Here is a 70,908-nt window from a genome sequence, read left to right on the forward strand (position 1 = left end):
ATCGTGTCATCCGGACCAAAGGGGAAGCGAACCATCCAGACTGTTATCAACGCAAAGTTGAAAAGCCAGCATCTGTGATGGTATGGGGGTGTATTAGTGCCCAAGGCATGGGTAACTTACACATCTGTGAAGGCACCATTAATGCTGAAAGGTACATACAGGTTTTGGAACAACATATGCTGCCATCTAAGCGCCGTCTTTTTCATGGACGCCCCTGCTTATTTCAGCAAGACAATGCCAAGCCACATGCAGCACGTGTTACAACAGCGTGGCTTCGTAAAAAAAGAGTGCGGGTACTTTCCTGGTCTACCTGCAGTCCAGACCTGTCTCCCATCAAAAATGTGTGGTGCATTATGAAGCGTAAAATACGACAGCGGAGACCTCGGACTGTTGAACGATTGAAGCTCTACATAAAACAAGAAAGGGAAAGAATTCCACTTTCAAAGCTTCAACAATTAGTTTCCTCAGTTCCCAATCGTTTATTGAGTGTTGTTAAAAGAAAAGGTGATGTAACACAGTGGTGAACATGCCCTTTCCCAACTACTTTGGCACATGTTGCAGCCATGAAATTCTAAGTTAATTATTATTTGCAAAAAAAAAAAATAAAGTTTATGAGTTTGAACATCAAATATGTTGTCTTTGTAGCATATTCAACTGAATATGGGTTGAAAAGGATTTGCAAATCATTGTATTCCGTTTATATTTACATCCAACACAATTTCCCAACTCATATGGAAACGGGGTTTGTACATACATGTTACACACATCACTGTATAAATACACTTACACATTCCTACGACACACACTGTATAGAAACACACATACATGCTACACAACTTGCATACAAGAATATACATAAATGCTACATACACACATGTATGCAAGTTCATACCTGCATGCTATACAAAGTATATACAAACACACACATGCTACACACACACTGTATACACATTCATACAATATATACAGAACATACTGTATATACCAGTTTTTCAACCTTTTTTGAGCCAACGCACATTTTTTGCGTTGAAAAAATCTGGAGGCACACCACCAGCAGATATCATTAAAAAACGAAACTCAGTTGACAGTAAAAAGTAATCGTCACAATTGTTCGATATGACTTTAACCATAACCAACCATGCATCAATATATGTAGCTCTTGTCTCAAAGTAAGTGTACTGTCACAACCGGTCACATCACACCGTGTAGTGTTTTAGTTCTTGTGTTGCGCTCCTATTTTGGTGGCTTTTTCTCTTTTTTTGGAATTTTCCTGTAGCAGTTCCCTTTGAGCGATATTTCCCGCATCTGCTTTGTTTTTTAGCAATCAAAAATATTTCAGTTGTTTTTAGCCTTCTTTGTGGGGACATTGTTGATTGTCATATCATGTTCGGATGTACAATATATTTCAGTTGTTTTTATCCTTCTTTGTGGGGACATTGTTCATTGTCATATCATGTTCGGATGTACAATGTGGACGCCGTCTTTGCGCCACAGTAAGTCTTTGCTGTCGTCCAACATTCTATTCCTGTTTACTTTGTAAATTGTAGCCAGTTCAGTTTTAGTTTAGTTCTGCATCGCCTTCCCTACACATCAATGCCTTTTCTTAGGGGCACTCACCTTTTGTTTATTTTTGGTTTAAGCATTAGACACCTTTTTACCTGCACACTGCCTCCTGCTGTTTCCGGCATCTACAAAGCAGTTAGCTACCGTCTGCCACCTACTGATGTGGAAGAGTATTACACGGTTACTCTGCCGATCTCTAGACAGCACCGACACTCAACAACACATCATTTGCAGACTATAATTACTGGTTTGCAAAAAATATATTTAACCCAAATAGGTGAAATTTGATCATCTCCCATGGCACACCAGACTGTATCTCATGGCACACTAGTGTGCCGGGGTACAGCGGTTGAAAAACACTGGTATATACACATGCTACACATGTATGTGCTACACACACTGTATACAAATACATACATAGTGTACATATGTTACACACAGTATATACATTCATAAGTTACACACACTGTGTGCATACATGCTACACACACTGTATACATGTATATATAGTATTTGCACACGCCACACAAATCTAAAGAAAATCACTTATCTTATATAAAAATGGTGAAAGCATTGCTCGTAAAGTTATTTATTTCCATAGATACCACATTGTGTGCCAATCAACTTTTTGATCATCTTTTCCTATAAATGTCTTTTGTTGCATGTATCAAACACAACCAAGACAAAGGGTCAGGTTCTGACCCACCATGAGCGCGGAGGTGAGACAAGACACACACTTAAAAGAAAACAAAGATGACTTTTCTGTACAGTACCAACAATCGCTAGCAACACACACACACACACACACACACACAATTAGTACACTTCCCTGCACAGCGCCCTCTACTGTTGATGTGCTTTAAACGCATGCAGGCTTCAACACAAGCAGACTTTGCGCCACAAGAGACTTTTGTCAGTTCACATTCTGGTCAGCGGGGGGCGCGCAGTCACTGCTAACGACAAAATACAGTAAATATTCTGTGTTAACATGACAATATAATAAAAATGTCAAATAAAAAAAACAAGATAAGAGGCGAGAGGCGTTTTTTTTAAGTCCCGTGCATTGGCTTGTTCTGTCAGAATGAGTCCGCTCCGTCGTACGGCTTTTGGACGCACTCTTCATTAAAACGCTATCGCCTTGGCAACAGAACAGGGACTCAAAATAAAAACAAAAGGAAGAACGAATCAGCATGAAGACACGACACCTCAGAGGGGGGAGGAGCTCAAGTTGAAAAAAGTCCAAGGTCACGCTGGTCAGGGTTTGCCCGGGTTAAAGGTCACCAAAAAGAGTTGCAGAGAAGAAATGCCAAACATTATCTTTAGGTCATGTTTGCTTCCTACACAAATACTGTATCCATTAATGACTAAGTACATTTCATTAAAATGTGGCTTGTTATACATTCTAATATGTTGTGTGTTTTATTAAACATTTCCCTAGGAAACACTGGCTCCTAATTGGCTCAACAACCAGCATTAATCGTCCAATGAGGGAAGCCTGAGCCGCTGAGCTCACCCAATCACAAAAACAAGAGTTGAGTGGCTTGTGTGTGTGTTTGTATGTGTGTATGTATGTATGAGTACGTATACAGGAGCAGGTAAGAGTGGTGGGGGGGTCACAGTTAATTTCCACATGGTCGGTTTCCATGGTGACAAGAGTGACGTGTCGCTGAGCAGAGAGAAAGAGGGAGGAGTCTAAACCTCTGCTTCTTTCAGGCTGATTCGTTCTTCATCCTGTCAGTCACTGCTGGGCTTCTTTAGAGAGAAGGCCAAGATGCCGAAGTGGCCGCTTAGCTGTTGAACCTGCAGATTGATAAGAAACAGGTGAGTCCTTGGTCATAGCCACAATGTAACCCGCCAGACAGCCTCTCTTTTTTTTTGCGACTACTTATTACCGCCAAAAATGGAACCGAGTATTCTTACCACTGATACGCCATAGTGTATGTGCGCTAGTACAACTGTAGCCGTCCACAGGTGCAATAGCAGTGTCTCGTTGGATACCAAGCCGGACACGGCGAGTGCCACCACGGCAGCCATGGGCAGCAGCAGCCAGCTGAGCGCTTGGCAACGCGTATTACTCATCTGACACACAATCAGCTTACACTGCAACACAAACACATTTTACATACAGGTTTTTTTCTCTAATGTTTTGTCAAATCCTTAATTGTCGACATGTAAGAGGACACCCACCGTGACGTTGGCGAAGGCTGTTCCCACCATGAGGTAGAAGACCCTGGGCTGCAAGTCCAGGATGTTTGATGGAGAAAAAAGCACCCATGTGGTTGACAGGATGAAGAGGAGTACGGGGGAGAGGAAGGGCAGCAGGGCTTCGTACAAGCTGCTGTGCTTCAGCGAGTTACTGCGGTGAGCCCTGAACAAACAACACAACATCACACAGGTGCTAAGCTACATGCTAAGATAAGCAAAGTCTCACTAGTGCTACAGCTACATGCGAACATAAGCAAAGTCTAACTAGTCGCAGAGCTATATGCTAACATAAACAAAGTCTCATTAAAGCTGCATGTTAGCATGAATAAAGTCAAACTAGTGCTACAGCTACATGCTAACTTAAAAAAGGCCCACTAGTACTTTACCTACATGCTAACATTAACATGTTCACACTAGTGCAACAACTACATTGTTAAAGAGGACCTATGATGAATTTCGTCTTTTCTGACTTATAAATGTTGTTACAATGTTGGATACATGCTTCATGCATTTTGGCGCGAGCTTGCACACGGTTTTGGATGCCTCTGGTCGCTGGGTTTTGCAGTCTGGCTGCGTTGTGATGTCACCACAAGGTGGATGTACTTATTTAGACTAGAGATTAACTATGCTTTAAAATGTAATATCGGAAATTATCGGTATCGGTTTCAACCTCTCGATATTCCCGAATTTCAGTGCCCCTCCCGAAAATCTCCCGGGGCAACCATTCTCCCGAATTTCTCCCGATTTCCACACGGACAACATTATTGGGGGCATGCCTTAAAGGCACTGCCATTAGCGTCCTCTACAATCATACTTGATCAATAGCCATACAGGTCACACTGAGGGTGGCCGTATAAACAACTTTAACACTGTTACAAATATGCGCCACACTGTGAACCCACACCAAACAAGAATGACCAACACATTTCGGCATGTTAAAAAAAATAATGCACTTTGTGACTTCAATAATAAATATGTTGGCACTTTTTTCCATAACTGGAGTTGAAGTTGTTCTCTTATTTTGGAAAACCTTGTTTTTGATTGATTGATTGAAACTTGTATTAGTAGATTGCACAGTACAGTACATATTCCGTACAATTGACCTCTAAATGGTAACACCCGAATACGTTTTTCAACTTGTTTAAGTCGGGGTCTACGTTAATCAATTCATGGTAAAGTTACATTGTTTAATGCATCCAGCGGGGCATCACAACAAAATTAGGCATAATAATGTGTTAATTCCACGACTGCATACAGTATATCGGTATCGGTTGATATCGGAATCGGTAATTAAGAGTTGGACAATATCGGAATATCGGTAAAAAAGCCATTATCGGCATATTTGCCAACCCTCCCGAATTTTCCGGGAGACTTCCGAAATTCAGCGCCTCTCCCGAAAACCTCCCAATTTACAGCCGCAGCTGGAGGCCACGCCCCCTCCAGCTCCATGCGACCTGAGTGACGTGTCGACAGCCTGTTCTCACGTCTGCTTTCCCACGATATAAACCGCGTGCCTGCCCAATCACGTTATAACATCTACGGCTTTTAGAGAGTGCAGAGCACAACTAAGCACACAACAAGGAGACGAAGCAGAAGAACGAGGAAGATACAGCCATGGCGACGCCGACGACGAGTAAGATGAAGAAATACGCTTGTAAGTTCCAAAACGAATGGAAACAAGAATTTCAGTTTATCCAGGACAGTTCGACGGGGAAGGGGTATGCTGCCTGTAAATTTTGTAGATCAGACTTCTCCATTGAACACGATGTCCGAACGGATATACTCAGTCATGAACGGTCAGCGAAGCACAAAGCGGCGGCAACGCAGCACCTGTCCCAGCCCAGTATTATGGGCCACTTCGCTAAATGGAGTCCCGAGGGTGTAATTTATGCCGAGAGAAAGATGGCTATGCTGATAGCTGGAAGCAACATCCCGTTCTCATTTGCGGATGTCTACAACAAATCCGTGAAGGATATGTTCCTGGATTCAGAGATCGCTCGCCAGTATGCAAATGGAAGAACAAAGGCTACTCAAATAGTGAAAGGTAAGTGTTGTTGTTTTTTTTTAGTAAGCAGCAAGCACAGTACAGTTAGTAGTGTTTTCATTACTGTGTATTTGATCAAGTCTTTCAAGTACAACAATGAGTAGATGAGTGTTATGTGTAAATAAATGAACACTGAAAATCAAATATTTATTTTATTTATATATATATATATATATATATATATATATATATATATATATATATATATATATATATATATATATAAAATAAAATAAATATATATATATAGCTAGAATTCACTGAAAGTCAAGTATTTCTTATATATATATATATATATATATATATATATATATATATATATATATATATATATATATATATATATTAGGGCTGCAACAACTAATCGATTAAATCCGATTATCAAAATAGTTGGCGATTAATTTAGTCATCGATTCGTTGGAACTATGCTATGCGCAGAGGCTTTTCTATTTATTTATTTATCTATTGTATTTATTTAATAAACCTTTATTTATAAACTGCAACATTTACAAACAGCTGAGAAACAATAATCAAAATAAGTACAAAAACAGTACAAAACAGCGCCAGGGCGGCGCTGAGGCTACGTCTCATGAGGTGGAGGTAAGCTAGCCAATGATGTGGTCATGTACAGCTCACATGACGACGCCGTCTGCTTTGCTGGAAACATTCGAAATATGGCGCAGGAAAACAGTATGGATAGTTCAGCAGAAAAACATATTGAGGTTATTGCTTCAATGGAGAAAAGTGTACGACATAAGTCGTCATAAGTGTGGGAACACTTTACTTTAAAGACTTCAAAGAAGACGGCTTCCTGCAAAATGGCACGGAAGTACAACATTGCTTTAGGAGCACCTGAAAAGGAAACATGTTGGAGCCATGGATGAAGGGAAGAACTTACGGTACGTAACTTTTTAAGTCCATAGTGGCAACAGGCATTCATGAGTTCAGCTTTTTTGTGAGTAACGTTAACATTATGCCTTTGTTGCAACACGGGGCTGATAATGTGTCTCCGGCACATTTGACTCCGTTTTGAGAGAGAAAACGCGCGGTTACCAATTTCGAAATAAGCGTAACGGACAGAAATATCTCAGGTTGGTTTCATAATGGATCAATGTAGCCGGGCCGATAAAGCTATATAAATCTATTTAGATTTGAGTGACGCTTTAGTATAACTAAACGTTATGAAGGTGCTGGAATATTTCATGCTATTATTCAGAGGCAGCCTACAATGAATCCTTTATTATTCACAACAGAAACGTGTAAAATATCTGATTCAGTTCTGATCTGATGAGTTACATTTTTGTGTTATTATTGGTGTATGCTGCATCCCCAATGTCCAGGACATGGTGCCAGTATGCTGTTTTTTTTCAATAAAATACTGGAAAGGATAGAAATGTAGTTTGTCTCTTTTATCCGATTATTAATCGATTAATCGAAGTAACAATCGACAGATTAATCGATTATCAAATTAATCGTTAGTCGCAGCCCTAATATATATATATATATATATGAAACACTTTGCTTGGTTAATTCTAGCTGTAAATATACTCCTCCCCTCTCATCCACGCCCTCAACCCCTAACCACGCCCCGCCCCACCCCTGACCACGCCCCCACACCCACCTCCCGAAATCGGAGGTCTCAAGGTTGGCAAGTATGATTATCGAACATCTCTAATTTAGATGTTAAGTCAATCTCTCAGCCAGGCTTCAGGCTGAGGAAACGGGGGAAAAAAGGTAAGATGAAGTATTACTTTCATCTAATCTTGGCATCCACCTCATACAGTGACATACATGTTGGTAAAGTCAGCTGTAGTTACACGGCTCTGTATCAATCAGTTTACAGGTGTACTTAATGTTGTGACCAAGTGAATCTATATCATGTTTATGAAGTTGAAAAGTGAAATAACTGAAAACATGTTTTATATTCTAGTTTCTTCAAAATAGCCACCCTTTGCTCTGATTACTTTTTCGCACACTTTTGGCATTCTCTCGATGAGCTTCAAGAGGTAGTCAACTGAAATGGTTTTCACTTCACAGGTGTCATAGTTTTGTTTTGTTAGTTGTGCTTGAAGCTCATCGAGAGAATGCCAAGAGTGTGCAAAGCAGTAATCAGAGCAAAGGGTGGCTATTTTGAAGAAACTAGAATATAAAACATGTTTTCAGTTATTTCACCGTTTTTTGTTAAGTACATAACTCCACATGTGTTCATTCATAGTTTTGATGCCTTCAGTGACAATCTACAATGTAAATAGTCATGAAAATAAAGAAAACGCATTGAATGAAGGTGAAGTGAAGTCAATTATAATTATATAGCGCTTTTTCTCTAGTGACTTAAAGCGCTTAACATAGTGAAACACAATATCTAAGTTACATTTAAACCAGTGTGGGTGGCACTGGGAGCAGGTGGGTAAAGTGTCTTGCCCAAAGACACAACGGCAGTGACTAGGATGGCGGAAGCGGGGATCGAACCTGGAACCCTCAAGTTGCTGGCACGGCCACTCTACCAACCGAGGTATACCGCCCCAAAGGTGAGTCCAAACTTTTGGCATGTACTGCAGGGTTTCCCGCAGTGCTTTGTTGTTAAGGCGGCCGCCTTAACAACAAAGAGCCACCGCCTAAACTTAAGTCTTAACAAGCTGCTCTCCTTAGTTCTGCCTCTGCCAGTACGTCTCTACAGCACCCAGCATTGTCCCACCCACAGAACCATCTGATTGGTTACACGCAGAGCGGTAACAGCCAATCAGCAGTGCGTATTCAGAGCGCATGTAACAGCCAATCAGCAGTGCGTATTCAGAGCGCATGTAACAACCAATCAGCAGTGCGTATTCAGAGCACAAGTAACAGCCAATCAGCAGTGCGTATTCAGAGCGCATGGAGTCAGTGCTCAGGCAGACAGAGAGGAGAGACGGTGGGGTGAGCAGAAATGTGTTTAGCAGGTGAGCATAATGCACCGGACTCTCCCCAAATTATAATAAACACTTCCAAGTCAACTACTAGTAACATCACTATGAGCCCGTTGACGTCCCAGAAACATAAGCGGCAGCTCAGCTCGCTCGCAGTCCTTGAGGTGAAGGCTAATTAGCTTTTAGCGTAACGTTAGCTCACTGTGCAGTGCGGTGTGTGTGTGCGTGCGTGTTACGGACAGCAAACCCCTGTCTGTCTGTCTGAGAGAAAGACAAGCATTATTGACCTACAGTTAACAACTAAGTTATATCACTTTACCTTTTTCTGTGTTGAAGCATCAAAAAACGACATTATGTTAAATGAAGAGTTTCCTGAAGCTGTCTCTGATAGTTGATATAATGTAACTGCATCATAAAGCCTACATGAACTCCATGGTATTCAGGGATGAATAGTCTCTCCTATTGCTATTGTACTATTTTTTCAGCTATACTTACATTAATCATTAGTAATGTAGCAGCTTAGTTTTGAATGGCAGGGTCCCTGCTATCACATGTTGATAAAAATATAACATTTACATAATAAAAGTCAACTACAGGCTTCCCAAATGCTATAATAAATTAAGCACGATGAGTTGAACATGTCAGCATGTGGCCCCACTTTTAACTCTTTTTTTTTTAAACGCTTATTGCAAACGCTTACTTACAGTAAGTCATTAATTTGACTTTGTAAGTCATTATTTTGACTTAGTAAGCCATTAATTTGTCATTATTTTGACTTAGTGAATTACTAAGTCATAATAATGATGTACTTAGTATCTCAGGTAACTAGGACTGTTTTGTTTTTACTTTACGGAAAAGATATCGAGATACATATCGTATATCGCCATTCAGCAAATGGAGCGGAAAACACAACCAAAAGTTGGAGGCTTCTTCACGCGACGAAGCCGGCCTACTTCACCGCAGTCTATAGTCTATTGCCCCCCAGGCTGTGGTGGCAGCGACGAGGTGGAGACGTGATGGCGACAGGCCGAGTTACACCGATCCTTACACCCACCCACCACCTTCCCGGTCCCCTCCCCCTGGAGCATGGGTGTCAAACTCTGGCCCGCGGGCCAAATTTGGCCCGCCGTGTAATTTCACTTGGCCCTTGAGGCGATATCAAATTAACACTAGAGCTGGCCCGCCGATTATATTCAGCGGCGGTGCCGCGGTAACACCGCATTCACCGTTAATTCTCATACTTGCCAACCCTCCTGGGAGACTCTCAAATTTCAGTGCCCCTCCCATAAATCGTCACGTCCGTTTTTCGCCCAGTCCAGCGAATGCTGGCCCAGTCACATAATATGTGCGGCTTCAGCACGCACACACACGTGAATGCAATGCATACTTAGCCAACAGCGATACAGGTTACACTGACGGTGCCCGTATAAATAACTTTAACACTGTTAGAAAATGCGCCACACTGTGAATCCACACCAAACACATTTTGGGAGAACATCCGCACAGTAACACAACATAAACACAACAAAACAAATACCCAGAATCCCATGCAGCCCTAAATCTTCCGGGCTGCAATATACACCCCCTACCTCCAAACCCCCCCATAATTAATGTTGATATTTACCTCAGAAGGCTGCAAATAGAAAAGAGGCATTACATTTTCATTTAAATTTTATTTGCTATGCCATTGATATTTTTTAATTATTATTATTATTATTTGAAGCTCGATTTTGCATGTCACTATAAAGTTATACAAGCCTTGCTTGTTCAATATTCAATGCAAAACTTGTTTGGGTCCCTATTAAAAGGTTAATTTGTTCAACCTTGGCCCGCGGCTTTGTTCAGTTTTAAATTTTGGCCCACTCTGTATTTGAGTTTGACACCCCTGCCCTGGAGAGTCACCACTTTAACTAACAAATTTTCTGGGGGAAAAACTGTTCTGTATATTTAAAACGGTGTAGTTTTTAAATATAAATGTTGATACTTTTGGAAAGGGCGGGGCGTGGTTTCATTTGCAATGAGAACACCTCCACAAAAGACGGCTTGCAGACAGACTCAAAAAACGGCTTATATATACAACCGTGAAGCAAAATGTACACTCATTTTACACCAAAGCATATCCAACACATTATCGAAACCACCAGGAAGTGTTAAAAATGTAGATTGAAATCATTGTAGGTCCTCTTTAACGTAAGCAAAGGCTTTAGCTAAACAAAAAGTCAAAGTAGTGCAAAGCTACCGTATTTTCCGCACTATAAGGCGCATCTAAAAACCTCCAATTTCCTCAAAAGCTGACAGTGCGTCTTATATATGGACCAATATTGAGCCACAACAGGTCTCGCAACTACGGTAACTACGCCGACTTCATTTTCCCCCTTCTACGGCTGCTTACCATAGAAGAAGCGCTTCTTCTTCTACGAGGGAAAATGAAGTCGGCGGCTGCTTACTGTAGAAGAACTTCTTCTTCTACGGGGGAAAATGAAGTTGGCGGCTGCTTACCGTAGAAGAAGAACTTCTTCTACGGTACAATGGGTGAAGAACTTCTTCTTCTACGGGGGAAAATGAAGTCCCGTAGTTGCGAGACCTAAACTTTATGTAAAGACCCAAAAATGGCTCCTATTAAGAGACACGCTTACGACGCAGAGTTTAAACTCAAGGCGATCAGTCACGCAGTAGAACACAGGAATAGAGCAGCAGCAAGAGAATTTAACATTAACGAATCAATGGTGCGGAAGTGGAGGAAGCAACATGATGACCTGCGCCAAGTAAAGAAGACTAAACAGAGTTTCCGAGGGAACAGAGCGAGATGGCTACAGTTGGAGGACAAACTTGAACAGTGGGTTGTTGAACAGAGAGCAGCAAGTGTCAGTGCAATCACTATTTGTTTTGTTGACATTCCCTTTAGCGCAGCTCCATCTAATGGATGCATAACGTAACCCCAGCCTCTACTATAGCGTCTATTCTATGCGCCTTATAATGCGGTGTGCCTTATATATGAACAAAGTTTTAAAATAGGCCATTCATTGAAGGTGCGCCTTATAATCCGGTGCGCCTGATAGTGCGGAAAATACGGTACATGCTAATGCAAACAAAGGTCCCATTTACACTGCACACCAAATCTCAAGTGACACAGATAGGATATTTTTTGCCAATCTAAATGCTCTAAAGTGCTTCACATCTGATATTTTCGCATAAGATTTGAGCCACATCAGGAGGTAGTCTAAGTCTGATTGGAATCTGATCTGCAGTCTAGACGGAAATATGACCTGATTGCCATTTTCACGTCATCATTGGGCGAGCTATGTCATTTGTTTACATAGCACGATCACTTTCCTTTTTGCAATTGTTTTCTTCCTCCTTCTGCAGTTGTTTTCCATCATCTGCCTACTTCATCCACACAATAGCCACGGCACAAACCTACTAAGACGCTGTTCGATGGCGTCCATGTTTTCTCGTGTAGTACAACTTCCTCATTTACAGAATCCTGGGTGTCGAAATGAGCCGCTTCGTCAAAAAAAGCTTCTAGCTGTGTTTATCGATTTACACTGCTGCCGCATTAAAATATGCTACCTTAAGTTTTCCGATTCAGATATCAAATAAAATATATGATAAAATAATCAATTACCTGTAGGACCAGTGACTTAATATACAAGAGGTAGCTCATTTCAACAGATCAACTTCGTTTGTTTACACTTTATCGAACTGTGCATGCAAGTGACATTGCAGCCACATTGGCGCCTGTATGGTTTATACTTTAATTCGATGAAGATCACATTTTACTTGTAAACTAAACAGTCAGCTGTAAAATAAAAGATTGCGAAAAAATCAGATTTGGGCTACTTTAGCCTGCTGTGTAAACAAAGTCAAAGTCACAATATTGCAAAAAAAGTCCAATTAGTGCAAAGCTACATGCTAATGTAAAAAAAAGTCACACTAGTACTAAGCTACATGTTAAAGTAACTGTAGTGCTCCAACTAAATCTTTACACAAATAAAATAAAACTAATGGCTGTATGCTAACATAAGTAAAGTCGCACAAATGCCATATGCTAATTAGCGACAGGTGAAAAGCATACCTGAGGACGTTGTAAAGGCTCATGGGTAAGGTCACAGTGAAGGAACAGGCTGAAAAAGAGGAGACGGGAGACTTAAAGAGCTAGTGTGCTACATGTTACATGTGCAGTGTGTTTGACCACCAAACCTCACCAATGATCATGAAGGTGAAGAGGTCTCTGTACAGGAAGTGGAACAGGATTGGCTGGTACCACGTTTCTACGCCGACCATTGAGGTGACCACATAGACCAGGGAGATGGTCTGGAAGGAGACGGTAAGTGGTGGCAGGCGTGCACAGGGTGACTTTGATCGTTACATCGGTGGTGAGTGAGAGAGTGAGATTGGGTGAGTTAGTGGCGAGCGAGCGTACCACTTGGCTCATGTCGTATCCCCAAGGCAGAAACAAGATGCCCGTGTTGTATTTCTCCCAGTGCGACAGGATAAAGGAGAACAGCACCACCCACAGGATGTAGTAGAGTGTGGTCACGCCCACACCGCTCTCCCCGCGCCCAAATATGGAGTAAACTGTGGCCACGAAGAAGATGCACGCCCAGCTATCCAGCCCGTGGTCAAACAGCTCCCCCAGTGGCGTGGAGGAGTTAGTGCGTCGGGCCTGTTTGCCGTCCACGCCGTCTGTGCAACACAAAGAGGCGGCGTCACGTAGGGGGGCGGTCACAGAACATGGAAACAGGACGTGTGGCGCTCCTCACCAAGTGTGTAGGCCAAGAAGTTGAAGAATCCCGCGGTGACCCAAACCCAGCTAGGCACGTGTTGGTGGCCAAGGGCTGCGACACATTGAAATATAACACACACGTTCTTAGTAATATTGCACATTCCTGACATGCTCGCCTGGGGAGCGCTAATGTTGACTCAGACATTGAAGAATGCCTACAACAGCTACATCAATATTGTGAAAGATTGAATATTTATACGTTTAGTGTTTTACATTGCATAAGTTGTATTACTGATGCCATCTACCAATTGCTTCACTAGAAAAATGACGTGTGCCATTAGTGTCACAGGTGCATAACAATGTGAGTGTGTGGTGGTTGTCTGTGTTTAGTGATTACCCTGAGCTAGCATGTGCAGTTGTAGATGTCAATAAGTGATGAGCGTCTGTTATCTTTGAAATCGATCATGTGAACCCCTGTTAGTGGTGTCACTGGTGTTAGTGGTGTCAGTGTTGGAGCGTACCCGAGGCATTGAAGTCAAAGTCATAAAAGGCCAACATGAGGAAGTTTACCACGAGGAACATGAAGCCAGTGAAGGTGATGAGGTTTGGAGCCAACCACGTAGGCAGAAACTGAACAAAAAACAAGACAGATGAATTTAACTCTCAAATAATAATAAAGTTAAAATAATTATTAAGATAACTTAGATGGTACAACATTGTTAAAGGGGAACTGCACTTTTTTGGGAATTCTGCCTATCGTTCACAATCATTATGAGAAACATGACGTTGGATGCGACACAAGCGTCTCCTTGTGTCTTTCTCGCCATCTCCGGGCCCTAAATGGCTGTCAAAGTGTACCAGCTTGTCGGAATACTTCCTCAGACTTCTTCTGTCCAGGTGAGATGCATGATTTATGATTTACAATAAACTTCTAGGGAGCAAGGAAGCGAGGAAACACCTCTGCAGTCGATCATGTCAAAATTGTACACAGGCTTGTGATCACGGCGCCGCTTTAAATAGTTTGTCTGCGTTAGAGCTTATAATAACAATATCACTAATTCTTTGTTAATATTCAGATCACCGAAATGCAAATATTGTTGGCAATTTTTGAATGGTTATTTATTTGACCATATGGGCGAAATAGAGAAGCTCCCATTGGCTCCGCTGTAAGCAGACTTTTATTTATGTTTATTTAATATTCAGAATGCATTTTAAAAATCCATCCGTCGTCATGTCTTTCATAATGATTGTGAATGATAGTGCAGTTCTCCTTTAAGTGGAGAAGATCCCTGTAAGGTATTACAATTGGTAAATAAGTCAGATCCTGTATATATAACTAGCAGAATTTAATTTCTGTTATGTAGTTGTTTGTGGGATTTGTGTGTGTCTTGGATAGTTGTAGGATTTATCTTCTGCATGCATTTGTAATCCAGCAGCGTTTATGGGATTGCAGCATTTTCACTGTCAGACCACCTTGGGTTTCTCACCTTGACAACAAAGTTCCAGAAAGGGTGCATTATGTAAACGGACAGCGGATTGGAGTCCACGGCGCTGTACTGCAAACACAAAATAAGGTATGTGTGACTGTGTGTTGGCTGTCATACAACTCCCTCACACATGCTGCCAACCGACAATAACACAGTGGTGCAACAAGTTACCATTTTACTACTGGGAAAACTTGAAGTGCAATGGCACTATGTAAATTATGCAAAACAGCAGGAAGGAAGGATGACAAACCAATACCATCACACCATCACCGCAGCAGTGCATAATGCAGTCACATGTTTACAAACTGCTGCTTTGTGCACTGGAATATCATTTTTAAAAATAACACAGTCCTTCATTGACTCTTCTTAAACACACTTTTTCCTTACTTCTTCCTTTGCCTGCAGGCGTTGTGAGGATATTAAAAAGCAACAAACATTGTGAACAACATTAAGACCTTACTGGCCTACCATTGTGTTTATTGGACATACTCTATAGCAGTGGTCCCCAACCACCGGTCCGTGACGCATTTGCTTCCGGGCCGCAGGAAAACATTAAATAATTTATAAACGACTGCATTTTCTCCAACTTAACTTTGGCCTGTCCCACTGGACACACCAATAAGCTTGTTTATAGATGTACAATAAAACTCCTGATAGAAAGTTGCCATTTGTTATAACTTTGTGACATGATACAATGCACATTAATGAACATATACAATATAAATGTGACAGATTGTAGCCAAAGGCTGATTTCCATCTGCAGTCTCATTGTAAAGAAACAAGCCCAGTGCTCCCACTAATTCAGCGTTATAGTGAGTTGTATTTTTTATGCACTTATTTTTGCTGTATTTATCTGGAACAAGTGGAAAGACGGTCCCTGAAAATAATGTCTACATTAAATCGGTCCATGGAGCAAAAAAGGTTGGGGACATATATATATTGATATATGGATATTGCTAGAGGTGCATGAGCAGCAGATGACCTTCTCGGCAAATAGGACTTACACAATTAAATACATGAAAAAAAACACAACTTGCACTTTTAATTTTCTCAACCAGGGCCACTCTTACAGGAAATAAAACAACGTGAAGAGTCTAAAATAAATAAATAAGAATATTGTGTTTCACTGCGGCTGTCAGCACGGAAAACATGACATTTAACAGCTTCCATCAAATGGACATGATGTATCACTTCCTGGAGACGCCTGCAAAATAAAACGAAATACAAACGCATGTTTAGCTAAAAAATTACATTTCACTTCCTGGAGACGCCTGCAAAATAAAACTACATACACAACGCATGTTTAGCTAAAAAAACATAACGGCGGTCGTTCATGGAAGTAATCGTTACATACATTGGTAACTCGGGAGGTAATGACTTTCAGTAACGTATTATAACAAAATACGATTTCAAAAACATCATAATGTCCGGTATGACGTTAGCTAATCGTGTTTATTTCACATAGTCGACGTGGAGATAGTGACAAGACAGCGAACACCTCCATACAGTACATATGCACGGCTAGCTGCGCGGCTAAGTCACACACCTTGTATTTGTCGAAGCCTGCAAGCTGCTCCTGGGTGACATACTCGTACAGAGCCATCGCGGAGCAGTCCGGCACCTCGACGCGAGAATCAGTGAAAGGAACCAATTGTTCCTTCCCCGGTGAGAATGTTAAATATTTCGCCGCCGACGCGATGTTAAGTTATCATGGAGTCACACCGGCTGACGCCAGATCGAACACCGACTGTGGCCGCTCCTCCGAGAAAGCTCCTCCTGCTGACAGAGAGCGCTACATCGGTATGCAGGTCACTAGCGCCCCCTATGGCATGGAGGACCACGATCCCAATTCGTATTACCGCCCTCTTCTTCTTCTTCTTCGTTTTGTTTAATGGCGGTTGGCAAGCAACCTTCTGCTGTGCATTACCGCCATCTACTGAAATAGAGTGTGGACCGAGGTGGAACCCTACTCTTATATTATTTTATTTAACCCTGTCCTTTTTAAATATGTATATAATGCTTTGTAACCTACGTGTTCTGAGTGCAGTCTTAAAATATATTCCACTACAAACCTAACCTTCTCTTTCACTAACTTATTTCCCAGTATTTCCCTTTCTCTATTGTATTAAAACATGTCCTACACTTTCTATTTGATGGCAACAGTCACACAGCCCTGTATTATGTTACCCTATCAATTTCAATTAACTATTTAGTTATGTCTGTCCTAATCTCATTCTAGTAATAATATATTCTTCCTTCCTATTTATAGTCCCTCCCCTCGTTACACCTACTCTCCTCTGGACTTTGTAATACTCCCTACCTTTTGTTTACTTATTCCAATTATCTTGCCACTTTTTATTGTGTTATATCTTAATTATGTTCTTCACTTCTTATTTACTGTGGTTCATCTCCATGTTTTCTTCTGTTTCCCCACAACTCCTACATGAGCAGGTACCCAACCGCCACCTCTGGTCACATCCACTTTTTTTAATTTATATTTTTTTTTTTTTTTTTTTTTTTTTTATTTATTTGACAAAAAAGAGACAAAGGATGTCACAATAGATGCAGTTTCCTTAAAAAATGCCTAATAATATTCACAGAAAAAAGAGTAGTTTCCCACCCAAAAAGTCGTAAATAATATACAAAAAGATGTAAGTCTTTTAAATTCAAGATGCATTTCATTATTTGACTAAAATTCCAATTATATGACATTATGGAAAGTCGATATAACATTGCTAGACTAGACATAATTTCACCCAAAAAAGCCTTGATATTCCAAGACGCAATTTTAACTGAGAAAACAATTATATTCATATTTTAAGAGCTGCAAATTCATTTGAATTGAAAATCCACAGCCTTATAGTGTTCATATAAAAATAATTGAAATTGACTTCAGTCTGAATGCATTGTAAATGTGTTCGATGAACTAACTATGCAAATGGTTGTTGAAACGTTCATCAATAGGGGGCGGGGTTGTGTTATATAGCATCGCCTTGTTGCTATGGTAACTAGCATGCCCTGTTGTACGTGCAGGCTTGCGCGCGACAGAAGGACGTTTTTTGACATGTAGCGTTTATGAATCATACGCGTACGACACCACATCACGCCGTGCTGTGTAAATGTAGGGTTCTTGTCAGGAGACGTCTCTATACATTCTGTCTCCGGATAGGACGAAGGTAAGGACACACATTTAAAAATGCGTTCGACGATCGGTACCCCTTTGAGTATTTGTGCGTCCGAACGCCACAGCGCAGAGTCGTGCTTTTTACAGGACGTCCGTGAACGCGGCAGGAGGCGCGACCAAGTGAAGAGTTAAAACAAGGACGACGACAACAAACACACGGATGTCGATTGGTAGAGCTTGACGGCACAATCGTGAAAACGCACAATTAGTTGTCGAATTGAGGAATTATTTGCTCTTCAACCCAGCAGCGATGTGACGAGGACAGGACGTACATTGCTGTCCCTTTTCCGAGCAGCGACCGCTAGCTGTACGGCTGTAAACAGTGACGTCATGTAAGCTTCAACACGCCATCATCGCAGGAAGCATCGATGTAGATTATTTTGATTATTAATTTCTAAACCGAGCATCCAGTCCGGTGGATGTGACAAAGAAGTGGATGTCTGCGCCTGTTTTCTGGGTCAGCTGTTTGTACTGCCATTGTTGTTTCCTGTGGGCCAACTATGTAAACATGATCGATCACGCACGTTGCATTTATATATGTGTGATGATTGACAGCTCAGAAAATGTATTGATGAAAATGTACGTTTGGTTGTTGTTCGTCAGTGTGCCTCAGTGTGTTGATGTTGTCTGTGTTCTGCAGCTGAGTGTTCAGGTGTGCTGTGACCTCTGACCTCTCCTCATGCCGTTGTGTTCATGTAGGGTCTATGAGACGCCACAGCGTAACGCTGAGTAAGCGCCTCTAAAGGCAGGGTGGGGGTGGCAAAGAGGAGCCATTGCCATGGAGGTTCGCTTCGGCAGCATCGTCTTCAGCTCCAAGTTTGACTCGGGCAACCTGGCCCGTGTGGAGAGGGTGACCAAGACCACCCCCAGCCCCACTCCTGATGCCACCACCGCGGCTGCCCCTGGGGGGTCCGCGTCGGCACCAAACATCCCGGACTTTGAGTTCAACGTTTGGACGCAGCCGGACTGTGGTGGCACAGAACACGAGAACGGCAACAGGTGATGAACACTATTTGATTATTTTGTACGACACACGGCCATACTGAAAGTAAACACATGTAATTAATCACGAAACCCCAGGACTCTTACACCAAGAACCTGCATCTTTAACCACTGAGCTACAGTATACAGACTGTTCTCTGTAAAAGATGGTTGGTTTCATTATTTGAATTTGTTTGGTGGTCCAAATGGAGGTGGGTTAGGATCGGTGTTGGGTAGTTTTTTAAGTCAGGGGTAACCCCAGTCCCAAATCCCAGCTCAACCCTGATTGTTTCTAAAACAATATTTACATATACTGTACATTACTAACTAACCAGTGTCTTTAACCAGAGAGCTAAACAACCATTTCTCTTTTAAACTGAAGTGTTTCATATTCGTGTGATGTTTGGTGAGTCAATACCAACCCAGTCTTAAACACCACCAATCATAAACTGTAGCCCAAACATATTTTCTTACAACTTCCTACTAAATTGTGATTATCCAATAATAATATCAGGGTGTAATATATTCATAGTATTTCACAAGAATAAAACCATCATTTTACATATATAAGTCGTTACACAAAGGAAAAAGTCTTTTGAGTGGGAACAAGCATCAATTTGTAAAGAAAGGTTGTACTGTTCAGCAAAAAATACAGAGCCGCGAAAGGGACACGGAGGGAAACAAATGTTTTGCGAGACCTCGCAATACTTTTTGCGAGATCTTGCAAAAGGGGTGTTCCTATGTCAGTGAACCGGAAGTAAAACAGACACGGCGATGGTGAACCGGAAGTAAAACAGACACAGCGATGGCGCAGCCTACACATCATCCATGGGAGAAGTTTGATTTCTATTTTAGTATTGGCCTAACTAACATAAATACATCAAATCGTATTATGGTCCCACAACAGAGCACAGATGATGGGTAGGCTCCCGCTCCACCATCGCTGTGTCTGTTTCACTTCCGGTTCACTGACATAGGAAAAAAACCTTTTGCGAGATCTAGCAAAAAGTATTGCGAGATCTCGCAAAACATCCATGTCCCTTTAGGGGCTCCGTAAACAAATGAGCAAATGATCTAAAAAAGTTTCTTACGTTTCAGGTCCTGGTTTCACTTCAGCGTGCAAGGTGTTGCACCTGGCAAGCTGCTGAAGCTCAACGTGATGAACATGAACAATCAGAGGAAGCTCTACAGTCAAGGCATGGCTCCCCTGGTACGCACTTTACCTGGTAAGAACAGGTGGGAGAGGGTCCGCGACAGACCGACCACTGAGGTATGCAAACGTTCAATGGCTCCACCAATACTCTGGCCTGCACTGTGTTCTAACATATTTTTGCTTCTCAGATTGTCCGTAACCAGTTCATGCTATCCTTCGCGCACCGGCTGCCGGATGTGCGAGGAGCCACCACTTTCTTCTCCTTCTGCTTCCCATTCTCGTACACAGAGTGCCAGGAGATGCTGCAGCATTTGGATACAAGCTGCCAGAATACCGCTGAGCTCTGCCCCAGTAGGTAAGATGACCACAAGCGCAGGGGTTTGGTTGTTAACCGCCATCGTCGCCCTGATTACTGGACTGGCTATCACCCTCAGCCCCGCCGACACCGTGTACTATCACAGAGAGTTGCTGTGCCGCTCCCTGGATGGCAACAGGGTGGACCTGCTCACTGTGACCAACTGCAGCGGGATGCAGGACGAGCGAGAGCCTCGTCTGCCTCAGCTGTTCCCAGACGGCGACTCCCCGCGGCCTCATCGCTTTGCTGACAAAAAAGTAAATTCTCACACATTTTCCTACGGTGTCAGCCAAAGAGAGCACTATAATGTGACATGGCGCCTTTGCAGGTGTTCTTCCTGAGCAGTCGCGTACACCCGGGTGAGACCCCCGCCTCGTTTGTCTTCAACGGCTTCCTCAGCTTCATCCTACGGAAAGACGACCCGCGAGCCCACGCGCTGCGTAACATGTTTGTCTTCAAGCTCATCCCCATGCTCAACCCCGACGGTGTCATGAGAGGACACTACAGGTCAGTCTGGAGTCCTAATCTTACCAAAAAGTTGCCATATTTTGTTTTAAGTCAAAAGGGTGCAAGTTTATTTTTATTTCACAAGAATAAAAAAGACGTACATACAAAAAGTAGAGTTGAAATCGACAGAAATAGGTAATTTCACCAAGGAAGTCCCACCTCCAAAGACATGCACCTGGGGATAGGTTGATTGGCAACACTAAATGGTCCCTAGTGTGTGAATGTGAGTGTGAATGTTGTCTGTCTATCTGTGTTGGCCCTGTGATGAGGTGGCGACTTGTCCAAGGTATACACCGCCTTCCGCCCGAATGCAGCTGAGATAGGCTCCAGCACCCGCCCACCACCCCGAAAGGGACAAGAGGTAGAAAATGGATGGATGGAAGTCATAATATTACAGAAAAATTAGCATCCATCCATCCATTTTCTACCGCTTGTCCCTTTCGGGGTGGTGGGCGGGTGCTGGAGCCTATCTCAGCTGCATTCGGGCGGAAGGCGGTGTATACCTTGGACAAGCCGTACTATCAACAGTCCTAGTTTTTCATGAAAAGTAGATTGTTTTGCCTGGAAAAAAAGCCAGTATTAACAAAAGATTGTTCCAACCCTAACCCCATCCCCAGTTCCAAACACACATCAGCTCGAAACAAAATTGAAAAAAGTTGAGTTTACACCCCACAAAAAAGTATACTACATAGTTATTTTAGATTATTTATTTTTTTAAATATCAGGCAATTTTAATTTTACACTACCTCTAATTTTACAAGTATACAATTATGCAATTTAATAGGAGAAAAGATTGTCATAAAAAATGATAAAAGTGATAATTCTACAAATATTTTGTTTTAAATATACTTATATATAGTTTTTTATAGTATTTTCTTAAATTTATTTTTTAAAATGAATTAAGAGATTATGCTGTTTTTTATAAAAGTGAAAAAGTGAATTTAGTTAAGCGGACAGACATTATTTGAGGCACAGCATCTATTAGAGCAGAGGCCACTGTTCGCATAAAATGTTTAAGTGTGTGCACATTTTTTGCTCCTAATGTGTAGGACGGACTCTCGGGGTGTGAACCTGAACAGACAGTACTTGAATCCCAGCCCTGAGCGGCACCCGTCAATCTACGCCGCCAAAACGCTGCTGCTGTACCATCACGTACACAACCGTGTGTACAGCACACAGTCCATCGACCCCCCTGGCCAGGCCCCGCCCATCCAGAGCGAGGTTGCCGTCCAGTCCCAAACTCCTTCTCTCACCGCCTTGGAAGTCAGCCTGAACCAGCGCAACACAGAGAAGGACGCGAATGCGGCCCAGCCTGAGGTCACCATGGCAACGGAGGAAAACAGTTGGGCGGCCAAAGACGAGGTAACGAAGGAAGGCCTCGGCAGCTTGTCCGGCTCTTCTGAGACGGTCGCCGTGCCGCCACCAGAACAACCGGCGCCACTGCAGCCACAGGACAACGAGGAGCAGGAATTCATTCCACCGGAGCAGGGGGGTGTGGCCTACTATGTGGACTTGCATGGCCACGCCTCCAAGCGGGGCTGCTTCATGTATGGAAACAATCTTCCTGACGAGAGCCAGCAGGTGAAGCCATGTTTGTATGCAGTAGCGCTGTTCCCAATGGGGGCGGTTCTTCCCAAGGAGGAAGTGAAACGTTATGCTTCCTGTGCGTCTAGGTGGAGAACATGTTGTACCCGAAGCTGATCGCCATCAATTCGCCGCATTTTGACTTTGTTGGTTGCAACTTTTCGGAGAAAAACATGTACGCACGGGACAAACGTGACGGTCAGTCGAAGGAAGGCAGCGGGCGGGTGGCCGTCCACAAAGCCATCGGACTTCTTCACAGGTGAGAGGCGGTCACTGGACACAAGCTCATCATTAAATCACTCATTATGTTTTCTTGCTCGTCACTAGCTACACTTTGGAGTGCAACTACAACACAGGGAAAGCTCTGACCGCCATCCCAGCAGCTTGCCATGACAACGGGAGGGCCACGCCCCCGCCCACGCCCACATTCCCTCCCAAATACACGCCAGAAATATTCGAACAGGTGAGAATAGTTGTTTTCATTTTGTTGAAGTTTGCATGCTTTGAGGCGGGTGAGAGGTCTGAAAACTGGTCGATGGTACCAGGTGGGACGCGCAGTGGCGATCTCGGCGTTGGACATGGCAGAGTGCAACCCGTGGCCGCGTCTGGTTCTGTCTGAGCACAGCTGCCTCGGGAACCTGCGGGCGTGGGTCCTAAGGCATGTCCGCAGCACCAATGTCCAGACCGCCAACCCACCTTCGCAACCGGCGCCAAAGACGAACCCCAATAGTAAAGTGTCTCCGCCAAAGACCTTCAACAAGTGAGTTGACCCAAACAAAACTACGCGTGCGTTTTAGCACACTTTTCACTTCTGTGTTGGTGATGGCGGTCAGCGGTCTGAGCGGCTCGGCACCCGAGGGCACCCTCAGTCGCGTTCGCTGCAACAGCCAGAGCAGCAGCAGCCTGACGCCCTCCCCGAAGATGCACAACTCGCCCAGCTTTACCTTCAGGTGCCCACCACCAAGGGCGAACACTCAGAGCCACAGCGTGCATGGCAGCCACAAGTCCCACGGGTCTGTGCGGGGTGAGTCGCCGTTTTGCCTCTTCTGCTGTTGCGTAAATAATCCCTACACGCCCCTACAAGCATGACCTGGCCTGCACTAGCATGACCACGCCACCTTCAACTATGAGTCCCGCATGTTTCTTAGCAGGTGTATCTATCTCCTTAGATGCTAAACCTCCAGAAAAGCGACGCCCGCCTCACCAACGTGCTGTCCTGTGTTCCCCAAGCAACAGTCACACACCCACCCTCGCTCATCCTCCACCTTCCTCACCCCCTTCCTCCTCCTTGTCTTCATCGTCGGCGTGCGTAGCGGGCTCCTGTCCTCTCCCGGCCTCAATCAGTATGGCAGGTGTGTACTCCCTCCAGCCCACCAGCCTGTCCGCCCTCCTCCCCTCCTTACAGGCACTCCCACGCTCCAGGCTGCTCTCCAAGTTTAGCCCGCGGCTCCTCCAGGCGGCACCACTGCCTGCTGCTGATGCCCATGCTGGGGAGAAGCAGGACTGACCTGTCTTAGGGTTGTTTTACTTTTATCGGGAACCAATGCACTCGTGTGTGTGTGTGTGTGTGTGTGTGTGTGTGTGTGTGTGTGTGTGTGTGCGTGTGTGTGTGTGTGTGTGTGTGTGTGTGTGTGTGTGTGTGTGTACTTGAATGCAAGCAATCCATTAATGGTGCTAACTTTAGTAGATCACCGCTATTCGCAGGGGGTACTTTCCAAGACCACCTGCAAAAGTCGAAATGATGCACCCTTACCTCTTTTAATACTCTAACCACAAGAATATGACTTTCACACTTATTAAACACAATTTAAATTCAGCAAATAGTGTTGTACTTACAAAACATGCAGTTATGTAATATCACATCTTCTTCCTGCTGATAAACGTTTAGGGAATTAACTTGTCAGACAGCATCCTCTGCTGGATACATTGCTGGAGGACCCCCCCCCCCCCCCCCTTTATTACAGTCTACTGAATGCAACAATGCAAAAAGGCGGTTGATCTACTATATTTTTTCACTCAGGAGTGTCTGGATCTGATATTAATATTGATGCGATGTCACGAAAAAAAAACCCAGCTTGCATCTAAAATCTCAGATATAATAAACACATAAGGTTGGTCTTTTCTTGTTTAGTCAAGTCAGTTACCAAATGTAAACATGTTAGGCTATAGACTACTATAGGCTAGCGGCTACATGACCGCCAAGCACACAATAGGACACAAGCGAGACATACAGTAGGTGTCCTTAACTGAATACTATTGCAGTCCAAAACAGTTAACAAGTAGTTACAGGTGGAAAAATGATTGATTCTCAGATGCATCACGGTTAGAACGTGGGTGATTCATGAATCGATAGAAAAATGTCTAAAAACTAGTTTGTTTAAATGTGAAGTAGGGAAATAAGAAAAGAATAAATGCTTTGTACACCTCAACACTAGGATAATAGGAACCGCATTACAACAGAGTAACCAGCGAAGAAGAGGAAATTAGCAGATGGATTATTAAATCAGAAGAGACAATAATATATCCACACATTATGGCAACACGTCTGACAGCCACAGATATGAATGAGTACAGAGACAACACACGTCTTTAAGCCGCATGTTTATGGCGACTGGGGCCAAAGTGTCTGAACATTCTTTGGTTTTAGAAGGCATACCAAATTAAATCAAGGATGTCTGTTTGCCAAGTGGGGTCTTTTATTTATTTTTTCACTTAGCAGGCTACTACAGTTCTCGCGTATCTAGTCTTCCATACATATACATTCGTACGCACAGCTGTGCACTATCATCCAAAAACCGAAAATTACACATTGCTTGCATACATCAGTAGCCTAAGGAGGAGCCTTGTAGACAAATTATGACTAATAATTAAATGTAAAACATTGGGAATATATAATAATAATATATGATATATTAACAGTATAATAATATACAATTTAATAATTGTATATGTATAAATAAATGGATTCATAATCAAATCATAGTCCCTGAATAACAATCATATTGTGAGGGGCCCGAAGATTCCCACCTCTATTGCTTACACAAGTCTCCAAAACAGAAGCGTACTAGAAAGTATCCAGTAACAAATGTGTCCGAATCATTACATTTGCTGCATCATGACAGCTTAAGTCCATTATATGGTCAATAATAAGTTAGTATTTTAATACCTAACATTGTTCTCTGAGTAATTTCACTTTGTCGAACCTTTTCTAACATTCCACACTACAAAAAAATAAGTGTATGATTCTTGTTAATATTTTGTTGGATAATATATTGGTCTCGGCCAATAAAGGCTCTAATAAAGTTGTATCGGGACACCCCTAGCTCTACTATTGTAATAGGACAGTGGTTCTTAACCTGGGTTCGATCGGCCTCAGGGGTTCGGTGGGGACTCCGTCGCGGAGGTCAAGCCACACCCAACTCATCGTGTACATAAAAACTTCTCCCTATCGGCATATTATGGATACGGCAACAGCAGAAGTCAAACTGATTTGCAGGTGTGTAATTTGTTGTGAGTTCATGCACTGTTGGTTTTGTTCTTTGAACAAGGTGATGTTCATGCACGGTTCATTTTGTGCACCAGTAAAAAATCATAACTCTTGAATTTGAAAAAATATTGTTTTTATTTTTCACTAAAGAAGGGTTCGGTGAATGCGCTTATGAAACTGGTGGTGTTCGGTACCTCCAACAAGGTTAAGAACCACTGTAATAGGACAATAACCATGTTCTTTATTAGTAGCTAACTAGCACATGACAATCAATACAAGCTTATATAGCAAAGCAGCTGTTGTCGTTTAAATGCTACATTGAAATTACCATAGACGAGTCAGTTTATTAGGCACACGTGCATAATAATTTAAAAAATCTGCCTTTACAAAAGATAATACAGTAGTTATCAGTTTTGAACGACTTGTCAGAGGTGTTCAATTTTAATAAAATGTATACAGTATTAATAGTTTTCAGCAGTTTCATTGTGCCTCCATTTCCTGAATGTTTAAAATATATTTAACACCAGTATCAGGAATTGTTTTGAAGCTTTGTCATTCCAGTGGTTTTGGTTCCAATGTTGTCAACATGCACATTTGGTTTCAAAAAGGTTGGCTAAAGAAATTGGTTTCTGTAACTGGTTCATTTGTATATTCTCTCTGGTTTCAATGTGATTGTTTTAGCTTGTGGTCCTTTCAAGATGCATCATGGAGTTGTGATGCTGTTTTTGTTTCAGAACCGCAGATTTAATTTGCACTGTTAGTCGAGTAATGTTTTAACGTCTCCTCAATGTTGTGTTGTCATTGGTGGTTTTACTTGGGTGTCTAGTGTTGAATGTGTGTTTTGTATTTGGATTAAAAGGCTCATTTTTTTGCAAACAGACTCCGGAGCTACCACGGTCTGGCTTTTTTAAACGCTGGATAACAAGCATGAAAACGACACTACATTTTAAAAAACACTTCAAAAAGTGTTTTCTCACTGTGAATTTTGATAGCTTGTATCAAATGGGAGCAGACATCGTATGACAGTTGTGCCTTTTTCCTGACGCTCTTAAATAAAGACTAATGTGTTTGTGAAACATTTGTTGCCTCTCGTAGTCTTTCCTTTATCACCCATCCTTGCTTTGTATGTTCCACTTGTGTGCTTCGCAGGCCTGCGCTGTCCAGACTTTAAGGCAGGCGCGCCCGCTACGGCCGCCTGGGCCAAAACACCTTTTGCCGCACGCCCCAGCGGAGGGGGACGAGGGGGACGAAATTCTAACCCCAACCCGAGCCATCGTGCCATGGGGGTGTGCTTCCTTCGCCAACTATGCACTGTCTTGTTTCTAGTGAGTTCTTACTGATTTTTCCCCATCTATTACAGACCACTAAAGACTGGGGGCCCGAGCACATCCTGGCCTCTGTCACATTGACAAAGTGAGTCCAACATTTTATTTCATAATCAGCTTTTTAATACAAATTGTTTACTAATTAATGCAGTGTCTCCCAAACACTCATTTACTTGTGGCATACCACTTCTTAGCACGCCTCATATGCACCGATCTGCCAGAGAATAAAGGTAGCGAGTAATACGTGTTTCCAACAGACTTTGTCGCTATATTTGGGGAGTACATACACCCCTTTAGATGTCTTAAAAAAATAATAAAAGACTCGTGGAAAATGGATAATTTTTCTGGTCTTATTGGACACTTTTGGAAACTAACATGAAAGCACATCTCACTCTTGCGAGCAGAATGTCCTTCCCATCGATAAGCACTCAACAGGCTTGTAGTGACAAAAACTTGTGCTGTCAATTTATGGCTGTATTTTTTTATTGCCGATTAATCATACTTTTGATTAATCGTGATTATTCGCATTGTATTAATTGCTTACATAATTTAAACTAACTTTAAAAAAGACAATACTTACACAAACGCAATTTAGTTGTCAGAATGTCATACATGAACATTTTTTTTATGTTTTAGTTGAATGCACATCATTTGTTTGCTCAAAAATTTCTAACATTTATTTATTTTAAATCCTGCCGCTGTGTATTTTGAAGCAAAATTTGCCATTGGGCACACAAGCTCCCTTACTCATATTTGCACTGGTGTATGCATTGACCGTATCACCGTACAACAACCCACGCCACCTTTCAGGTAACCATACCCAGTCAAGGTGAAGAGCATGTGCGGTCAAAATAAATTGTGATTAATCTGCATTTTTACATGATCAATGCGATATTTTTGTGATTAATCACGAGTTAACTCGTTATTTTTGACAGCACTACTTGATATAGTTTATACATCTTTGTACGCACGTGTAGTCACTCAATACACAATAATGTGTCGCCTTTAAAGGTGTGAGCTGCAGCCACGCGTGGGCAAGGTCTCCAACCGTAAGGCAGGGTCATCTGAAAGCCACAGCAAGACTCGCTCAAATGTAATCCTCCAAGGTACAGTTTCATTTTATTATACATAAAGCTACAAGCTAATAGTTTAACGTGATGGCTGGCAAAAAAATGTATTGTACTGTGCCTTTTAACTCCCACAAATTAATCTGCATAAATTGGGTTTGAAATTATTTGTTTTGAAAAAAAAATTATTCAGATGATGAAGAACGAGCCAAGCCACAGACCTGCAAAGCCCCCATGAGGACCACAGCCAACGCCCATGTTGTGAAATAGCAACCCTGTGACGTCTTCAATTGGGTATACATGTACAATTCAACGAGATGTATGAAAGACACATTTTTTGAAACATTTCAACATTAAATTGGGCTAATGAAGTGGCCCGTGTGATTAATGTAGAGTACATTATTTGTATTCAATAAATGTGCTTCTTGTTGCTAGAGGTTTAAGTGCCTTCACTAAAGAGAACATAAGCAAGCAGCAAGACAATACTATCTTGTTGTTGCGGTTGTTTTCTGTTCGGCTGCTTCACCTCCCAAAATATAAAACTGACACCCTCATATCTACATTACCCCTCCTCCATTCTATTTATTCTGACTGATGAGCACCATAGCACCTTGTCCACCTCACTGGTGTATCTTATTAATCTCCAGGTTGTGTGTTTTGTTGCCAATACGTTTGTTATGAATTTAAAGTCACTTTTTGTCTTGTGACTAAATGTGAAGATGTTTCACGGTTGAGTACAAACACGACTAAGTATAATTGCCCTGTGGACCATAAGTGTTTAATATTCCATAAAAAATATTTTGTAAAAGCCAACTTTGGGTCGTCATTTTTAATGTTTTGTATGGTCTTGTATGGCACGCGTACACAAATCACTTATATGTCACAATAGCGCATGTTTGCATATTTTATTTAGAAAATAAACTATTGCACAATCTTTAGGAAATCATTTTAAGGAGAGGGAATGTATTCCTTTCCTGGGTGGTGGTGATTCAAACATCTGTGGAGGAGGAAAAACACCATTGATTTGATTAGATTTATATATCATATAATTGCCCTGTGGACCATAAGCGTTTAATATTTCATAAAAATATTTTGTAAAGGCAAACTTTGGGTCGTTTTTTTTTTTTTTTTTTCGTATGGTCTTCTATGGCAGCACTGCAACTCGTACACAAATCACTTGTCAAAATAGCGCGTGTTTGCATATTTTATTTAGAAAAGAAACTACTGCACAATTTGCATATTTTATTTAGAAAAGAAACTACTGCACAATCTTTAGGAAATCATTTTAAGGAGAGGGAATGTATTCTTTTCCTGGGTGGTGGTGATTCCAACATCTGTGGAGGAGGAAAAACACCATTGATTCGATTAGATTTGGAAACTGAATAGGATTGTTTTTACTGATTGGGCCACAAATATGACAATTAGTTCTATGCACCACCAATATGGATTTTTAAAAGGAAAAAGTTTGATTAAAGTAGACGTTGATCAAAGATTTGAAATGGTTGATTTTATGTTCAATGCCAAACAGGTTTTCCCTCTAATGACCGTTCCTTGCACTTACAATCATTTAACAACAAAAACGTGAATTATTCATGTGGCTGCTCTCACCTCTCCATGTCCTGGACTAGTCCTGCTTTTTGGGGTTGTTGACGGCCACGTAGTGGTACAAGACAACCAGCAGGAACAGCGACACGCCGAGCATGTTAGCAAATATGGCCAACTGTACGTCTGTCACCATTCTGTAAGGCACGGGCAGATACAATATTACATTTATTTTCATTTCATGTGTCAAACGTAAGAAAACTTAGTGGACGACAGTTAGCTAACAAGTAAATATCACTAGCAAGCATAAAACGTCGAAAAACTATAATATTGCAGTTATTTTGTTTATTGTGCGGTCACTTACGTTATCTGCTTTTTTTTATCAATGTGGCTGAAATTGACGTTTTACCAGCTCACAGACAAGCTTGAGTCTCTTCCGGTTTAACAGGAAAGACACGTCACGTTCCCGATGCCAAATGTTGCGTTCCCTTACACTCGTAAATCGGACTTATCACCCACGGACACGGACGATTTAAGAAAATGTAGGTTAACAGTGAGCAAATTCAAAACTTGATATATGCTATAGACACTTTTAAAATGGTTAGATTTAAAAATGTCACCGCTACGAAATACAACTTGACACAATACATTACCGACCGACAAGGTCATTGAATCTCACACGCCCCGCCTTGTCATCGCCTGCCCACAACAAACATCTGGAAGCAATCCAAAATGGCCGCCGCGACCATGGCGGGGCTCGAAGCCCACACTATGGAGGACAAAAAAATCCAATACTTTTCGTCCATCAACTCCATGGCCAGTAAGATAATGCAAGAGAGGGAGAAAATCAAAAGCAAGCACGGTTCGATGTGGGACAAAATGTCGCCCCAGGAACAAGACAGCGCCATTGACAACAGTATCATGGATCCCCACATCCAGAGCCGATATGCGATGCACAGCGTACACCGAGAAGAGGTGGTCTGTTACCCCAAACTGCTCATGCAGACAGGCCAGAAAATTGTCCATTTCGGGGAAGAGGTGGGTTTAACGGTCTGACAGTGTAAACTAAATGTTAAAGAGCTTGGTGACAGCAACTTGCTAGCTGTGTTGCTGACTGCTAGCCACGTTCCCAGAACGTCCATCCATCCTTTTTTTTTTTTACCGCTTGTCCCTTTCGGGGTCACGTGAGGACTAGAGCCTATCCCAGCTGCACGCAGTGGGAAGGCAGGGTACACCCTGGACAAGTCGCCACCTCATCGCAGGCCAACGTACCAATGAAAATATGCAAGCTAGCTCCCCTTTAACTTCTTGATTAACAAATTGTTTACTTAACAGTAGTCAGAATTTGAGTTATTAAATGCCATTGCCGAATATTATAAAGTGTTCTCGTGCATGTGTCTTCAGGATATTACATGGCAGGATGAGCATTCGGCTCCTTTCTCATGGGAAACCAAGGTAAACATAATCACACATGTGACTTCAGGATACATTAGCCTCTTTTTTTTTAAAACTTGCATTATTTAACTAATCTTTGCATGCTGTAATAGAACATTTCCCCTCTTCACTTTTTTTTTTTTTTTTTTTAGAGCCAGTTGGAATTCAGCTTGACATCAGGCACTGCTGACCAGGCCGTGTCAGTCTCCCAGGGGGACTCGAAAACGGCAAAAAACCCTCACTCCAGTCAGATTGGCAAGTGTACGGCCGGAACAAAGGTAGTGATTGTTGTATTCTTCATTATATGCCCTTAGACATCATACTGTAATGTAAGCAAAGCGGGAGTAATGGTCTGTGTCTTTTGAGCAATTAAAAGTATTATCTTATCATTGTGTCTGTCTAGGTGTCGGTCAGTGAGAGCAGGAGGCCTGAGGAGGAGTCTGCTTTCTGGAAGATCAGCGCGGAGAGGTCCAGGCTGGAGGGAGAGCAAGCTGACTTCCAGTCGCTTACCCCCAGTCAGATCAAATCCTTGGAGAAAGGAGAGAAGCCACTGCCCTCGTATCTGCGCCAGGTGGGTCTTCTGTCACCATCATATGTATTTTATTTCACTTGGCTTAACGTCAATGTGTTTGTCAACAGGAAACGTGTTTCCCCTCCAAAGAGCAGGAGGCGATGGCTGACCCCCACCCTCCAGCTCCATCCAGGGCTACCAAACAGAGAGCACCCAAGCCCCCAGCGCCGCACCCTCCTGCCATTGTCTCCGCCCCTGCAGTTGTGAGCGCAACACCAGCGTCCATCTCCATCTCACCGAGCCCCGCCCCTCCGGTCAGCGTCTTGTCGTCAGTAGCGGGCTGGGAGCGATCTCAGAGCACGCTGCCGGTCGTCGGCTACACCGTGGACGAGGTGTACCCCTCCAACATCCTTTCCAAGTCCCCCACTCTCTCCAGCAGCGTCGAGAAGGAGAAGGAGCCCTCGCCCGGCAGTCCCGCCTTTTCCCAGGTAGTTAACAACATCTTAACACTCACGTGCACACACCCAAATATCTCAAAATAAAGTGCAGAATGTTGATTCTTGCAGAAAAATACAAATGTAAAAGATATAATCGTTATTGACGCGCTAATTTCAACCTCCCTCGCTTAATCAAAAAAAAAAAAACGACCAAGGACTCGTTTAGGTTCCTGAGCGTAAGCTTGGGCTGTTAAAAAGTTAAAAGGGGAACTGCACTTTTTTGGGAATTTTGCCCATCACTACCACTATGAGGCACAAGAAGACAAAAGTTTTTGTTTTGTTTTTTGCATTCTAACATGTAAAAATTGGCTCGTTCTTGGTGGCTAGCAAGGCAGCTAATCAATTCTCCCTCTAAATCACTTTAAAAATGCATTCAAAAACCGTCAACAATACTTCATTTACGCTCCGTAACCTGTAGAATAACCAAACTTTAGCAAGATTATTGTAAGATTATTTTGTAGCGTCGTAACACATCGGTGTGCTACGGTATTAGCCGTAAAAGCTATATATTTTAATAGCGCTTTTATACCTTCAAGGTACTATAAAGCGCTTTGACACTATTTCAATCAATCAATCAAATGTTTATTTATATAGCCCTAAATCACACGTGTTTCTTAAGGGCTGCACAAGCCACAACGACATCCTCGGTACAGAGCCCACATAAGGGCAAGGAAAAACACCCCCCAGTGGGACGTCGATGTGAATGACTATGAGAAACCTTGGAGAGGACCGCATATGTGGGTAACTCCCCCCCTCTAGGGGAGACCGAATGCAATGGATGTCGAGTGGGTCTGACATAATATTGTGAGAGTCCAGTCCATAGTGGATCCAACATAATAGTAAGAGTCCAGTCTATAGTGGGGCCAGCAGGACACCATCCCGAGCGGAGACGGGTCAGCAGCGCAGAGATGTTCCCAACCGATGCACAGGCGAGCGGTGCACCCCGGGTCCGGACTATGGACAGCCAGCACTTCATCCATGAAGTGCTGGCAATATAGATTTTTAAAAAGAAAGAATGTTTGATTAAAGTAGACGATCAAAGATTTGAAATGGTTGATTTTATGTTCAATGCCAAACAGGTTTTCCCTCTAATGAGCGTTCCAAAGATACGAGAAAAAAATGCAAACTATGTAATAGTATCTTTCCCTATACATTATCGAAAGATTTATCAAGTGATCCCAAAGATTATCTGTCTGTTGCATTCCCAGACATATCAAACTATTTTGTTCCAAACGCCATTCTAAGCGACAAAACAGATGAACACAACTTCTTAGTGTGTGGTTGGGTCAAGGAAATTGGTATCAAGACTCTACCAGATAAAATATGCATCTTTTTTGCTCGGGTAAAGTTGCACTTCATGATTTAACTCCATGTCTACTGCCATGTTTGTTGTTGTTGTTGTTGTAGGCGTCGTTTACGAGTACAAGTTTCCCCCGTCTTTATCAAAATACAATTCTCGATGTCAACAATGTGTATGTGCTGAAAGATTCATTTATGACTGCTGCTTTTGGTAAGCTCTTTTAGGTTTTGCTCACATTTGATTACTTTCATTTAGACTTGCCGAGCTGGTGCTTTACGATTCACTCGTAGCAAAAATGCATTTTAAAAACTCAGAAAAAAGATTAAGTACAAATAATATCAAGATAATACTTAAATGAGAAATACTAAATGTTAAAAGTATTTCAAACAAGCCTTTAACGAAGTGATCACTGCAAACTTGTGCGTTCTTCAAATCGATCTGCTCCCTTGAAGTGGAGTGTGGGTCACTTTTCTCACCGTCTTTCGTCAAATCTGGCACTCTTTCGCCCTTCTTGATCGCCTCTCGAGGAAACCTGAAGATACCTTTATGCTGTTAGTGATTTGAATGGTTCCGACAGCCTGAAACAAGGCAAGCATGGGGCATTTTTCTTCGACAAAGACAAAATGCCGTCCAGAACAGTATGACAGACGCTCGCTGGCCCGCCACTTCGAGCTTTGCGTAGTTAATCAGCCAGACAGGTGACTACAACCTATAGCAGCCGGTTCAGGCAGAAAACTGCTACTAGTTGGGCCTTTTAATTAATTGCATCCGCTGCTGGTCGCTATAATGAATGACATCACAGCCTCTATTGTTCATATTAAAATACAATACAGTAGAACCATATGATATTAATTAATTCTTGAACAGGGTTTGTAAATAGAAATTAGGGCTCTGAATCTTTGGGTGTCCCACGATTCGATTCAATATCGATTCTTGGGGTCACGATTCGATTCAAAACCGATTTTTTTTTCCGATTCAACACAATTCAAAAACGATTTTTTTCCCGATTCAAAACGATTCTCTATTCATTCAATACATAGCATTTCAGCAGGATCTACCCCAGTCTGCTGACATGCAAGCAGAGTAGTAGATTTTTGTAAAAAGCTTTTATAATTGTAAAGGACAATGTTTTATCAACTGATTGCTATAATGTAAATTTGTTTTAAGTATTAAATGAACCAAAAATATGACTTATTTTATCTTTGTGAAAATATTGGACATAGTGTGTTGTCAAGCTTATAAGATGGGATGCAAGTGTAAGCCACTGACACTATTGTTCATTTATTTTTATTTTTATAAATGTCTAATGATAATGTCAGAGGGATTTTTAATCACTGATATGTTGAAATTGTAACTAATATTGATACTGTTGTTGATAATATTCATTTTTGTTTCACTACTTTTGGTTTGTTGTGTGTCGTGTTTGTGTCTCCTCTCAATTGCTCTGTTTATTGCAGTTTGTTGCTGGGTCGGGTTTGGTTTTGGAATTGGATTGCATTGTTATGGTATTGCTCTGTATTGTTTTGTTGGATTGATTAATTTAAAAAAAATATAAAAAAAAATCGATTTAAAAAAAAAAAGAGAATCGATTCTAAATCGCAAAACGTGAGAATCGCGATTCGAATTCGAATCGATTTTTTCTCACACCCCTAATAGAAATGTTTGTATATTGAAGCTAATTTAACAATGTAAATATGAAAAAAATAGTAAAAGTTTGTACACTTTAACACAATAAAAAGTGCAATATTTATAAACAAACATAACAAGGGGCTGATGTATCTTTATTAACAACGCAAAAACAACGATAAGCTGCTGTCCTTTGTATGCGTTGCTCTGACAGCACGCGCACGCTCAAGAGTCCCTTTGTTGCCCTCACAAACAATCAGAACTCACAAAAATCCTTAACTTTTTTGCTACAACAGTAAACATATCACAACATAAAATCCACTTTCCCTTGTTGTCGGCAAATGTGCAGCTGACTAGAGCGGGCAGACACGGGGAGAATGGAGGGGTGCGCGTGCGTGCGCTGAAAGAGCCAAATGCCTTCTCTTCCTCTGTGATATAAGTAGGCTTTGGCATCTTTATCCAGAAAGGTCCGGTCTTATCACAATTAAAATTTGTTGTAGGACAAAGCCTGCTTTGACAATTCTTATTCAATTCCGTACTTGCCAGCACCATAAATGTACTTCTCGCAAATCATTTTTTAAAACTTCACAGCGATTCCCTCCTTTTTATGCTGGTCTGTTGTCTTTTTGGGGACTCTTATTGAGTTAACAAAATAGACAACTAGTCTAAAGACAAAAAAAATACGGAAGAAGCATACATGCTAAAGTACTGGGAAGTGACGAGTAGTGTAGTGTACTGCCCATCAGGGACGTGGAGGGCTCCGCCTCCCCAAAATGGCTGCCAGTGGGACACAAATTGAATGAATGAAGTGTTTGTACACGAGACGTGGTTTACAAACAGAAGCATATTTGGCTCGATGTAATGGTTCGTAAATGTAAAAGTTCACAAAAAGCGAGGTTTGTAAATCGAGTTTCCACTGTACTTGGAAGTTTAACATTTTCTGCTAATAATTGCATTACATGACGTTTCGGCTTTTTCAATTTAACTTGTTATGATCATGGCTGCATTATATTGACATCAACTGTATTCATGTTTGTCATTGCCATAGTGTTTAGTTGAAGTGTTTCATCCTGCTCCCTGGTGTCCTCCCTGCAGTTCAACTCCAGCAACAACATGATGAAGACTGGGTTCGACTTCCTGGACAACTGGTAAGCAGCAGCTGAGACAGGGCCGCTGCGTAAAGGATGCCATCACCATCATCGCCACCACCACTTCACTGCTCCACATTGAGACATCTGCAGTGGCTCGTAGATCGTAAGCCTACCCTCGTTAGCTTTGAATTCTTCTTGCCAAACATTCCTTGCTCCTCATCTTTATATAATCCCTTTCCCTTTGTTAGCGCTCAATCCCAAATAGCTGGACAGGCAATCACAAATTGTCAAAATGTTCTTTCAACAACACGACAACTTCTTGGCACTTCTGTAGTAAAATAATAAATAAGCTCGCACACAATCCCGACAGCAGCAATAGTTTCTATCTTATGAGAAATATTTACGGCCAACTAGCCTGTTGTTGCTTGCTCGCCTCACGCTACAATATCACTACATAATAAATACAAGTGTTTTTTTTTATCATATTTGGTTACATTAGAGAGTGAACATATTCAACAGCTCAGTGCAGAAACTACATTCACAATATAAGCATATTGTTGGATAAATACATATTTCCAACTAAAGTCAGCATTATTAACTGTTATGGCAAAATCATGTGACTTTTTAAAGTTTTTCCTCGCAATTTTTAAACAACTAGTAGGATCAAAAACATATAATAGTAACCGCATAAACAACCAGCTGGCTTTCATTGCTAATTCCAGTCCTTTTTGTGTTACATTATATCCTAAGATGTGTTTTATTAATCGGGTGCTTTATGTAGCTTGCCGCTTGTTAAGAAATTGATCAAATGGTACCAAACATACGCAAGTTATTATGGCATGTGTTTATCTGCCTCTTTTTGTATGTTTTTAATTGATCATTTACCACCAGACGTGTTAAAGGCTTTTTTAGGCAGTTAATGCATCATAATTGCCACCAGAGAACTATTTTATTGAAGTTTATATATGATATAGAGATTATTCAGCTAGTTTACAAGTGTGCCCATGTTGTACTCCATTTTGAAGTCACACAGTACAATAAAATTAAGAAAAGTCCAAGCTGTTTGGTTATTTGTCTTATTTTATCATGTTAGAAAGCCATTGTATTGTTAAAACAGCAAGTGCAAATAATATGGAACACCGCTTTACATTTGTTTGAATTTGCCCCTTGTGAGAAAGAGCGGCTTCCATGCAAATAGGTCATAAATCATGTACCTGGTGTTAACTGAGGCGCCTCTGTCCGCCTCCCTCCAACACCTCCAGAACCCTCAATGGCCGCCTTGTGGTCACTCTTGAACATGGGAAAACTGCCTGTAAATATTTCCTTTGGAATCTGATGGCAAACGGCGCAAACTGGCAGGTTTAAATTGGCTCAGTGTTATGAGAATTCCAAACCAGCAGAGAGCAGCATGCAAATACAGTCCAGGAAGCTTCAGATTTCACAATTGTTCCTCATATAAAATCATGTGGGGGGAAAAAAAATCACTAGTGGAAAAAAAATAAATTAGGCAACATTAATGTTACTAGGGATGTCCCAGTCAACATTTTTGGCCTTTGATCCCGATCTGATTTTTTGGCATCCTGTCCGATTTTGAGTCCCTATCCAATACTTTGTTAATAGAGAACTGAAGTGTTATTTTTTATTTTTGTTGTCCTTGTCCAGCTACTCAAGCAATTCATATTGATGATGTAGATACCCATATTTTCTGTACAGATGTACTTTACAAAAGAAGTATGGGATACTTCTCTTGTTGCCTTATTTGTATCAGACTTTATTAAATGGATTTATATTATTGTTTGGCGCAGCCGGACCGGAGCCAATGGGGATAGAAAGAGAGAAAAAGGAAGACGGGGAAACTGCGGAGACAAAAGGGAGATAAGACAGAGAGACAACAACAGAACAGCATCAGCAAATAAGATATGAACAAGTATGATACAAAAAGTGATAGCAAAGAAGCAGTTAGTGAAGTAAATACTAATAACACAGAAATGACAATGAACATTATTGCACTACAAATGGAGCATTACAAATACCAATAAAAATAGCACGATTGATAATAATTAACAATAATTACCTCTATTATCAACAATACAATTGTTTCAAATGCAACAATACATATATGTAATGATAACTTAAATTACAAAATACATCAGATAAATGGAGGGGAAGAAAGAAGTGAACTTTATTAACCTTGCAGATTGTTATAGTAACAATAGGTTAAGCTTTGTCAGTGTGCTGTTTTTTTACCCAGTTTCCCTTTGGCGAACAACGTTAATATATGTTTGATGACACGTGATTATAGGCATGACTGTATGCATATGTGCTTGTATATGTACAGTATGTGTGTATCTATGTTTGTACAGTGAATGTGCACGTGGGTGTATGTACTGTATTTGTTTATGTGGGTAAGTACCAATGTGTGCGCGTATGTATGTATTAATAAATGAATATACGTCTGTGTTTATATATGTATGTATACTTGTGAGTATGTATGTGTATTTGTACATACAATATATTTGTCTCCCAGTGTGTGCGGGAGCCAAAGTACGGCCCCAGCCACCCAGAGAGCCCAACCCAAAACGGCAAGTGCGGTGCCCAGGGAACAAGGGACCACCGGCCCCATGCAGCCAGCGACAGAAACATGTTTTATAGCAAGTAAAGTAAACACAAGAACACTCTTGAATTTTTACAAACTTTTTTTATTGCATTTAGAATGCAAGTATTGCTGTAAATCCAATAATGTATAACATTTGTGGTATTGAATGCTACATGCACTTTTAAAATATATTGTCTGGTCCACAATAACTAAATCAAAAGTAAAAACTACGATTGCTTCCAATTTAAATAATTTGGGTTTTGTCATCAAAGCCTTCCCTCTATCTAGAGACTTACTCCATGTCCTTATAAACAATAACTACAATGACCTAAAATATTATTTTGTAATAATAAGAACAACAAAAATAAATTGCAAAACTTTTGACAGCTTCTCTCTCTCCGCTGTCCCGTCCCCACATGCACACAGCCCCCATCACTGCTCTCATGGGCGCTGTATTGGATACAAATCGATGTTTGTTTGTTTTTTCAAATTGAAATACTTGATTTATTCAAATAATCATAGCAGCCCTACCTAGGACAAAGTTGTTGTAAAGATCGGCCCAGCAGCTCATCACCAATCAATTAAAAAGGCATACAGTATATTGGCCCTGATTTGATTCCATGATCAGTTTTAGGACATCTCTATATGGTACTAAAGAATCTTTTACAACAAGTCTGGGTGCATATGGTGATCCTGAAGTTGTCGTTTTGCGACTTTAGAAGCAATTTTTTTTTTTTTACAAATAATTCTGGCTAAATTTCAACTTTTATTACTTAAAGGTATTGCAAATTAGAAGTTACTATGTGTGCCTATATATTACGGATTTACCTCAACTTAAGAGTCTTTTGAGATAAGAGTCTATCGGCTAATTGTTATGCTTTAGGTTGCAAGCAACAATTGAAGTTACACCCAAACAAGTGACTGGATATTCCTGATGGATGTGGAGCACAGCCAAATAGTTTTTCCTCCAGAAATAGTAGAGACTGCCAAGCGGCCTGATGTTATCATTTACTTAAGGTCAACTAAGAATGTCACCTTGATTGAGCTAACGGTCTCATCAGACGGAAAACTTGGCCAATTCATATGCCAGGAAGAAGTGTAAATACCAAGACCTGGTAGCCAAATATCAGAACAGAGGATGGACTGTGTTCTACTTTCCCATAGAAGTTGGAAGCAGAGGTGTCTGTACAACACCTACTGCAAATGCCTAGCTTGCCTAGGTATACCAAATGGGAAATGAAAGTCGATCATCAAAAACTGCAGCGAGTAAGTTACATCATCTGGCTCTGCAGAAGTACAAAGGCATTCCAAGATAGATAGATGGTACTTTATTTATTCCTTCAAGAGAGTTCCCTCAGGTAAAAAGAGATGGATTTAGTACCACCACTATTTATATGCTTGTTAAACCTGACAAAGTCAAACTTCAAATGCATCCATTGTAACAACCAGTTCTGCAACTAAAAAGGTGTTTTCCCAATTAAGTCATTTTCCAAGAGAGAAGTACAACGAGGTGCTCTTCTTAAGACGGGTAAAATAATGGCTCCAAAGATGACTTCGCTGGTGATCTACCAATGAACTATTCCTCACAAAAACCCCAGGTGGGATACTTGTGACAACCAGGAAAGAAGTGGTTGACTGGTGAGGAATAGTGATAGCATCAAAGTCACATGTACATGCAGCATATGACCCTGAGCTAGAGACAACAGATTGGTTCACTATGGATATACAGTATGCAATCAGATTCCTTGGGAAGATGCTCTATGCAGATTTAAAAGATGGTGGCTGAAACAAAGACATTAGCCAAAAAGTATAGGAAAGGTCTCACCAATCTTGTCAAAGAATTAGTACCACCACCCAATATATGCTTTGAGGAAAAACGGACGTATGAGCTCTTATAAATCTGGTTGAACTCACCAAAGTCTGGTCCGAAGTCCAGAAGCCTCAAGTGCATACAGTAACAACCAGTTACCAAGAAGATTGCGCTGGTGATTTACCAATGAACTAGTCCCTACGTTACTTCACTGCTGGACTCTAGAAAGAGGTTCGACAGCCTCCGAAGCAGAACCTCCAAGTTCTGTAACAGCTTCTTCCCCCTTGAACGCATCATAATAATCCCCTCAATTCCCCCCAAAAATGGATTAACTCGCTGGAATATAAATACAATATAACATACATCCATAAACGTGGATGCATATGCAAAAGTGCAATATATTTATCTGTACAGTAATCTATTTATTTATATCTGCACCTTATTGCTCTTTTATCCTGCCCTACCATGAGCTAATGCAACGACATTTCGTTCTTATCTGTACTGTAAAGTTCAAATTTGAATGACAATAAAAAGGAAGTCCAAGTCTAAAGTCTAAAACTACTGTATTTATTAGTACCACATTCTATTGTATAGTTTTTGTACAATATTTCTTATCTAGTGTTTTTTCTTTCATGTTACATGTTAAAATGGTGCTGTTTTGGGGTGGCCAAGTACCAATTAAATTGTTTTAAATAAGGTTAATGTGAGAGATTGATTGGAGATACAAGTGTTAAAGGTTAAGAGCTTTGTCATACAACCAATTAATATCCTAAGTTGAGGTACTACTGTATTCCAGTTAGGTTTTGTGTGTGACTGAGTAACACCACATCATATCACAAGTCATTATTTCCACTGTCTGTTTACAATAATTAGGTAGGCAGAAAAAATTGAACCAGACCTAAATACAGTGATGATCGCCAGTGGAGCCCCGCCCCCCTTCTGGAAACACTGGCGGATTCTTATGGCAATTTTAACAGGCATACCTCCTTTTCAAAGACACACACCCACACATCTGTTCTTGTACACAACACAGTGCACATTGAGACACAGTTAAAGCTAAAAAATAAACTGGGGGGGGGGGGGAAAGAATCAAAATTGCATCTATGTGATGTGTGAGGTCAAAGGACAGAATAGCTAAGAAATTGAACTTGGATTGCTGCTACAGTCAACAGATGAAAGCCTTAAATGTTGTCCTTTGAAGGACTTGATGGAATCCAGTTAGCTTCTATGAGCCAGTTAAAGTCAGCTAGCTTTAATTTTCCAGCCAAGTACTTTTAGTCAATTAATTTCAGCTGGACAGCTAGCTTTAGTTTAGCTATCCAGATAACTTCCATGAGACAGTTAAAGGGGCTCTTTGCAACTTGCTCACAGTTACATTTTTCAAAGCAGAAAATACACTATATTGGCAAAAGTATTTGGCCACCTATCCAAATATTCAGAATCAGATGACAGAGTCTTGTGTGGATGAACTTGACTGGCCTGCACAGAGTCCTGACCTGAACCCGATAGAACACCTTTGGGATGAATTAGAATGTAGACTGAGAGCCAGGCCTTCTCGACCAACATCAGTGTGTGACCTCACCAATGCGCTTTTGGAAGAATGGTCAAAAATTCCTATAAACACACTCCGCAGCCTTGTGGACAGCCTTCCCAGAAGAGTTGAAGCTGTAATAGCTGCAAAAGGTGGACCGACATCATATTGAACCCTATGGGTTGGGAATGGGATGGCACTTCAAGTTCATATGTGAGTCAAGGCAGGTGGCCAAATACTTTTGGCAATATAGTGTATAACAAAAACACCACCGGCTAGTCCATGGTTCTCGCCCAGAAAAGGGTGGAGTGCCATCTCCGGGTTGGGGAGGAGACCCTACCCCAAGTGGAGGAGTTCAAGTACCTCGGAGTCTTGTTCATGAGTGAGGGAAGAGTGGATCGTGCGGTCGACAGGCGGATCGGTGCGGCGTCTTCAGTAATGCGGATGCTGTATCGATCCGTTGTGGTGAAGAAGGAGCTGAGCCGGAAGGCAAAGCTCTCGATTTACCGGTCGGTCTACGTTCCCATCCTCACCTATGGTCATGAGCTTTGGGTTATGACCGAAAGGACAAGATCACGGGTACAAGCGGCCGAAATGAGTTTCCTCCGCCGGGTGGCGAGGCTCTCCCTTCGAGATAGGGTGAGAAGCTCTGCCATCCGGGAGGAGCTCAAAGTAAAGCCGCGGCTCCTCCACATCGAGAGGAGCCAGATGAGGTGGTTCGGGCATCTGGTCAGGATGCCACCCGAACGCCTCCCTCGGGAGGTGTTTCGGGCACGTCCGACCGGTAGGAGGCCACGGGGAAGACCCAGGACACGTTGGGAAGACTATGTGTCCCGGCTGGCCTGGGAACGCCTCGGGATCCCCCGGGAGGAGCTGGACAAAGTGGCTGGGGAGAGGGAAGTCTGGGCTTCCCTGCTTAGGTCCCCGCGACCCGACCTTGGATAAGCGGAAGAAGATGGATGGATGGATGGAGTTGACTGATCACATAATTCGATCACATAAATTATTCAGAAATTATAAATAACGACAAATAAAGATAGAATACTATTAGCCGCAACATGTAAGTGTAACAAAATCCATTATGATTTGTACATTTTCAGAATGCGCTTGTTCTATTTTTAAACAAAGAAAACAATCTGAAGTGGTCTTTATTTTTAAGTTATCGTGCCGCGATTCTACCGGTCTGGCCCCATTAAAAGTAGATTTTTCTCCATGTAGCCCCCGATCTAAAATTAGTTCGACACCTCTGGGTTAACGTTAAGGAGGAATTAGCCAGCGAGTTCAAATGAGCCGGTTAACAGCCACCAGTGTTTGGGAAAAGTGTATCTCAAATATACAAAGAGTGGAAATAGGACTTGGAGGTATGGTGGGGGCGGGTCTGTGGTGGGCAAGAACAAAAGGCTTTCCTGTTTGGCAATGACTGAAGCGACGCCCTGAACAAAGCAAATAGAGGACAAGGGGTTGCTAGGATGAAATTGTATGCACAATATTTTGATCATTTTACATCATTGTTTCCAGTATTTCTGCTGTGGCCTTGCCAGGTTCTGGATCATGTCTCTGTGGGAGGCCCGCTGGCCGGGAGGAAAGAAGGCGTGAAGGAGGAGTGAGCGAGAGAGAAGCGTCGGTAGCTTTTTTTTTTTTTTTTTTTTTTTTACTTCTTTCCTTTCTTCAGGAGTCAAGAGGCCGAAAATGGGACTAGTCGCCACCTCGCTCGCACTGCTGTGTTTGTGCTCGCTGGGCTTGTGTGTGCCTGCTGGGAGGCCAGAACCAACGCAGGTCAGGACTTTATGGCTGCTCTACAACTAAATGGTTTAGTCACTGTTATATTGTGTGTGTTCCTTTTTTTGGGTCACAATGTTGCCTGAAAAAGGCAAATCAATGAGCTAAAAGGAGGACGTCATGAGAACAGTATTTGTTGGCTTGTCATTGACGGATTATATTGGTTTAACTGCAAGACTGCTATTCAGATAGAACAATTGAGGCCGCTTAAAGGGCTACTATGAAAGATTCAGCAAACAAAATAACTACACTCTCACATGTTGTGTTCTTGTTTAGAATTTGAAAATAAACCATATCCTCCTAGGAAACAGAATCCTTTGCAGTGGACATTTTGTGTTTTATATAAAGTTTTTTTTTTTTTCTTCAGAAATGTGTAACGCTGACAAAAGAGTTACAGTCGTGCCTCGTATATATTGTGGCCTTTTGGTTTTAGGCCTGACGGTGGTAAACGCATTTCTGCGAAGTAGGATTATCATTAATAAATCAAATGTTTTCATGAGTATAAATAAACAGTTTAAAACCTTCTGGATAAGTTTGTTTTAACATATTTAGAGCCCTTCAAACATGCAAGGATGTGAGCAACTTTGGAGAAAAAAGAGGAAAAGTTATTTCAGCACAACGTGCTGCCAAGCAAACCCTGAATTAATTTTTTTCCTGCAAATGGGTGCGTTTCTACACTATATTTTACCTACTTATCTACCAACCTCTTTTCGCTGTCTTTTTGACACGTACATGTCCCATGTAATGTACCACATGATTTTTTGTTTTTTTTAATAGATAAATTACTAACATTATCACTGAAAATGTAATGTAAAATGATATAACATGCATGCAAAGAACTCAGAAAACGTGTCCCATTTGGCAAATCTATCCTGTAGCCACGCCCCCTCGGGTAATATACTTCTGGTGTTGTGACCTCTGTTTACAATCCATCCATCCATCCATCCATTTTCTACCGCTTGTCCCTTTTGGGGTCGCGGGGGGTGTTGGAGTCTATCTCAGCTGCATTCAGGCGGAAGGCGGGGTACACCCTGGACAAGTCGCCACCTCATCGCAGGGCCAACACAGATAGACAGACAACATTCACACTCACATTCACACACTAGGGACCATTTAGTGTTGCCAATCAACCTATCCCCAGGTGCATGTCTTTGGAGGTGGAAGAAGCCGATCCGTCACGTCAAAAATATACCTTCTTGCTGGCTACTAATTAATACTCTATAGCTACAACTGGTTTGGAATTAACAGTGTTCAGATTGTAATCATCCAAATATGATGAGCGGGCAAAGTAGAAAGCCGTCAACGTTGTGGCTCGGAGAGCGAACACAGTCGACAACAACTAAGCTAGCGAGATGGATACTAGCAGCCTTGTTTCGGTGCTCCTGATCGTCTCCCCGTCCTGCAACTCAGTGCGGCCTTTAGGCAAGAGGAACAGGGAGTACATGTGGCTGAGGCGACCGTTCAACTAATGTTGTCTAGATCGGATCTGGGCAAATTAAGGCCCCGGGGCTGCATGAGGCCCGTTAAGCTTTTCAATCTGGCCCGCCAGACATTCCCAAATAATTTTTTTAGATCTCGTCATGTCCGTTGTGTCCTGAGCAAGACACTTCACCCTTGCTCCTGATGGGTGCTGGTTAGCGCCTTGCATGGCAGCTCCCTCCATCAGTGTGTGAATGTGTGTGTGAATGGGTAAATGTGGAAGTAGTGTCAAAGCGCTTTGAGTACCTTGAAGGTAGAAAAGCGCTATACAAGTACAACCCATTTATCATTTATTTATTTAAGATGGAAACTGTAGCTGCCATTATGATGTGCAGTGATGTTTTCAAATGACCGTAAGTCTTGAACTATATAAAGTATTTCAATGGTTGGAATCTGCGCTTTTGCGTGATATACTAGCAATTATGGTAATCTAATTAGTTACTATGGTAATCTAAGTTACAGCAGCTCAGACGAGGCACCAAGCAGTGTGGGTAGGGAGCGTTTCCACAGATTGTTTCCAGAGCGGCTAGCCTGAAATGCAGGGGTCAGGGACAATTTTTTTACAAGAAAGTTCTAAAGCTTAGTGATGTACCAGATTGTAGGAGGGTTTTTTTCTTTACCCTTCGCGTTCATATTTCGCTGTGTTTGTTGCATTTTTGTTGCGTTTCGCTTGATTGTAAAATATGTCGACCGTTCATATATTGTCAATATTCAGTGTTTTATCGTTCATAGTTAATACTGTAAATCACACATTCTTTATTTACATGTACATTCTCATTCAGTAAAACAAGTAAATTTAAATTTCGTTTTTTCAGGCGGTCTGTCATAACGTTTTTAGCATTCAATCAGACATTATTGTGTGGTTTTACATTAGTCTTCCTAAAAAAGAGATATACCGGCCCCAGACACATTTTTTTTTTCTAAATTTGGCCCCCCAAGTCAAAATAATAGCCCAGGCCTGGTCTAGATGATATTTTTGTTATTACATTAAAAAAAATGTAGATCATTCACATAGACGTCCCACTGAGGTGAGTTTTTCCTTGCCCTTATGTGGGCTCTGTACCGAGGATGTCGTTGTGGCTGGTGCAGTCCTTTGAGACTCTTGTGATTTAGGGCTATATAAATAAACATTTATTGATTGTGAAATTTTGACGCAAAAAATTTGTTTAAAAATGCGGATTTCTGCATTTTCGCGGAAATTTCCCATCCCTGAATATGAAATAACACCCATATAGTCACTTTTGAATGTGTTGTACTGTAGTATACAGTACTCACCAGCAGCTTGGAGGATCCCCCAAGCGTCAATTAAATGGCCGTGACACGGCCACTACGTGGAAATATGTGCTTACTCACACCCTGGGTAATTCCTCTCAGAACTGGGCTTTGATGTGCAGAAACCACGGGCGTAATTTGTTTTGCAAAAACTCATTTAATTTGACAGTCGCAGCTCTGCCCATTAGCTGTGCTGTAAGTGTCGCGTTGTCATTCCACATCTCTCACGCCAAAGGCTCACCAATGTCATGTGGAGCTGATGATGTCAAAGAGGAAGTGCATCAACAGAGTTTATCTCCACTAAGTTGGCAGTCTTGTTAGCACTAAGAGGCACGTCTCATTTTTGAGAGTGCTCATGCAAAGTCTCACCAAGACGTGCATATTACTGATGAGGCCGGCATTGAAAATGAAGTGCATCAAAAAGTTGACTTGATTGTCACACTGAAGACAGTGCCGAGTTTAGCGACAGTGTTAGCATTGTCATACCGACCCTGATAAACCTTTTATCCATTGCCACAACATAGTAGAAAAAAGACATACGGCACTGTAATACATTTAAGTTAAAGTCCCGACGATAGTCACACACACACTAGGTGTGGTGAAATGATCCTCTGCATTTGACCCATCCCCACATTCACTCCCTTGGAGGTGAGGGGAGCAGTGAGCAGCAGCAGTGGACGCGCTCTGGAATCATTTTGGTGATTTAACCCCCAATTCCAACCCTTGTTGCTGAGTGCCAAGCAGGGAGGCAATGGGTCCCCTTTTTATAGTCTTTGGTACGACTCGGCCGGGGTTTGAACTCACAACCTTTCAGTCTCAGGGCGGACACTCTAACCACAACGCCACTGAGCAGGTCATTTAAGACATACAGGTAAATAAGAATTAATGCAACACTTAATTTTGGACAAAAATATGTAGAAAATGTCAAAAGAAATCTGCGATGTAGTAACGCATGATGTGGCGAGGCTCAACTGTTGACCACGGTCGCACACATACATGATCATGCTAGCTAGTAAACTATACAAGCGTCCTCAAGTTTTTAAAACAAAATTGCCCAGGTAGCTGGTTAAACAATATTAAATCCCAATTTCTGTCAGGTGTCTCATCTAGAGGTGAAAAAGGCGAGAGGCGATGTTCCCGACACCCATCCTGTTTCCGAACCGGAGCCGACCAACCCGACGTCGGACTTTGAAAACTCCTACAACTATGTTTGTGCGTCCTCACATCGTCTCAGACACAACGTTAGCATCACATGCTACTTGGGCGTCTCATTTCCATTGAGGCCCATCGTGTCCTCTTCTTACCCGCAGTGTCCCGACTGGCCGGGATCGACCAGGCCATCCACAAACTCAACGTGGGACATTACACTCTGGATGTTCAAGTGGGACAGATGATGGAGCATCTGTCCAGGATGGACCGTAAGGAACCTCCACACAAAGGTTCCTGAAGGGTCAGCTTTATTCAACAACTATTTCTATTATCTCTTTCCAACATGGCAGCAAAAGTCTTTGAGCTGGAGGACAAAATCCGTGAAGTCTACCAGCACAGCAAAGACAACCGCAAGGAGACCGGAAGACTAGAAGGTCTGTTTGTTTGTTGTTAACTCAGTGGCCTTGTGGTTAGAGTGTCCGCCCTGAGACTGGGAGGTCGTAAGTTCAAACCCCAGCCGAGTCTGGGACCCATTGCCTCCCTGCTTGGCACTCAGCATCAAAGGTTGGAATTGGGGGTTAAATCACCAGTTGATTCCCGAGCGCGGCGCATGCTGCTGCTCACTGCTCCCCTCACCTCCCAGGGGGTGGAACAAGGGGATGGGTCAAATGCAAAGGGTAATTTAACCACACCGAGTGTGTGTGACAATAGTTGGGACTTTAACTTTAAGATCTGCTTCAGCACTAATCTTTTCCAATGCAATGCCAGAACACAAAACACTAAACAAATATATAGATAATATTACGCTTACTGACCAGCAAGAATCCATCCATCCATTTTCTACCGCTTGTCCCTTTCGGGGATTGCGGGGGGTGCTAGAGCCTATCTCAGCTTCATTCGGGCGGAATGCGGTGTACACTCTGGACAAGTCACCACCTCATCACAGGGCCAACACAGATAGATAGACAGACAACATTCACACACGAGGGTCAATTTAGTGTTGCCAATCAACCTATCCCCAGGTGCATGTCTTTGGAGGTGGGAGGAAGTCGGAGTACCCGGAGGGAACCCACGCAGTCAAGGGGAGAACATGCAAACTCCACACAGAAAGATCCTGAGCCCGAGAATTGTACATTTTATTCATTTTGATACATTTTTTTGTGCAACCACTAGGGGGAGCCAAAGTCAATACATACAGAACTAGTAGCCGCTTGAAGGCCGATTAAGTCCCAAAAGGATGCAGATGCAGCCTTCTTTTCAAATACATCACTACATCTCTCACTAAAGCAACATTTATTTATAAAATCTTAAAAAAAAAAAAATGTGATGCTAAACCCCCCCCCCCCCCGGCATCGGGTAAGTAAAGATTGGAAGATGCAATGCAACTGGGAAGTGTCACTCAACAAGGGTGCGCGTACTGTCCAATCGGCTGAGTTTTTGTGTTGTGCCAATCAGGTTGCCAGAAGGGTCTGAGGGTGGGCTACAAGTGTTACCTGGTCTACAACACCTATGAGGACTATGCTGGGGCTTCCAGAAAGTGCCTCGATCGCGGCGGGCGCATGGCAATGCCCCGTGACCGGCGTGAGCAAGAGGCGCTGGCCCACTACACCAAGTCCTTCTTCCACCCGGGCAACTGGCCCGTGTGGTTGGGCATCAACGACCTGACCTCCGAAGGCCAGTACATCTTCGACGACGGTACGCGGGTCTCCTACTTCCAGTGGCGCAAGCACTTCCTGTCCAGCCAGCCTGACGGCGGCAAACGGGAAAACTGCGTGGCCATGTCGTCGGACGACGGCGACTGGTGGGACCACTACTGTGATCGCACCATGAACTATCTGTGCGAGTTTGATGACAGGGTGGCGCTCTAGATATGGACTTTGACACCAAGTTTGTTGGTGTTCATTGTATTTCTAAACAAGCTTCAAGTCTCTACAGTTGATTCTGATTACAAGTTTGACTCAATTGAGTAAATATGTGCGGAACTATGGTGACAAACAAAAACACATTCAAACAAGCCAAAGCTAATTAATCTTGCTGATTGATCGTAAAAACAAGTTGTTTGTTGCCTTAGTTGTTGCGTAAAACAGACTTTGCAAAAGCTACATTGTTGTCAGGATGAGACATGCAAACAAACAATGGAGGAAAACGAGCGGAGGACATTTTATCTAAGAGGACACTGAGGAGTATAATATTGCAACAACAGGCTAAGCTTACATCAGCATGTTTATTTTTGGCATTTCTAACCATGTAACTCAAAATGTTACAATTTGCTCAACCAATAGACTACTATCAACAATTCTCATTGTCCATACTGTACCAGGTCAGCATCGCAGCTGACCAGATACTTGAAATAGTACCTGCTTTTGCCAGTGGAAAAGCATAAATAATCAGGTAGTTAGCAGTGCTTGTCATTCATTCATACACTTGTGGCGGACCGCCTCAAATAAATTTGGTACTACCTGGCTCGCTCATATACATAACGCACCTGATATACACGACAATAGGGAGGGATCAGTGCTGCCAACTTAGCATGTTTGTCTTGACATGAAAAACCAAAAAGAAACGACAGATGAACATTTGTTGGTAGTTCCAAAATTATTTGTTTTGCTTTTCATGTCATTTTTACTCGCTTTTTGCAAATGCAACATGGGCAATTATGCAATTTCAACAATTAGGTCATTGCATCCACCTCCACCACAAATAGACTGTAGTTCTATGGGAAACACTTATCATGCAGTGGAAAAGAAGCTGGAGATTTACCACTAGCGGTGAGGGCGCCAGCTGGCTAAAGGGAGTAATGCACATTTAAGACACCTTTTTACAGCAACAAAGAATGTTAAAAATGTTTTAAACACATCATTTAAAGCTTTTTGACAATGTCGTATCGGTATTTTGCGACTTGTATTAATCTGGTGATGTCAGCATATTGGTTATAAAGTTACACTGTTGTACTTCCACAGAGCTTTTGTTTTTTATGTCGGATTTAGTGTCTCTGAGGGCTGAAATAATCCTTACAAATATTTGTGCAAAGTCTGGTGCAGGGCGGGACTCGTGTTTGACGGCTGACTCAGAGCCGAGATTCTCCTCCTAAAAAGTCTTCATGTTGTAAAAAGTGCACATTAAAAGCTGAATGTATGCAATTCATCTTTATAATTATTCAATGTTTACTCATATTGCCCTTAACCACAAATGCCTCAAAAGGCCGCACAAACCACAACTACATCCTCGACTCTGATCCCAAATCAGGGCAGGAAAAAACTCAACCCAATGGGAACAATGAGAAACCTTGGAAGGGAAGGGATCACAGTGACCCGTGCATTAAAAAGGGCCAAATGTTTTTGTTCTTCACTGAATGTTTTTTTTTTTATAAGTTCAAAAAGCTGATTATTCACATCCTATTTCTTATTAAAAATTAAGCGTAACTATCTGTATTACACTTCATGACCACAGGGGGCCTCCAAACCTCAACTACGAAGCTAAAATCAATTATCACACATAAAAGCAGATTGATCAAAACACTGATCTAACAAGGAGGAGCGGACATCTTCGCCCCACTCTTTGGCATCGGTCGCGCCTCATCACAACAGAGTGAGGGCGAGGCGTGACGTCATCAGCGTGGGTCGAAGAAGAGCTCAACTCGTGTTAAAAGTAAGTGATCTAACCTAACCTGGCTGGAATGTGTAAGGTTTCTTCTGCAGTTAGCGGGCAGTGTCAGAGGCCTCTAGGATGCGACTAATGGAGGGCCGGTCCATCGGGGTTTTACACTGGTGGAACAGGAGGATTTGGTTGGCTTTGTTCAACAGGAAATCTCCTCCCATCTAGAAGGACACATTAAACATGAACATTTAACAGATGATCAAAATATACAACTTCAAAAAAATAATGATTATTGCAATGAAAACTAAGAGTCAAGACAAAACCTTTCATTAAAGCATATACCGTCTTAACGCTGGTCGTCGGCCATTTTAGTTTTACTTGGATCCCATTTTTGAGGAGAGTTGGGTCAATTGCATTTCTTTGTTTTTTGTAATGTTCTAATCCGGCACATGTTTATTTTGGCAGTAGAATGTGTCGCGGGCCAATAAAAAACTAAACAAATTGCAGGCTGCAAATGGTCCCCAGGCCACACTTTGTACACCCCCAGAGGCGTAATAACAGATTTAATGTTAACAAACAATCTGCTCAGGTAAGACATTTGGCAAACATTGAATAATACGCAAGATAAATAATTACAATGATCAGGTTTCTATCAACTTTGAGACATTTTCATTTGGGGTTTCCCAAATCCCATTCGATATTGATATCGGTCTGATATCCGCAAAAAACAAGTATTGGATGACATTAGCTTGCATCACAAATCTCAAATATAAGCAGTCCTGCAGCATGTTTACTTGTGCAAAGCTGGACAGCCAATTAACATCTACAGTAAAAGTCCTCCAATACGCACACAAATGTTAAGGTAAACATTGTATGCTACTAGTAGCTCGCAGCTACACAACAGCTAAGCACACAAACTAGACCAGTGCTTCTCAAATATTTTTTGTTAACCCCCCCCGAAGAAGAAAATATTTGGCGCCCCCCCCTCTCCCACCGTGACTATAAATAGTATAATTTGTCTATAAAATTGTTATAACTATACCTCTGCATAACATTTTAAGCCTATTAACATTAAAGGAAACAACACACCAGTCGTTCCTCGTCTGCCACCGTGCTTACAGTGAAGCCAAGTGCTCTTAATCTCCTAAATTATTGGTCAAAAGCCCCTCACGTGACTACAGGACGCCATGTTTGGGACCAACTCTGAAACAGAATTGGCCATACTCTCACTATACAGCATACTTGCCAACCTTGAGACCTCCGAATTCGAGAGATGAGGGGGGTGGGGGGTAGGGGGGTTGAGATGGGGGGAGCGGGGGTCACACCCTCAGTGTGACCTGCATGGCTGTTGATCAAGTATGCTGTGCATTCACTTGTGTGTGCGTAAAAGCCGCATATATTATGTGACTGTGCCGGCACGTCATTTGAATGGAGGAGAAGTGGACGTGACGACAGGTTATAGAGGACTCCAAAGGCAGTGCCTTAATGGCACGCCCCCGATATTGTTGTCTGGGTGGAAATCGGGAGAAATTCGGGGGAATGGTTGCCCCGGGAGATTTTCGGGAGGGGCATTGAAATTCGGGAGTCTACCGGGAAAATCAGGAGGGTTGGCAAGTATGCTATACAGGGATCTGATTAACAGCACTTTATAAGTATGGGGTTACTCATATGTCAACGGTTAGTGTTTTTCATACCTAAAATTATTCTGAGTCATTTCACTTAATCAAATCGACATTCACAATCAACATTCCATCAATCAACATTCCACACTACAAAATAAATGTATGTACTACTATTCAGTCAGTACAGATTAATATCAGTATTGGCCCTTTTTACCTGGTAGAGGTCTTCCAGCAGGTGGAAGGGGAATTCAGGGAGATCTCTATTCACTGCTGGATACTCGGAATACTGCAACAGGGTGCCAAAGTTCAATACCTTAGCGTAGGATGAGACGAGTCCAAAACTCTTGTAGATCTGCGGCAGACAGAGAAGTGCTTCAGAGAATTCAACATTAATTATCTCCAAGTGTCCTAATACCTTTCTTTGCAAGTCCAGCACCATGTCGAATGTGCATCCAGTCTGCTGCAGCCACAGCTGAGACCCCTCCAAGGCGCCGAAACACACCACCAAGACCTTTATGGACCGAGCCTCCAGGGCAGCCTGCACACAAAATAAATAACGTTTATTTTTAAGTGTTTCTTGTACATTCAAATTCAAATGAACCTTGACCATTAACCTGATTTTGACCATTTAAAATGAGGTCAAAGTCAAGGTTTAACCTATTTCCCGGGCTGCAGACCACACCGGTATTTAAGCTGCACCCATCAAATGTTCACATGTAGTAGTGTAACAGGGTCAATTATGTCATGTAAATATAATGCATATCATAATGTTGTATTATTGTTATAATTACTCAAAATGTGTAAGTTACATGAAAATACCTGAAGTTTGTTTGTTGTTTTGTCAATATGTGGAACCATTGTCTCGTAGTGTCCCTCCTACTGCAATAATTGTTGTGACACCTGCCTCTTTATAGGTGTTGGACACGCCTTTCTACTTCCCTTTTGTCCACGATATCAACGTGAGAGGAAGGTGTCCACGTGACGACAGAAAAGTGTATTTATTGTCTCATTAAGAACTTACCGGTAAGTTCACTATTTCTTGTTCTGTATTATTGTATTTGTGTAGGGGCTCGACAATTGACAGAAAATGTTCACTACATTTGTTTTTCATGTATCGTCAAAGATGCATTGCCACGAGTAAAGTGCAATGTCGGTCATGTTTATTAAATCCTACACACAACGCAGAGGTAAAGAACACCGGTTACATTAGCCGCACCGAACTTTAAGCCGCAGATATATATCAGTACAAAAGATTTTGTAAATGTTTATTTACATGCCTTAATTGTTTCCAAATGTTGCCTGTCACAAGGCAGTAAAACAGATGATCAAACAAAACATAAGTCATTGCTTTATTCATACATCTGAAATGATCAAGAAGTATTGGAGTGCTGGCAAAAGCACAAAAAGAACTTGATTGAAAGTCCCTCCAGGAACTATACTATTCACTAATTTATTCGTACTAAAGTTACTGTGCAGAAGTTTGGGAAAAAAATTATAAAACCAACATACATCCCTTAACAATCTTACAAAAACTGGCAGTTAGAATTATCCATAATGTGGGGTTCAGGGAGCACACAAATAGCCTTTTTTTAAGGTCAAAACTGTTAAAATTTCCTGTTTTAGTAGAATATTTGACAGAGCTTATCATCTTTAAAGCAATAAGTTATCAATTGCCTCACAATAATCAAAGTTAATTCATAGAAAGAGATGTAGGGTATAACCTCAAAGGAACGGCAAAATATTAACACGCTTTAGCACTTAGCACAAGGAAACGTTTTGTGTCTCAGTCTGTGGGGTGAAAATATGGAACACTGAGTGACGAGCTCAAACACTGTTCAAACATTGAGCATTTTAATAAATTGTACAAATCTAGTATTTTGCTTGATATTGTAAGGTTTGTTTTGAATGTTTACACTTCTTCCCATTATCCTTTTAAGATATGTTTAATTTATTTTTCTTTTCTTAATTTAATTAAATTTTCCTTTTTCGTGAAATAACAATAATATTGTTATTGAGCACTAGATTTTTCTCTTGAGATATTTATATTTATTATGGAACTGACGATGACATACTCAATAAACTGAAATCAGTCAAACCGAATCATTCATTGAATCATTCATCCATCATTATTGGCTCACAAGCTGCGAAGGCTAGCTCTCCAATCAGCGAAACAGACTCAATAACTCCACGGTGAAATCTTTTACTGGGGAATTTGTGAAACTGGAACAATACAAAAAGAATGCCATTGTAAGTTAATAATACGAACACAGACACTCGTTAATGTGTTAACATGTTAGCCAATGCTAATGACACTAGCGTCATTACATTACATAAGCACGTATAAATAAAACACTCCTACAGACATCACACATGGGATGGTGTACAGCCCTTACCTCTGGGCCGATACTGAGGCCGACTGTGTTGACCAGTTTGACGCGTGCAAATGATTGAAAGTCCAGTGCTGTAGTTTTGTGTTTCAAAATCAGAAACAGAAATACTTTATTAATCCCCGAGGGGAAATTAAAATTTTCAGCACAATCCCATTAAAGATCAGACAAACATTACAGGGAGACAGAACAGGATCGCTGACGGGTCTGCCAACTTCCGGCGCCCCTTACAAAAAAGGTGAGATACAGGTAAACAATGGAGGGAGAAAAAAAATGGGTCTAAGCCTGGGCCCCTGGAGAGGGGGTCCAGACTGAGGCCAAGGGAAAAACAACGCATAGCCATAGCACACATAACTCTTACATGTTTGTAAGAGGGAAACATCAAACATCAAAGAACATAAAGGACATTAAAGACATTAAAAGAGCAGATCTGATGCAACCAGCCACTTCTACATACAGCTATGAATAAAAAGTAAAAGAAACATACACTGTGGTGGCCTCTGTTTGGATATGACAATCCGTTTATTTTATGCTATCAAATTTAAATCAAATGTAGGCTATAGAACATAATGTATGCTGACTTTGAATGGCACATTGTCACAGCAGCGAGACCTGACCACACACGGCCCACCCGGCACGACACGACAGGGTCGAAAACTGTTTGTCACCAGTTCAAAGCCATGGAGTCTCAGAGGGAGAGCCCAAAGCAATGTGGAGGAGGCCTGCTTGTTTCAGCACAAGCTACTCAGCCCGTCGCACATGTTTCACGGTCTGAAATTCCACCAGTGGCTGAAAATTTGCCTCAGGAGCTGATCTGCGAACTGACTAACATTACAACTCCAGCACTGGCAGACAAGTCTCCTTCCTCTGGGGACATGGAAGTGCTAAAGTACAGTCAGAAGGACATGGACGCCACCATTGAGGCCGAAATAAAAGAGGCGGGAAAAAAAAGAGAAAATAAAATAAAAACAATACAAACAAATAAGGACATTTGGCTCCAACACTCAGGCCCCCAATTGAGAAGGGCAGGATGCCATGAACAATTCAAAATAATAACAATGGAGCCATAAATATAAACAAATAAGAATCTTCAAGTTTTTGGTTTTTTTTACAATTCAGCTTCTTGCAGCAAGCACATTTTTGCAACTGGTCTGTCCAGTGTGCTTGTTTTAGTTTTGATTTTAGCAGAACACGCCAATCCTTTTTTATCTGGATAAGTCTCCATGACTCTTCCAAGTAACCAGGAGCCACGTGGAGCAGTATTGTCTGTAATCAGTACAATGTCATTTGGGACAAGAATTCTTCTGTTTGCTCCACATCTGTCGCTCCTGTAGCAAAGGTAAGTACTCTCTTAACCAGCGTTTCCAAAATAGGTCCGAGATGTATTGGACTTGTCTCCTTCTTCGTTAGAGATAGAGGTCTGATTTTTCAAATAATCTCGGTGGTAAAATTGGTGTTCCTTTCATGGTCCGAATGTGATTGGGAGGGATGGCTTCTAGATCATTGGGATCCCCAGACAACCTTGTTATGGGGCGGTCATAAAGGATCGCTTCGACTTCACACAGCACCGTTTGAAACCCTTTGTCATTCAGGGTTTGCTGTCGTAGAACTGATGTCAATGTTCGTCGGATCATTCTGATCAAGCGCTTCCATGCACCTCCATGGTGAGAGGCTATTGGTGGGTTGAAACTCCACTGTGTTCCTTCCTCCAGAAATGCAGACTGTACTTTGCTGTGATTTAGAGCAGCGAGTGCTTCTCTCAACTCCCTTTCAGCACCAACAAAATTTGTTCCATTGTCAGACCTTAAATGAGAGACTGGTCCTCTTCTACAAATGAACCTGCGAATAGCATTTATACAGGAATCTGTATCCAATGAGTAGGCGACTTCCAAATGGACTGCTCTACATGCCATACAGGTAAAGATGACCCCATATCGCTTTTCCAATGAACGACCTCTCTTGACCTCAACCGGGCCGAAATAATCAACTTCGACGTTGGTAAATGGAGGTAGGTCGGCAGCAATCCTCTCTACAGGTAGGTCTGACATCTTCTGTTCGCCCAATTGGCCTCTATGGCGTTTACAGAAGACACAGTTTGAAATAATTTTTCTGGTGGCTGCATTAGCACTTGTGATCCAATATTTCCTTCTTAGCCTGGAGAGTACATGGTTTCTCCCATGGCCCAGATGGATGTAATTTTGTATCAGAGTGGAGATATGGAGATCCTTTGCAAGGATAATGGGATGTTTAGAATCCTCTGACATTGCTGCTTTACTCAATCTCCCTCCTACTCTAAGCAAACCATTTTCCAGAATGGGGTCCAGCTTGTAAATAGAACTGTCTTTCTTCACGGTACTCTTCCCAGATTTCAATAAAGCAAGTTCCTGTGGGAATCTTTGCTCTTGAGTGAAGTGGATGATGGCTGTCTCAGCTCTTGAAAGATTGTCTGGTGTTATAGAGTTTGGTTTCCTAGTGCAGCTTTATTGTGCATTATTTCCTGATCCATTTTGTCACTTAGTAGTTTTCTCTTTTGACTCATCTCCAGTAGAGTCCTTCTTATTTTCAGGATCGAGGAAACTGACCTCTTCAACCGTTTCCAGTCAGACAAGTACAAACCCTGTTTCCATATGAGTTGGGAAATTGTGTTAGATGTAAATATAAACGGAATACATTGATTTGCAAATCCTTTTCAACCCATATTCAATTGAATGCACTACAAAGACAACATATTTGATGTTCAAACTCATAAACTTTATTTTTTTTTGCAAATAATAATTAACTTAGAATATCATGGCGTGAAGGACAACTCCCTTCCTTATAGCTTATGCATGTCATGTGATGTCATATTAGCATGAAGGACATCAAACATGTCCTACTTGCATTAGGATGTAAAGTAAAGTAGATTGGTGAAAGATGTTCATGATTATACAATATTACATCATTGGTATCATAGTCTTAAAATGGCTGACTTGTCCGCCCGATTGTAGCTGAGATAGGCTCCAGTGCCCCCCGCGACCCCGAAGGGAATAAGCGGTAGAAAATGGATGGATGGATCATGGCTGCAACACGTGCCAAAGTAGTTGGGAAAGGGCATGTTCACCACTGTGTTACATCACCTTTTCTTTTAACAACACTCAATAAACGATTGGGAACTGAGGAAACTAATTGTTGAAGCTTTGAAAGTGGAATTCTTTCCCATTCTTGTTTTATGTAGAGCTTCAGTCGTTCAACAGTCCGGAGTCTCTGCTGTCGTATTTTACGCTTCATAATGCGCCACACATTTTCAATGGGAGACAGGTCTGGGCTGCAGGAGGGCAAGGAAAGTACCCGCACTCTTTTTTTACGAAGCCACGCTGTTGTAACACGTGCTGAATGTGGCTTGGCATTGTCTTGCTGAAATAAGCAGGGGCGTCCATGAAAAAGACGGCGCTTAGATGGCAGCATATGTTGTTCCAAAACCTGTATGTACCTTTCAGCATTTATGGTGCCTTCACTTGTCACAATGCCTGCTAAGATGTCCAACATGAAAGCACCCAAAACAGATACATTTCTGTCTTATGAAAGTTATCTTCTCTCTGTGGGTCTTTTCCTCCAACTGTAGACACTGGTCAAGAGCATGATTTTTAGAGCAGCAAACACAGGCGTTTGTGGTACGAGCAGATGCACTTTGCTTTGGAGCAGGTTTAAATCTGATTTGATCTTCCACTTCAGGGGTTTCGACATTAATGGTCGTGGCAAAACTGTTACCTTTGAATTTGGGTTTACCTTGTGATTTCATTCCTTTTACAGGTTTACTTCCTGTACTCTGTGGTGCATTCTGGATGTCTCCAAAGACTGGGTCAGAGACAATTTTCACCTGTCGCTCAATGAATGCTACAATGTCTGAGAACTGAGGTCTGCGATGGTGGTTTTCCAATATGTTGCAAGCAGAGACTCTCCAGCTTTCTCGCAGCCTGTACGACAGCTTGGAGATCACAGTTTTCATGTTAGCTGGCATATTAAGTTCCTGCATATACTGCACGCTTTCCATGGCAGTGCAACATTCTCGAAGCTAAAGAGAGTAGGCTTGCAGAGCTTGTACATCTTCAGACTTCACTAAAGGCCAGTTAAACACTTTCTCCATGTAAGCTGCTGTTACCTGGTACTGGTCACGGAAGTGTTTTTCCAACAAATACTTTGCCATCTCATAGCCTCTATCTGGGGGCATGTGTTGACAGCTACGCACCACTTCTTTAGGTTTGACCCCTAGTGTACATTTCCAGATAGTAGAAACAGGCTCTTTTGTTGCTTGTGTTTTTCTCAATACATTGCACAAATGCTCTGACAAAGGTTCTGTACAGTAATGGATCACCATCAAAATAGGGAACCTCCCTTGGTGGGAGTAGATGAGAAGTTTGCAATGACATTTGCAATGTTGCAATCTCATTTTGCCTGTGCATTAAATAACGTACAGTAGGGGTGCCATTGGTTGGAGGGGAAATGTTAGTTTGCCTTGATTGCTGTACAGGGGGGTCTTAAGGCTATGGTCCTGCACTGTATTCCAAGAGACCTGCTGCTGTTTTGGTAAAGAAGGTGGTGGTTGCAGTTGTACCTGAATGGGTTTAGGGTGTGAAAGCATGGACTGTTGCTCTTGCCAAAATGTGGGTGGTTGAATGGGAGGTGGTGTCCTATATTGTAGTTGTCATGCTGTTATTTGTTGTTGCTCAGATGGATGGTGTATAGATTGTGGTGGAGGTGGTGGTGAAGCTTGGCTTGACTGCTGCTGTGTGGGGGGTTGATGGTCTTTAGCCTGGGGGTTGAGAGTGACTGGTGCTTTAGCCTGGGGGTTGAGAGTGACTGGTGGTTCCTTGGTTCTCTTTAAGTAGGAGCTCATGCCATCAGATGTTGTATGTGAGGAAGCATGAAGGCTGGGAGCTTTTAAAACTGCTAATTTCGCATCAGCAGCTGCCAATTGAGCATCCAGGTCCATCATTTCCTTTTTCTTTTTGATTCTTTCCCTCTCCTCTTTCAATTTCTTTTTCATCCTTTCCTACTCCTCTTCCAATGCATGTTTTTCTTTTAGAGCTGCAGAGCGGACAGCAAGAGCAGCCCTTTCGGCCTCTGCCTGTCTCCGAGCTGAGGAGGTGCTTCATCTACTAGAACCAGACCGTGTGTGACTCCCATGTGACTTGTGACTTATAACATTACTAATGCTGTCATTTGTATTGATTTCGTTTTCCAAATCCTCAATATTTTCCAGGGTTGGTGTTTTTATCCAGGTGTTAACATGCTCAATACATACATTGATTAATTTGGCTTTGTACCATGTCGTGTTTGATCTGGTCCTCTGTAGGTAGAAGTGGTAGAAGGGATTTGTGTGCACTTGCAGCTTCCTTTAGAACATTGAGATATTTGGTGAAAGCAGATTGCACTTCCATTTTGTCCTCTCCATTTTCCATCATCTTCATGATATGTTTCTGCATGTTGCTTGCCTTGTTTAATTTGGATCTTCTCTCCTTCAGAAGTGTTTCAATTCTCAGCATTAGGACTTTTGGTGTCATTTTCACTGTGCGTTTTTTACATCCTGGTATTGTTTTTTAACATCAGCAGGCTGTGACTGATTTTCAGTCATTTCTGACAATTCAGCCTGTGAGGGTTCCATTTGACCTTTAATTGTGTCACCAATTGAATGCGTTACTTTTGGCTCCTCCATTAACGCATGATCATGCATTTCCAAATCATCTGTTTGCCTTTTCCAGGATCCATGATAACACACAACCCACAATTCAAAATCAGATCAAATATATGGAAACCTTGTTAATGTCAGTCAAAACACCAAGCATCAAAACCGCAATTATTCATTTGCATTTGTTCGAACCAAAACCTCACCCACAAACGGGCTTGATCTCATGCACAAAACCTCATAGAAAATACCCACAAACGGGTCAAATAACAATGAATATTAACCACTAATGCATCGGATTTTTTGTTGCTGTCTTTGTGTGCACACACTGTTATATGGCCATATATTAACCTGTGTACATACCTTTACTTTACTTGATGCCGGCCCGTGACTTTGTTCTTGTCTTCACAAGGTTTTCTTCGAAAAGACTACAAAACTTGAAACAGCGTTGCGCATCCCAGCGCTGCTCAGCTGTCACTCCAAACGGCGAAGGCCGCGGCCGCCGTGGCTGTTGTTCGAACGGCTGGGATCAGCGCGGCGTCCTCCGTCTGCCTGCCGCGGCGTTGCTCCTGGCCCAAAACGACGGTCCCGTCCGCTGTCCTCCCGTCTCCTGGTCCAAACGAGGCGAAACAGCCCGGCCTGTGGCTGAACACCGTCAGACAGCGTGCGCTCCAGTTGCCTACACTGCGCGTTGAACACGGGTTGAGATCCTCTACTTCCTGTCCCTAATGTAGTGTCCACTGTGTGTCTTAGCTGACGTTCAAACTTAGTCCTTTTCCAAAACGAACGAAGACTAAAGTTTTCGACTTAATGTACAGCCCTTACCTCTGGGCCGATACTGAGGGCGACTGTGTTGACCAGTTAGACGCGTGCAAATGATTGAATGTCCAGTACTGCAGTTTTGTGTTTGGATATGACGATCCGTTTATTTTATGCTATCAAAATGTAATCAAATGTAGGCTATAGAACATCATGTTCAATGGCACATTGTCACAGCAGCAAGACCTGACCACACACGGCCCGCCCGGCACGACACGACACGGTCGGAAACTGTTTATCCTCATGCAATCGCCCCTGGAGTGTCCCCAGCTGAACCCAATTAAAGGAGGCTACCATGGCAACCGCACCATAGCAACGGTCCCATCCCTGTCAACACTTCCTGGTTCTTAACAGTTAGTGGGCTGAGCAATCTGCCGAAAAGGAAATTCAACATGAACTGAGGCCAGCAATCAATTAGAGAAAATAAAATAAAAACAATATAAACAAATAAGGACATTTGGCTCCAACCGATGGTTTAGTAAGTATGACTAGTTTTAGTTACATTGCAAAACACACAGAAGGTTGCTTGGAAGGATGAATGAAGAATCCTTTTGAGCAGAAACGCTATGGACAAATCCTTCCGGTTAAAAGGAACAAAATAGGAAGTACATTTTCAACCGACAGCACCTGCAGTGAGCGAACTTATCCAAAAGATGAAGCCATAGCACAAACACTAACACACCTTTTCAGTGTCTGCGTTTGTGTTTTATGAAAACTATTTGTTGAATACAAAACATTATGGCCGTTAGGGAAGAAAAATTTGCCAGTTTATAATTGTGGGAAAAAAGTAGGAAGCGGCTTATCGTCCAGAAAATACAGTATTTATAAAGCAGAATTTTAGAACAGCCAATACTGCCCCAAAGTGTTGTTCACATTAAAAACAGAAAGGTAACACTTTATAAGAAACTGTCTGTGAATGCAGCTTGTAGTTACAACTCCAAAGAGTATATGGCATAGTAACTCTCCTTCCTAACAAGCCTCATATGCATACCCCGTCAGCCAGAAAATAAGAACACGTAACAAGAAGGTTCTGTGTTGCAACCTTAGCGAGTGTTCAGATGCCTCTATATTCTCTTTTTTAGAAAGTTACCAAATGTAGCAACTTTTTCTGATCTTATTGGACACACACCGTGGGAAACACTGCTTTTTTTGTTACATGATGGTACTGTAACTTTTGTCACCACTGACCTGGTTGCCCTGCAGCTCGGCCACGTGGTCGCGTCACGGCAGTCATCCAAAGTGTCTGATGAGGACCAGCAGAAGCTTCTGATCCTGAGGGCGGTACTGGTCCAGTGTTACACTCCTGTTTTAAACATTAAACACCTTAAACTAGTGAGCATCATTACAATTTGAATGAGCACGTTTATCGAACAAAGTAAACGCAATAAACTCACGCTCCACTGCGGCCGTCAATAAACAACGTTTCAGGGCTAAAGATATCTGTTGCAGGAGTCTGACCACTTGACGGAGGAAGACCTTCGTCCACAAACTGCAGGAAGGAGTCCCAGTCTCTCTAAAAGTAAATGTCCTTAATTAGTAGTCAGTCGGATATCATTGACAGCTGTGGCTGTAGGCAACCTAATATGTAATGTGTCATCGTCACTTGTTCAGACAGACAACAAAGGTGTGTTTATTCGTACAAACCTGGAGCTGCAGCATCTCGTCCACTTGCGCTCGCACTGCGGCATGCCTGCAAAAACATTTGCATTCACTGAGACAGCCAATTTGTCACTTAGAAATAAGGATTAGCAAGCATTATCTTTTAACTTCCCAGTGATGCTAAGCTAACTTACCCGTACCACTTCTTCCACAGGGCCTCGGCTTCTGTCTTCTTCTTCACTCCGATGCTGCCCAACAGTAACACATCACACCATTAATTACCGCACATAACTGTTTTAATTTCTATTTGTATCACTTATGATGGAACATGCATGATGTAGTCATGGGATAACGACTTGATCACCTCTTGTAGAAGTCTGCTCCAGCTACGATCAGGCCGTATAAAGTGGCAATTTTGTGAGGGACAAAGTTCTCCAGGGAGGCTGTATGACAACAAAGTGATGCTTCAGTTCTTTTTGCTAAGTTATTGTGCACAATAAAATGAAAATTAGATTTATATGCCATAAACTGCATGCACTAATCCTCTTAACAAACACGCTCACATTGAATCATGCAGACGAAATGCAATTTTATGTAAACAGAGTAGTCAAAAAAGCAAAGCATCATTTATCAGGGCTGTCAAACTTGTTTTACTGAGGGCCAAGTCGCAATTATGGCTGCCCTCAGAGGGCAGTAAACAGTAAATATCAACATATAAAAGTCTCAGTACACAATTTGCATAAGCAATTGTGTTTATGATACTTTTTACTAACAGATTGATGTATAACTTGCTTCAAAATCGTAAGTCTTTGTAATTCAAAATGAGGAGCAGATATTTAAGTGTTTAATTTGGATAGACAAAACATACCTGGAATATTTTGTTGCATGATTAGATAATATTGAAGTTCAGAAGATATGCAATTGCAAGCAGTACATTATTTTCTGTCAAAATTGAAAGAAAAAAATACTTTTAGCCAGAAAGTGCTTTAATGACACACATTTGCACCTGATTGCCGGTGTAGCTGGGCACTCAGCATCAAGGGTTGGAATTGGGGGGTTAAATCACCAAAAATGATTCCCGGGCGCAGCCACTGCTGCTGCTCACTGCTCCCCTCACCTCCCAGGGGGTGATCACGGGTGATGGGTCAAATGCAGAGAATAATTTCGCCACACCTAGTGTGTGTGTGACAATCATTGGTACTTTAACTTTTAACTTTAGTATTTGCTAGTCTAACGAAATAACATGTTTTGCAAATGGTGAAATATTTACATTCCTCCTGAAGCAAGAAGCCAGCCAGTTCTAGTAAGCTGGGGTCCATCTTCTTGGCCAGGTAATAAAGAATGACCATTACGTGTGACACGCGCAGGTGGGCACCATACCCTTCACTAAAGCAAGGCTTAGTAATTTTATGTCGATGGTAGGACTCTTCGGACAGTTCTCCATGAATAATGATTATATAATTTCAACGGACGCTAGGAAACACTCACACACACACAAACATCCCAGTATATGGGCTTGACGGAGTCAATTTCAGTATTATTAATTAAAAACCTGAGATGACATTTTGGGTTCTAAGGACTGGTTGCCTGGCTGCTCGGGGGGAGTGATATCATTTGGCTAGGTCTCATCCAGGTACTGCAGAACCGCTTGTTAATAAAAGTAAACTTTTGCTCAACAATTTGTCGCCGGCGTGCGTCTCTTTGGATCCATTGTACATACACACACACACGTCATCCTCAGGTCCGGAAGAGAGTGACCAGACCAGCGGTACACCGAACGGGCCACATTTAATGATGTGGCGGGCCGAATCAGGCCCTTCGGCCTTGAGTTTCACACTTGTGGTTTAGAGACAGCAGCAGGGCTATTTAACTGCCGGCCCGGGGGCCGGACTTCAATTTAGAATTTTGGGTAGATACTTTTTACAGATAATCAAATACAAAACTAGCGGAGCACTGTTGTTATTTAGAGGGACTTGGACCGTTGTACACAAACTCGCAGATTCTTTTGATCTCATAAAGGCATCCATTCGTCCACTGGAAGAGACCCCTGATTTTTTTAATAACACATATTTTTACTGAAACTGTTAACTCTGACAATTTGACAAAATAAATAGACGGAAACAAACGTCCACTGCAGACAATGCTGGTTCTCAAAATAGCGAAAGGGCAAGTCTGGCCTCTCAGTCATTAGCTCTCTGGGAATGTGGCAAACTCATTTTAGATCGGGGGCCATATGGAGAAAAATCTACTCCCAATGGGGCCGGACCGTAAAATCACGGCACGATAACTTAAAAATAAAGACAATTTCAGATTGTTTTCTTTGTTTAAAAATAGAACAAGCACATTCTGAAATTGTGCAAAGCATATTGTTGTTTCGGTTAATAGTTTATATATTTTATTTGTATTTCTGAATAAATGATGTGATAATGTTCATCAGTCAACTCATTGGTGTTCATTTTCAATCTATCAAGATACAAAAAATTATATCAAAATCAAATTACAGGATGTTATTTATGTAGTTTGATCATTTTCCTTGACTGATGTACTAACATCATGTGGGGTTTTTTGTACATATGTAGCATCATCTACAAAGATACAAAGAATTGCTATTGCGACATCAAGTGGACACATTTAGAACAGCTGTTTCATTCATTAAAAAAATTATGTTAATTTTTATACTTGGCAAACTCATCCCGCGGGCCGGATAAAACCTGTTTGCGGGCCTGATCCGGCCCTCGGGCCGTATGTTTGACACCCCTGATTTAGTTGATTGGCCCTGCCTAGACTACAGTGAAAATAAGTCCATCGCTGTTTAATCAAAAACAAAACTTAAATTAAACAATACCAACCACGCGTATACTCTTCTAAATTACATGTGGTAGTTTAATTCGGCATTGGTATGATACACATTCACTCAGGTGTTTCTGAAAATGCATCGTTTTAACGTTCACACTAGAAAATGTTTTACTTCCGGTCCGCTCAGGAAACATAAGCGTAACAAACACTGTAGTTTAGCACGTAAACCCAGGCCTTCACAATAAAAGCACACAGCCGGAAAATATATCTTAAGTAAATCAGTAGTGGCAATATTTCCCTAATTTCCCGTAAAGTCACCCTTATTTTTAAAGCCAAAATTGTCCAAAATGAGGCAAGTACACACGTTGAGTTTACTATGTTTGCGTGGAAACAAGTGTTAAAGTTGGTCTAACCTTCGGAATCCTTCTTAGCTTGCTCCAACAGAACTTTGCCCAGGTTGACGAGCAGCTTCAGGCTCGCTATGAAGGTGTCCACCTCCTGGGACATGTCTTCGTCCATGTCCAAACCCTTCTCCGAGTCAACACGCGTCCAAAGTTCAAGACGTGACACTTCCGGGTAAATCACGTGACATTGGCGAGCGACAGCGTTACAAAAGTCGTTACAAAAACAAAAGTTAGGCCTTAGTGGCCTCTAGCGGCGAAATATAAGAACTGTAGGATTAGCGTGAACTTTCACAGTAATGTTTTAAAAATGAGCCAAATTGCATTGCAACAAAATGAGTGCAATTTGCTTGTTGTAACTCTCAAAATAAACTTACATTTAAACTCTAACATTTATCGAACTAGTCTAAATGCGTGTTGGCCCTTCATAAAACATTTGTTTAGGGTTCCTAGGCTAAACCAAACATGGTTTATTTGAGTAACTCAACTGAAACTAACAGTAGCATACAAGTAGCAAATATAGTACATGAAGTATAGGCATGGCATAATGGCAATAGCATGTTTAACAGAGTGATTCAACATTTTTTTCCATTTTAAATGATCAGATATGCAGAAAAATAAATACATGAACTTACTGTTTTTCTTCCTATGGTCTGCAGAGTCTGAAAGATGCAACTTACTGTGGCACATGGGCTCTTTAGAGGGGGTAATTTATTGGGGTAACATGACTGAGTTTAAAAAAGAGCAAAACAAACAGGAAAAGATACAAATGTGAAATTTAAGTCTATTTTCTTAGTTTTGATACAATTAGTTTTTAGTTGAAAAAGACCAGCTCAAAGACCTCTATGAACAGACAGTATCAAGGACCCAGATTTCCCGCACCCGGACGTGGGTCACCGGGACCCCCAGGACCCCCTCCCCTTCTCTGGAGTCAAGCCCAGAGGTGGGGCTCAATGGCGAGCGCTTGGTGGCAGAGTCTTTCCACATGGAGCCCAGCTGGGCACAGCCCAAAGAGGTAATGTGGGTCCTCCCTCCAATGGGCTCACCACTTACAGGCATACTTGCCAACCTTGAGACCTCAGAATTAGGGAGATATTCAAAAGGCCCGCTGGGGGTCATATATATTGTTTGAGCGCACCACTTTGAGCTGGTGCGCAAGGTGGAGAAGTTTTGGCTAGATCTAGTTGGATTCACTTCAACACACAGCAAGGCCTCTGGAACCAGTCCTCTCGAGAGGGCCTGGACTCTCTTCCACTTTGCCGTTGCAAGCAGTGAGAGGCGACGGTTAGGGTGGCATATCTTGTTGCCCCTCGGCTCAGAGCCTGTACGTTGGAGTTTAACCCGGTAGACGAGAGGGTAGCTTCCCTCCACCTTTAGGTGGGCGACAGGTCCTGACTTTTGTTTGTGTTTATGCACCAAACTGCAGCTCAGAGTACCGGCCCTTTTTAAATTCCCTCGAGGGAGTACTGGAGAGTGCTCCCTCAGGTGATTACCTTGTTCTGCTGGGTGACTTCAAGGCTCACCTGTACAACGACAGTGAAACCTGGAGAAGCGTGATTGGGAGGAACGGCCGCCTGGATCTGAACCCGACAGGTGTTTTCTTATTGGACTTTTGTGCTTGTCACAGATTGTCCATAACAAACATCATGTTCAAACATAAGGGTGTCCATATGTGCACTTGGCACCAAGAAACCCTTGGCCACAGTTCGATGATCGACTTTGTGGCTGTGTCATCGGATTTGCGGTCTGATGTTTTGGACACTCGGGGAGAAGAGAGGGGCGGAACTTTCTACCGATCACCACCTGGTGATGAGTTTGCTCTGATGGTGGGGGAGGATGTGGGTCAGACCTGGCAGGCTCAAACGCATTGTGAGGGTCTGCTGGAAACGTCTAGCTAATTCCCACCTCCGGAGGAACTTTGAACATGACATGAGGGAGGCGTTGAACATGAGTCCGAATCGACCATGTTCTGTAACTCTATTGTTGAGGCGGCCAATCGGAGCTCTGGCCATAATGTGGTTGGTCTCTGTCGTGGTGGTAATTCCAGAACCCGCTGGCAGCGGTGAGGGATGCCGTCGAGCTGAAGAAGGAGTCCTATTGGGTCCTTTTGGCTCATGGGACCCCAGAGGCAGCGGACAGGCACCGGCAAGCCAAGCGCTGCACGGCTTTGGCGGTCGCAGAGGCAAAAACTCAGGCATTGGCGGTCGCAGAGGCAAAAACTCAGGCATGGAAGGAGTTTGGCGAAGCCATTAAAAACAACTTACGGACGGCTTTGAATTGATTCTGCACCACCATCCACTGCCTCAGGAGTGGGAAGCAGTGTACTGTCAACACTGTGTATGGTGGGGATGGTGTGCTGCTGACCTCAATTTAGGACGTTGAGCATCAGTGGAGAGAATACTTCTAATACCTGCGCAATCCCACCTATGAAGAAGCAGTGCCTGAGGAATCTGTGGTGGGCTCCTCTATTTCTGAGGCTGAGTGTGAGGTAGTTACAAAGCTCCTCGGAGTTCCTTAAGGCTCTGGATGCTGTGGGGCTGTCTTGGTTGACAAGACGCCGCAACATTACGTGGACATCGGGGGCAGTGCCTCTAGATTGGCAGACCAGGGAGGTGGTTCCTCTCTTTAAGAAGGGGAACTGGAGGGTGTGTTTGAACTATCGTGGGATCACACTCTTCAGTCTTCCCCGTAAGGTCTATTCAGGTGTACTGGGGAGGCGGCTACGCCAGATAGTCCAACCTCGGATTCAGGAAAAGCTGTGTGGTTTCCGTTCTGGTCTTGGAAATGTGGACCAGCTCTATACTCTCGGCAGGGTCCTTGAGGGTGCATGGGAGTTTGCCCAACCAGTCTACATGTGCTTTGTGGAGAAGGCCTTCGACCGTGTCCCTCGGGAAGCCTTTTGTGGAGTTCTCAGAGTATGAGGTATCGGACCGTCTGATTATGGCGGTCCACTCCCTGTATGATAGGTGTCAGAGCTTGGTCCACATTGCCAGCAGTAAATTGGATCCGTTTCCAGTTAGGGTTGCACTCTGCCAGGGCTGCCCTTTATCACCAATTCTGTTCATAACTTTTCCATCCATTTTCTACCGCTTGTCCCTTTCGATTATTTTAATTTATAATGAAGAAGTTAGGATTAATGGCTACAATGAGCACGTTTTGTAGTGCCATGATAATGATAGTTACGTTTTTGATTTGCGAAGGACTGCCCTAAACCGTAACCCAGCAGCAGCAGGTCAGGTTTAGATAGTACTTTAGGTCAAAGAGTGAGCAGCAGTGCATGGCAAATATATTTTATGTTGAGGTTTTATCGCCATTTGTTTTAACATAAACCTCCCATATAAGTGTACACAGTGTGTTTCATTATACAACCTTTTCAATTGAAGTATTTTTTCAATACATTTATTTGTAGATTCTGCAATTTGGCAGTCGCGTGTGGTACCTGTCGCCCTGCCATCAAAAGTCAGTAAAAGTATATTGTTTTTTAGACAGATTTTCCCCAAATGATGAATGTATTACATTTCTGCCAGATCAAAGGCAAAAACCCATACAGCAGAGATAGCAGTGACGATCTAATTAGATCGTTTCAATGCCAGCCACAAGGACTCATTACAGGGAATGTAGGGATTTCTAGGATATGCTGTGTTGCAATAAATATGCAGTCTTGCAGTCTTGTAACTATCTAATGCAGGAGCGCCGAAAAGTTGGGGGTAAAGGAGACGGATTCTAGGGGCCCATGATGGAGGGGGGCCCAGAGAGGCCCCTAATGATGATGAAATTATAATACAGAAAAAATAATGACACTGTGTTGGGGGCCCTGTAAAGATTCTTTTCATGGGG

General features: G+C 42.2%; 6 protein-coding genes across 10 annotated transcripts; 3 read left to right on the forward strand and 3 right to left on the reverse strand.

Annotated features, from left to right (window-relative positions):
• Positions 1-2,234: 2,234 nt before the first annotated feature.
• On the reverse strand, positions 2,235-16,618 carry selenoi (selenoprotein I). Its single transcript, XM_061929408.2, has 10 exons — positions 16,475-16,618; positions 14,929-14,997; positions 13,963-14,071; positions 13,479-13,553; positions 13,139-13,401; positions 12,921-13,029; positions 12,791-12,839; positions 3,751-3,931; positions 3,484-3,663; positions 2,235-3,363 (listed from the first exon to the last, which is right to left on the reverse strand). The coding sequence occupies exons 1-10, from the start codon at positions 16,529-16,531 to the stop codon at positions 3,256-3,258; spliced, it is 1,200 nt and encodes a 399-aa protein (XP_061785392.1). The 5' UTR covers positions 16,532-16,618; the 3' UTR covers positions 2,235-3,255.
• agbl5 (AGBL carboxypeptidase 5) lies at positions 16,460-29,400 on the forward strand. 4 transcript variants are annotated; one of them, XM_061929403.1, is made up of 16 exons: positions 16,460-16,593; positions 18,812-19,111; positions 20,192-20,363; positions 20,435-20,601; positions 20,681-20,858; positions 20,930-21,108; positions 22,158-22,689; positions 22,782-22,951; positions 23,020-23,155; positions 23,238-23,452; positions 23,526-23,716; positions 23,862-24,044; positions 27,329-27,465; positions 27,540-27,592; positions 28,516-28,610; positions 28,765-29,400. In XM_061929403.1, the coding sequence occupies exons 2-16, from the start codon at positions 18,891-18,893 to the stop codon at positions 28,839-28,841; spliced, it is 2,706 nt and encodes a 901-aa protein (XP_061785387.1). In that variant the 5' UTR covers positions 16,460-16,593; positions 18,812-18,890; the 3' UTR covers positions 28,842-29,400. The 4 variants fall into 4 exon arrangements, with proteins under 4 accessions (XP_061785387.1, XP_061785389.1, XP_061785388.1 ...); XM_061929405.2 differs by lacking the exon at positions 16,460-16,593 and adding an exon at positions 17,940-18,104; XM_061929404.1 differs by lacking the exon at positions 16,460-16,593 and adding an exon at positions 18,207-18,444.
• Positions 29,401-29,458: 58 nt separating this feature from the next.
• On the reverse strand, positions 29,459-30,543 carry ost4 (oligosaccharyltransferase complex subunit 4 (non-catalytic)). Of its 2 annotated transcripts, none has more exons than XM_061929411.1 (3): positions 30,478-30,543; positions 30,180-30,310; positions 29,459-29,568 (listed from the first exon to the last, which is right to left on the reverse strand). In XM_061929411.1, the coding sequence occupies exon 2, from the start codon at positions 30,307-30,309 to the stop codon at positions 30,196-30,198; it is 114 nt and encodes a 37-aa protein (XP_061785395.1). In that variant the 5' UTR covers position 30,310; positions 30,478-30,543; the 3' UTR covers positions 29,459-29,568; positions 30,180-30,195. The 2 variants fall into 2 exon arrangements, with proteins under 2 accessions (XP_061785395.1, XP_061785394.1); XM_061929410.1 differs by lacking the exon at positions 29,459-29,568 and adding an exon at positions 29,760-29,905 and having other exon boundaries at positions 30,478-30,516.
• A 155-nt stretch (positions 30,544-30,698) lies between these two features.
• On the forward strand, positions 30,699-37,630 carry lg34h1orf198 (linkage group 34 C1orf198 homolog). The gene is made up of 6 exons (XM_061929409.1): positions 30,699-31,151; positions 31,518-31,568; positions 31,700-31,825; positions 31,951-32,118; positions 32,187-32,546; positions 36,577-37,630. Exons 1-6 carry the CDS (start codon positions 30,846-30,848, stop codon positions 36,631-36,633), a joined length of 1,068 nt encoding a protein of 355 aa, XP_061785393.1. The 5' UTR covers positions 30,699-30,845; the 3' UTR covers positions 36,634-37,630.
• A 6,306-nt stretch (positions 37,631-43,936) lies between these two features.
• clec11a (C-type lectin domain containing 11A) lies at positions 43,937-51,308 on the forward strand. The gene is made up of 5 exons (XM_061929053.1): positions 43,937-44,285; positions 48,137-48,251; positions 48,350-48,457; positions 48,539-48,622; positions 49,644-51,308. The coding sequence occupies exons 1-5, from the start codon at positions 44,199-44,201 to the stop codon at positions 50,054-50,056; spliced, it is 807 nt and encodes a 268-aa protein (XP_061785037.1). The 5' UTR covers positions 43,937-44,198; the 3' UTR covers positions 50,057-51,308.
• An 11-nt stretch (positions 51,309-51,319) lies between these two features.
• Positions 51,320-67,261, reverse strand: selenol (selenoprotein L). Its single transcript, XM_061929052.1, has 9 exons — positions 67,084-67,261; positions 64,239-64,317; positions 64,069-64,122; positions 63,920-63,965; positions 63,670-63,788; positions 63,464-63,578; positions 53,823-53,945; positions 53,622-53,759; positions 51,320-52,006 (listed from the first exon to the last, which is right to left on the reverse strand). Exons 1-9 carry the CDS (start codon positions 67,187-67,189, stop codon positions 51,887-51,889), a joined length of 900 nt encoding a protein of 299 aa, XP_061785036.1. The 5' UTR covers positions 67,190-67,261; the 3' UTR covers positions 51,320-51,886.
• Positions 67,262-70,908: the final 3,647 nt, after the last annotated feature.

This window comes from Nerophis lumbriciformis, linkage group LG34, assembly GCF_033978685.3.
Source record: "Nerophis lumbriciformis linkage group LG34, RoL_Nlum_v2.1, whole genome shotgun sequence".
Taxonomy (NCBI): domain Eukaryota; kingdom Metazoa; phylum Chordata; class Actinopteri; order Syngnathiformes; family Syngnathidae; genus Nerophis; species Nerophis lumbriciformis.

Coding starts and splice junctions, on each gene's coding strand:
- ost4 (XM_061929411.1), bottom strand. CDS start 30,309: ATGGTGACAGACGTACAGTTGGCCATATTTGCTAACATGCTCGGCGTG.
- agbl5 (XM_061929403.1), top strand. CDS start 18,891: ATGGAGGTTCGCTTCGGCAGCATCGTCTTCAGCTCCAAGTTTGACTCG. Junction 20,364..20,434: donor GCGACAGACCGACCACTGAG/GTATGCAAACGT, acceptor TTTGCTTCTCAG/ATTGTCCGTAACCAGTTCAT. Junction 20,602..20,680: donor GCTGAGCTCTGCCCCAGTAG/GTAAGATGACCA, acceptor TATCACCCTCAG/CCCCGCCGACACCGTGTACT.
- clec11a (XM_061929053.1), top strand. CDS start 44,199: ATGGGACTAGTCGCCACCTCGCTCGCACTGCTGTGTTTGTGCTCGCTG. Junction 48,252..48,349: donor AAACTCCTACAACTATGTTT/GTGCGTCCTCAC, acceptor TCTTACCCGCAG/TGTCCCGACTGGCCGGGATC. Junction 48,458..48,538: donor GCATCTGTCCAGGATGGACC/GTAAGGAACCTC, acceptor CCAACATGGCAG/CAAAAGTCTTTGAGCTGGAG.
- lg34h1orf198 (XM_061929409.1), top strand. CDS start 30,846: ATGGCCGCCGCGACCATGGCGGGGCTCGAAGCCCACACTATGGAGGAC. Junction 31,569..31,699: donor CTTTCTCATGGGAAACCAAG/GTAAACATAATC, acceptor TTTTTTTTTTAG/AGCCAGTTGGAATTCAGCTT. Junction 32,547..36,576: donor GCAGTCCCGCCTTTTCCCAG/GTAGTTAACAAC, acceptor TCCTCCCTGCAG/TTCAACTCCAGCAACAACAT.